Here is a 72,089-nt window from a genome sequence, read left to right on the forward strand (position 1 = left end):
ATCTTATGTTCAGCTGAACACACTAAAAATTATGCAAAAATAAAAAAGTGATACTCTTCACTTTTAAATCATTGAAATGCAAATGTATTAACTGGCACGGCAGTTAGTTAAATGCCTAAAAGACAGAGAACTGTGCCCTATAAATGGTTCGCTGCACTTTAAGGACAGAATTCTGTTCTCCATTTAATCCATTAAGAGTTGCAATGTCTACATTTAATAACCATTCTGCACCATTGTTGTTTAGTACCCCTTTGTAAAACTTGAATAACCTAAGTATAGCTCTAAAACAGCAAACAAAATATATATATATTTAAAAGCTGGTGATACAATACAAAGTTGGCTTCCAGTATTCTTATTGAAGGAAACTCCCAATATGGTGTTGTAGTACCTCAGTTACATAAGCAAGCATAAACATTATAGGCCGCAAGGGAAAAATTTAATTTGAATGTGCAAAATAATCATATCCTTTCACTGCAAATGCTTACATGTATAAAGAAGTTGTATTACAACTCTTTTTTTTCCCAGTATTTCTTTCTTTCCTAAATGCATCCATATGTTTAGTATGTAATATCTACTTGTTAAAAGATGCATATGCATATGTAAAAATTGTTAAAGGGCTTTTATTCAGTGCAGTAATAAGTTGACACATGTTCAGCTTCATCAGATTGCTGGAGGTGAGCGTGTTTTTGTCACATCAATTTTAAACACTAATTTTGTCTTTACTTGTTTATTTATTTAATTAATTTTGTTATCCAGACAAATTCCATTGGTCTGGTAACTGTTCTATAATGGAAACATGAGAAATTAATTCCATCATGTTTATTAGATGGACAATAAAATCATCATTGCAAATCATACAGCAGCCAATCCATGACAATTACTGAACTCAGATTACTCACATACTCAGGATGCTTCAGTAAAATAAAGTTTCAAAGCATAAATGTATCTACATTATCATCTTAGATTATGCATGATGTTTAAATACAGGCATGTATTACAAGCTAGTCATTGCGTATATCAATCAGTCAGCCAAACGTGGTGTGTCAAATGTGACTCAGTGACTATGCAGTTCTTCATGTTAGCTGCATAAAGTACATTTTTGGAAATTATTATATTACACAGGAAGTCTAGGGGTCTCACTCTGTTTTAGAAGTGTATGTGTGAGTGGTGGAGTCTATGCACTCACAGAAAGTATTATTTTTCAGCATTTTCTGCTTGGCAAAGAGATACTTCAATAGGTTGCATGCTAAATTTTGTTAGAATTAACTGACACTAAATGTTTTTATAATACTGACTGGCTAACAGCTAACCAAGTCACAGGATACAAACTAAAAGCAACTAATTTTACCAGACACCTCATCATGGTGTAGCTCACCACAGGTGTTTAGTGCAAGCTCAGCCTGCAGTTTACATTTAGCACTGCAGGTATATGTCACAGTTCATTTTAGTATCACCTCTTCCTAAAAGACTGTGAAGGTCTATGCTACTACCATTGTATTTTGTGAAGAGTCTAAGTGAGTCCTCTCCATACAATCTTACTTTCAGTTAGTAAGTGTAGTTTGTTTTTCATTCTGGATGGCATTTAAGAGGCAGTTCCACAGATCTCATCATGAAGAAATGCCCAGTATCGTGGTGCTCATACACTGTACTTATGCCCATACATTCTAGAGGTTCTTGGCATAAACAGTAAGTGTAGATAAGATACGTTACGTTCATATATACAAAAAAGAGAAAACTAGAATGCAAACCTATCCAGTGACTGTGTCCCATTGGTGTTGCTACCAGTCTGCAATTGTCCCATGCATACTAGCCACTCCCCACACTTACCTAGCCTTCATATCCACCAGCCCACATTTATCACCCATATAATAAATATCCAGAGTCCTGTAGTCTTGCATTAACATAGAAAACTAGAGCTGCCTGTCCATTCTGTCTCATTAAAAACAGTTTCTCATATTCAATTTACAATTTGAATTTCCTGTTTTAAAAAATCATTACCTCTCCTACCTCCCCTGACTTTACTACTTAACTTTACACACCCATATTTTCTCTTTAAAATATTCTGCAGCCATAACATGCCTCCCCATGCCCTCCTCATTGCAAGACAGCATAACACTAGCTTATTCAGACTTTCCTCACACTAGTATTTCTTCCATGCAGTAAAGAAGTCTAGTTCTTCTCTGAAAAGCGTATCTAGGTTTGATAGCTTCTATTAAATGAATAGTAGTTTGCTTAATACTTTTCAAATTTGGTAAAAAATGAAAAAAAACATCCAGGGTAAAGTGCCTCTCCAAGAAATACACTGCAAATGAATAAAATACAAAAAGAGGCACACCACGACAATCAAAGCTAACCTTTTTATTCCACAAGTAAGCGCTTTCACTTCTCTTAGAACGTTTCATCAGACTTTAAAAATACCAGCAATAAAAGCTTCTTAAATAATGACTCAAAACTATTTAACCAATGAAACTGTTCCCTAAATCAAGACACTCATTAATGTTTTAATGGTACAAGAACAAAGTAATCAAAACCCCTCATTCATACCCCACATAAAATGTAAAATGTGAATATAATACATATACATTTGTACCTGGATGACTTCAAACTCTGCAACTAGGATATATATATATATATATATATATATATATAAAATGAAAAAATATCATTCTAAAAAACTTTGTTTTCAAATAAATATATATATATATATATATATATATATATATATATATATATATATATATACACACACACACACACATACAACATTCCATTCTAAAAACTTTGTTTCACAGACTATATATATATATATATATATATATATATATATATATATAAAACTCTAAAGAATACATATGTCTTATATAAGAATGCCTACTTCTAATTAATCATCTCTCATTTTATTAATGAGTCAAAGAGTGATCTGCTAAAAAGGGTTTTAGAGAAGCACTCTCATTCAAACCATGACCCTTGTCTGCCTGTAACTTAATAATCCATCTGCCTTCCTGTTTCTCTGTGTAAGTCTTAATATTACTTACGACTTATTACTTTTCCAAATTTGGCCTAAACAATGATCTGCATAAAAAGAGTCACCTCCCTCTCACAAGAGACAGCTCCTTCAAAATAAACACCCACATTCTGTTAGCTTTTTTAAACACACCTTTATTGAATTTATCACTTGCGACATAGACAGATTTACATTTATACAAAAGTAATCAAACTGTATTAACAAATTAACATTTGCAACCATTACACTTCACATATATTGCCATATTTCATATAACCTAAGCAACATTACATACATTATTAATTTCCTGCCCCCCTTTTTTAAACAAGAAACATCTTTATTAAACCATCACTTACGACATAAGCAATCATACATTTATATAAATTAAAACAAGCCACACAGACACAATCATAGTTGAAAGCATTTTACATCACAAGCCATACTGATATAGTCCCATTTACAAACATTATACATCACTTATAATCTTATTATAATGACTTATAATTGCCAACCCACTGCACTCCCAGAAAATTTGTTCCCAAGTATCTCTTTCTTCCTCATCACACCTTCAACATTTGCTGTTTACCTGAGGAAAAATTCTTTGGATTCTACTTGGGGTATAAAAATACATATGTAAACACTTCCAAGCAAAAATCCTATATCTTCTAACTTTTGTTGCATATTTACGAGACATACATATATTATTTCTTCATGAATTGCTTATCCATTCTCTCTTCCCAATCCTTTCTAAGCTCCTCTGACTGATTCTTATAGTTATGCAATATTTTATATGTTCTACTAATTATTCCTTTTTTAATGGCAGCTTTTGTTCTAGATTATACTAAAAGCTCTACCAGTGCTGGACTTTCATTTAGGATCCCCGTATTTCTTTCTCTTTGCCTGTACTCTGATATCAATCCTTGAGGGAGAAGGCAATCTCTAACCTGCAGTTAAAATAAATTCTTGGCCTTTTCCCATTCTATTACCTTTCCCTCTCTAGTTATTTGCCCCCAATACCTTGGTTCCTTTGCCAGTTTTCTCCAATAAATTCCAACCCCCTCTTGCATATTGTATATATCCCTAATTAAAGTTATCCCTATCTGCAGAATCTCCTTTCTCCATTCCCATGTTGGCTTAGTTCTTAGAATATTTTCTGCTACTTTATGGGTATAATATTCTGCATGATTATTGTTATTCTTATAAACGCCTGCATCCAAAATCCCAGTGTCTCTTTGTTTCTTGAACTTCCCCCATTTTAACATAATTCCTTTCCACTTTGAATTATAGTTTCCTGCTTGTGCTATGTATAGGAGCTTTAACTGTGTTGCTCTGAAATACCCCTTCAAATTAGGTAATCCCAGTCTGCCCTGTTCTAGCCTCTGTGATCTCAAACTGGTCTTTATGATCCATTGTTTGTCTAACCAAAATATTAAATTCTCAGTAGACATAATCTAAAGCAATCTCATCTTATATTTCATATATGGATTATTATATAACAAATGTAATATCCTATATTTGTTTCCACTGAAACCTGCTTGTTATCTGTCAGCCTAATAAATCTAAGATACCAGTTTTGGCACCATGCTTCAATTTACTTCCACAACCAGTCTTTCTGCCTTGCAATTCAGTATCATACGTGAATAATGTAATCTCCCCCCACCACAGCTATATCTAATAAAACATTGAATAGTTCAGGGCCTAATTGAAAACAGTATGGCACCAAGCCAATCACACCACTCCATCCTAGAATGACCACCATTTGTGTCCTCCCTATCAAACTATTTTTTACCCTCTTCTCATATTTTTAGTCCTCACTAAGCCATTTCAGTTTGCCTTACAAATATGCTATATGGCACATAGTCAAATGTTTTACAAAAGTCCATAAGCAGTGCATGCCTCTATCAACTTTGGAAGTTACCCGTTTATACAACCAACAAATTTGTCTGATAGGACATCATCCTGCCAGACCACGTCACCTTCAAATGAAACTGTTGTCAACAAAAAATGCACACAGCCTTTCCCATATGATACTTTCTATAATTGACTAATGGGTTTATACCAATATGAGTCTTTGAATTTTATACTGTTGTACAATGGTACCAATACTGTGTTTTGTAAAGTCATCAAGAACAATGTTCTCATTAAGTAATCTGTTGAAATAAATTAGTAAAGACCAAGTCAAAATGCAGCTATGTTCTTAAAAATAAAGTTATTAAAAGTTTTTAAAATATTATTTATATAATGTGAATCAGAGGGTTTATGGTTAGTTTTAATAAAAGTCATTATGACAGATGCTAAAGCATATACTTCTATATCTAGGAATCTGATTTCACCATTCTCCCAGTCGCTAATATGTTTTAACATCACTCTAGATTTGTTTAGAAGCCAGAAGAATTTTTAAAGTACATTATTACTTTTTTAAATATTTTTTATAAGGAAAAATAGATGCAGTTTGAAAAAATATACAACATTTTTGGCAAAATAATCTTAATTAAAGCTAATCTGCCTTCCATAGGAAACAAGTTCCAATTGTTTATTAATGATTTGATAGAATACAAAATATTATAGTTAATCAATGACATTTATTTATATCTATGTGATAACATAATTCCTAGATCTTTAATTTTATTGACCTAGCTATACTCATTTATCATATTTAGTGTCTCATTTAATCATTTATATATCAATAAGATGTTCATTTTACGATTATTAAAACTAAGACCTGATACAGATTTGAAAAAGAAACTAACAAATTAGATAAAGAAGTTATAGATTTATCAATATTACCAGATGTCAATAAAATATCATCTGCAAAGAATGGGATATTTGATGTATAATGATCATTTATTTTAAGCCCAGCTATTTCTAAATTTTACCTTAAATAGTTAGCAAAGAGTTCAGTCACCAAAGCAAACAATAAGGAAGATGGTGGACAGCCTTGACTTGTTCTTTTTACAAATCTTAATGGGTTGGAGAAAAAAATTAATAAAAGCAGAGGAGTTCTGATACAAACAATTAATAAATCGTATGAAATTATTTGAACATTTATAAGTTTCTAACACAAAAGATAAAACCAATCTATGGAATCAAAAGCCTTACTGAGATATAAGCTAATTATTGATAGTTCTTTCTTCATATTATTGGCATATTCAATTGGTGCAACTATTCTTTTAATACTATCATGAGCTTATCCATTCAATATAAAGCCAATCTGATCCTCATCAATTACTAGAGGAAGAAAATGTTTAATTCTGTTTGCATAAGTAGAATGAGAGAGTTTATGATCAGTGTTTAAAAAAGATATGGGGCTATAAGAACATAATGATGAGCCTTTGTCTTATTTCAATGTAAGAGAAATTCTTGTATATTTCTAAGAATATAGAACATTAGGGGCCAGATTCTGTAAAGTTTACATAATCTGGCAAATTTCACTAATATGCCTCAGTGAACTTAGACTATCTCGATGCTTAGAGCTGAGCAGCAGCAGCAGCGTACTGTCTAGCAGCCATGGCCACTCCATAATTCATGAAAACTGTCTGATAAAGATCAATGTACATTAACAAAGTTACTGAAATTATACTACCCAATGCAAACAGCATGACATTTGTAAGTAATACATATCTTCAGCAATCTCTCTAGTCATCCCAGAGACAACTACGAATATCTCTGAAAGGTCACATACTAATAATATATGCTTGCTTGCACTTATTCGGATGGAATCCATAACATTTCTCATAAAAATATTAATAAAGACAAAGAGCAATCACTGCCACATATTCACAACTAACAGTAGCTGACAATGGGTGTAGGATATGTGAGGGGAACACAGGTAATGCACACGTCCAAGGAAATAGGGAGATAGAAAAGCAGTGGTGGGGTATAGGTGAAGAAGAGGAAAACAAAAGAGGTATGCTGGAATAGATAAGGTTAGGGAAACAGTCAAAGGGACATGGGCAATGTTTTTTTTTTCTTTTTAGTTGGAATAGATCCCATTTTTTTTTGTTTTTGTTTTTTGTTGTTTTTTGGAGAAAAGAAGAAAAGGAAAAGACAGGGAAAGAGAAGGAGAAGGGCAACACAGGAGGTATACACATATGACAAATTTCATAAGATACGACAGACAAAAGTTGGAAATAAACAGAAAGGAAAGATAAGGTACACATATGGCATACTCTACAACATGGGCAACAGAAAGTTGATAAACATGGTGCGTATATATACCAGTCGTGATGAACTGCAGAAATGCATGTTTACCTTTGCACTATTACATTATGACATGTTGCAAACTGTATGGCAGTCATACCTGGATCAGTTGTGTGTTATAGGGTAACAAGGGGTCTATATTCGATCATCAAAACGGCAGAATTTCGAATGATCTAATATCGAACCCAATATCGCGAATGCTGAAAACAGCAAAGCTGCACAAATCCGAATTCTTACCTAGGGAAAGAATTCGGTTGGTCGTTGTTGTGGCTTCGCTGTTTTCAGTGATGCGGTGGAAAGTTACGGGTTGGGTTAAGGTAAGTGTATGATTGTGTGGACGTTTTGGTTAGGCCGCAGGTTGGGTGAGTGTGTGATAGTGTGAATTTGGGGTTAGGGGCGGGTTAAGTGAGTTAGGGTTAGCGCGCGGGTGAGGTGAGTGTGCGATAGTGACAGACCTTGAGGTTAGGGTCTGGGTTAAGGTTAGTGGATAGATAGTAGTGAATGTGCGTGCAGTGTAATGTAGGGTTAGATGTAACTTTTAAATGTATGTGTGTGGATTGCTGCTTTTTAGTGTGCTTGTGGTGTGTGTGTGTTTCTCAGAACAGCAAATTTTTTCCTGGGAAAAAATTTGCTATTTTGAGGTTTCAATATTGTTAGGGTTTGGGTTTTTCAGTTCGACGTTACGGCATTCAAAATTCTGCCATGCCGATGATCTGATATAGACCCGGTAATAAGTAGGGATCACAGCACACATAGGATAAATAATCCAGTACCCAAGTAGTATGTCAAAAGTGCAGTGTAAGCCAAGTAACAGCACAGAGTAGCAAATGCTGCCCATAAAATGGTGGAGAATACCAGCAGAGGACAGAATAGAACCTCTGACCATGCATGTGAAGGGCAAACACCTAGGTACAGTGCCAAACAGCAGTACTGTAGCAAAGCACTAAACTGGCTGCTACTTACACAAGTAGGTGTACACAACCCAAACAGATGTGTAATGGAATGCATATGTAACAGATATATGCCATGCCAAAGGCATCACACAGGTATAAATGCATATCTATGACCTTTCTTGGCCTTACAGGAAACTGTCAGAAAGCAATGTCAATGCACACCTCAGTGACCCTCTGATGAAGATCCTCAGCATCCCCCTGATGCACGTCATCATAGTAGTGGCAAACCTGCACTTGAGTCTTGTAGATTCCCTTACAACATTGTTGCTCCCTTGCAATCCAGTTCCAGATATTAATTATCCCAAAGTTCTGTGGTCTGGCTGTCATGCCATGCTCCACTCAACTGTAGACAGTCAACATCAGGGTGGTCTCCTCCTTGATCGTATTTGGCATCCAAACACATCAAAACCTTGTGGAAGTACTCATCTCAATGAAAATGTCAGGAAGGTTGACAGACCAGAATTTAGAGGTCCCACTCAGTTCACAGGTAGCAATGATCTGATCTGTAAATGTATCAAAATCACAATTTTAAGGTGTGCTTATGGGATGGCATCAGATCATTGGAAGATAATAGGCACATGCTACATATGATACCATTTAATGATACCTATTGCATACTTGCACAGAGCACATTTCCGTTATGCTGAGCTATTAGTTAATGCACCAAATTTCGAGAAGGTATATGGATGAGCACAAACAGGATTTCAAAATCTTGAATTTTAATGAACCTCAATATTTATTTATGGAGCAAATAGGACTTAAAAACTGTGTGCACATAGATGGTCTTACTTTCAGGTATACTTGACTCACAAGTATCTGCAAAGATAATTCTGCACCTGCTAGCATTGCTGTGGTGAGATATGCTTCACTCCTTATAGACCTATGTTATCATGTTAGAAATGTATATGCATGTGCTTAGATTGATTCATTTGGGGACAATTTTGTGCAATATAAAAATGTAAGTGACTTAATGGTGAGGTGTAGGATTGACCTGTATGCATACAGGTGGGTACATCTGCATCACTAACAAGCATGGCTTCCCCATATGCATTTGTACAGAAAAATGTAAACAGCACCAGTGAACAGTACATAAGGATACACTAACAAATTATCTGTATGTATTGCTAGTGACTCAGTACGGTCGGTAGTATAAGCACGGAAACTTACAGATTCCGGCATTATCCATATACTGCTATGTAGTATGTATTTGTAGTAATGTTATGGATGTTTATTCATTCATGCTTATTAAAACATGTACTAGAAATATTGCCTCAATAAAATTATATCCATGTTTATGTCTGCTTACCATGTACTGTCTGTGTTAAGCTTATGGGGGTCTACTTCAGAAGACTGACAAACCAAAAGACTGAATCCCAAAAGACTGAAAATTCAAAATACTGGACACATTTTAATGCAGGGGCAAGTCCCCCTGCATCCCTCATGTGGGGGGCTATGCCCCTACACTGCCTACTAACTATATATACCAACTCCAAGATCGCACAACAGTGGAGAAGGGGCAAATTTTATCATTTAGTATTTTGAATTTTCATTCTTTTGGGATTCAGTCTTTTGTTTTTTAGTCTTCTGAAGTAGACCCACTTACAGATATGGAGACTTTCCAATGTCTTCCATAAATTGTTCGATTGATAATGTACTGATGCTCTCTGCTACTGGGAGGAGCATTCCCTGCTCACTATTGATTGTGTTGATATAAGTTAATCATGTATAACAATACAGGTTAATATGGCTGCTTTTTTATACAAGTTTATTGAGTGAAGTTGTTCTATCTCGAAGTACATTCTTACTGATGGGTTCGAAGCCAATCCTCGGCTCTGACTCGGCCAACTGCAAAAGCTCGAGGTCTTCAACTAGCTCGAGGCCTACTCCCTATCCCATGATGCACCTTGTGCTTCCCCCAGATGTCATTTGCCACTGCAACAGATCGGGAGTGCTTCGACAGCTCTGGCCGGTGAAACTTTGATATTTCTTTTAAAAAAGTGATAGTTTATCTTGGACAGTTAATTTTTGTAGTTGGTTAAGTTTTCTTTATACTATGAACATAGATAATTAGGAATAAGTAGTATGTGTGTGTTTTACTACTTGTTGGTGGCCGATTTTTTTCTAGGCTATTTTTTTACATCTATCTTCCTTAGAGTAACAACCTGTTTAAATTAGAAGGTTGTCTGGATATTTCTTTCTCCCTATCCATAACTTATGTTAAGCCTGCTAGATTTTAAGGTTCGTTGAACCTGGGCCCAAGTTTTAGGGCTAGTAGTTCCATATTTTTCTTAGTGTATGTTGCATATATTGTAGAAGTTATAGCTATATTTCTGTGTGTTTCCTTCTTTAAATAGTACATTTTTCAAGAGTTCTACAGTGTTATTACGTACTGTATCATACTTCAATTGTAGTTAGATATATGATAGTTCTGCCATCTGTCAGCAAGAAAAGGCTAAGTCAGAATTTAAAAAATATCCTAAATATGGACAGAAAATGTCAATAACAGATGGTCACATAAGTTCATAGGTTCATAGATTGGTACTAGGCTATCGGCCCTAGGGCCTATACAAGCCTAACCATAACAATTCCCTGGATATTTCTTCCCACAGTATTTACTTCCCTGGATAACTGTCTAGCAGGGTGACTGACGTGATCCCTGGGGTGAATTTCCTATCTCCCATCCAATCATCAAGGTTCCTTCTGAAGAGGGCAAAGGAGGTGCTCTGCTTGACATGTATGGGCAGTCTATTCCAGAGTATGGGGAGTCTCTGGGTCAGGAACCTATCCCTCCAGCATGTTTTGTTTATTGTGATGACAAGGTTTAGATCCCTGGAGCGTGTGGGTCTGAGGGATTGGGATATCTTTAAGTGGAACATGTCCAACAGCTCAGGATTTGACATGACCTTGTATGTTAAGCAGAGATTGCCTCTGAGTAGACGATATGCCACAAAGTATAGCTGGAGTTTTTTTAGACGGTCAGCATAGGACATCTGCTTTAGGCCTGTGATTCTTTTAGTGAGTTATTTCTGCGGCCTTTCCAGCTGTTGCAGATGTCTTGTGAGGTACATACCAAACAGAGTGTTGTACTCTATAATGGGTCTAATGATGGATGAGTACAGTGGGACAATGACCTCCTTTTTCCTGGACGAAAAGCCCTTAGTGATAAGGTGTGCCACATAGAAAGATTTTCTGACTGTTGTGGCAATGTGGTTATCGAAGTTGAGACCACCGTCCACCTGTGTCCTTAAATCTCTCATCACACTTTTGGTGTTTAGTGTACTGCCACCTATGTGGTAATTCATGGGTACATGTTTTTTCCCAAAGGGGATAACTATACATTTCTTGGGATTAAGCTTGAGCCTATGGCTATGGCACCACACATCTGTTTCTGTAAGGCCCTTTTGCAGAATATCCACATCACTTGGGGGTTCAATAATGGCTCCCAGTTTGCAGTCATCTGCGAACTTTGTTAGCCAGAGTCCCTTATTGTTGGCCTGTACTTCAGAGAAGTAGATGCCAAACAAGAGCGGTCCCAGGACTGAACCTGAGGCACTCCACTTGTCACTTGTCTGGAGCTGGATTTGGAGTCTGCTACTTTTACAGTCTGGGTTCTGTCAGTAAGCCAGTTGGCAACCCATCGAGTGACATAGGGATTTATGCCCAGCTTAGTAAGTTTATCTAAGATTCCAGAGTGGGGGATGGTGTTGAAGGCAGTGGTGAGGTCCAGATAGGCTGTGTGGACCACCTTACCCTTGTCCACAGCTCTGAAGACTGATTTGAAAAAGTCAAACAGGTTCAGGAGACAAGATCAGCCCTTCACAAACTCAAATTGGGTGGGGTCCAGTGTTTGAAGGTTGCCAATTTCTTTGTTTATAAGTTCCATGATAATGCGTTCCATGCCCTTGCAGATCAGGCTTCTCAGAGTGATGGGATGGTAGTTCCCGGGATCCAAGGTGGATCTCCACTTGTGGAGTGGGATAATTGAAGCTGTGTACCACTCAGTGGGCACAAAGCCTGAGGTGAGGCTATGATTAAACACGATACTTAGGTGAAGTACCAGTTCATTTTGTAATTCATGTAGTACACAGCCCGGGATGTCGTCTGGTCCCATGGATGCTGTATTCTTAGCTTTGGAGAGTGCGGTTTCTACCTGTGTGGCCGTGATTACCAGACTTTGGCATTCTTTTGGTATTGAGATGGGCCCTTTAAGGGGCAAGAGGGGGGTGAAGTTGGCACTGAATAGATCTGCCAGGATATTGTCAATGTCCTTGGGATCAGTATATTTAATGCCATTCTGTTGTAGCTCAGAGCAGATCTGAGCATTGCCATTTAGATTCTTGACATAACTATAGAATGCCTTGTGGTTGTCTTTGGAATCTTTGACAATTTTATTTTTGTAACTAGCTTTGGAGGATTTTATGAGGGATCTCAGCTTTTTACTGAGGCTGGTAAGGGAGTTTTTTGCATCCTGGGATTTTCCTCTTTTTTACAAAAGTTTCTTCCTTCTGTTGTATAGTTTGTTTATGGCAGGAGACCACCAGATTGGCTTCCTTTTTTTGGAGGAGAGCATCTTGGTTCTATTTGGGATGGCATGATTCATGTAAGAGTGGATGTGCTCATACAGTGCCACAGTATAGGATTCAGCAGTCAAACTTTCAGCTCCTGTCTGCATGAGTGTCATGAAGTTTGTCGCTTCTAACTTGAGTAGCATGATGTTGGCTTTGGAGAATTTTTTTACAGAGTTTTCCTTACTGGGAGGTGGGATGTGGATGTCAAGGGTGATTTGCTTATGGTCAGACCTGACCAATGAGGGGGTGACCACTGGTGTGGAGCATCTATCTCCCATGTTGGTAATGACCAGGATATTGGAGCCCCTGGAGGGAATATGGATTAGTTGATTCAGGGCGTTGGAATTTATGAATTCCAAGAACTGTTGGGGAAAAGGTGTTGGTACCTGAGTAGTTTTCTCAGTTAATGGTGGGTAGTTGAAATCACCCAGTATTAGGGTGTTTGGTTGTATCTTAATATTTTCCAGTATGTTTAGAAAGGTGTAGTGAGAATCTTGGTGCATGGTGGAAGATCTGTAGCAAGCTACAATTTGGATTGCAGTCTTACATAGTGTTAGTTGCACCTGGAGAATTTGAGATGCATTGTGTTGGGCAACTAGCCTGGACGTGTGAATATCCTTGGTTAATATGGACACTCCTCCATCTTTAGTGTTTCAGTCTTGGTTTAGTGGCCGAAAAGTGTGGTAAGAGTTGTAGCCTGGTATTGCAGGGGTGCTCTCCGGATCCTTGAACCAGGTCTCAGTTACTGCACAGATATCGATGTTCTCCATTTTTAGGTGTGCCTCAAGAGAGTGCATTTTGAGGTTTAGACTTCTAGCATTGAGTAGCATTACCTTCAGATTTTGCATGCTTGTATCTGTTACAGTGGTGGTTTTGTCCTTTGAACCTTGCCTAAAAAAGGCACTATAGGGGTGGCAAGAGCTTTAGCCAGTAACCTGAATCCCAGGGGTGACAGGTGCAGACCATCTCTGGCAAAGCATTGTGGTTTGTTGATCATGTCGTCCCAGGCAGTCAGATATTGGATCCCCTTAGAATGACACCAGAAGCTTAGCCAATTGTTGAAGTCAATCATTTTGTCCTTATACTGTGGTATTTTTCTGGGCGAAGGCAGGATGCTACTCAGGGCTAGGGTCATACCTGCCTGGACCACATAATCCAAGAGCTCTTCCATGTCTCTTTTTATGTAGTCCTGGGAGGTACGTCTTAAGTCATTCACGCCAATATGGACAATGACAGAGTCATATTTGTACTTGTTGTGGAGTGACAAGTGCATGCGTTATGTTTTTATTGTTTAGGTGAAGTTCACCTACAGGAGAACTGTGTTATCTGTCATTCATTTAGCTCTCGTTTTCTTCATGAATGTAAGAGTAAGCTGATAGCTAGGGGATTACTGAAGTCTTCCTTTCAGGAATCATTGGATAAGGACAAATCACCAGACAAGACATCCAAATGTTCAAAGACCTTGTCTTCTAAGTCTTCTTCTGGGTCAGAGTCAAAAAAGGGTTTATCAACCTCAAAACCAATTGGGAATTCTACCTCAGCTCTACTGCTTTCAGAACCAGAGGTTGTTACTGTTTGTAGGAGCTGGTCCCCAATATTAGAGCTGGTATCTCCTACTTTAAAGTCTCCAATCCTTCATTCAGTGGCCTCTTCCATAGTCTCTTCCCGGTCCTCAAGACTCTCGGAAAAGGATGTGGATCGTGTGGCGCAGAATCTTCTGCAGACACCGGTGCTTGCCAAACTTTTATTGGGACCAATACCTGAGACTTCAGAACCGACAAAATTCCCCTCACCATCTTTTGTTCCTCCTCTGATCTGTCTCAAAGTTTTGGAGCCGGAGTGCTCGGAACTGATGATTGTGGAGCCTTCAGGCTAGATGCCTACTTCAGGCTTGTTGGTCTCAACAACCCTGACATATTCGGTGCTGACCGAGGGGTCTAGGAGCTGACACTTGCAGATTGGGTCTGGGGAGGATAGTTGGACCAATTTTTAGGTTCTGACTTTGCTTTTCAGAGCCTCAGCTCGGGTGAGCTCGGCTCCAGCCTCGGGCTCAGAACCCTCTGTTCTGGTGCCGAGGGAATCTGCCATATCTTCAGATCTGCGGGCTTCTTCATGTCAGGACCAAGGTGCCTTTGATGCTATGAGGAGGATGTTGTCCACACCGACAACCACACCATCAGAACCAGTAGCTCCTTCCCCCAGAGCACCGGTGTCTACCTCTTCCTCACACATCCATCTAATGCGTAAAGACCCTGAGCCTCAGGAAGCCCCATTGGGTGAGCCCTGCTCTTCTGAGACCTCTCCATAAGCTCCCACTGAAGAGGTTCCCAGGAAGAGACTTTGCAAGAGGAAGCATCTGGACTCCCCACATGAATCCATCACTTCAGACACTGACTTAGATGAGTCAGAAGAGTCCCCATGGTCCCCCTCGGAGGATATCTCCTTCGCAGATATCTTGGAAATTCTTAAGCAGAGGGGTAGCTGGAAGTCACTTAACACTACTGATGATGAGTCAGTGCTTCTGAAGGCTTTTGGGTCTCAACCCCCCACCTCTTGGGTGGCTCTACCCTTTGATGAGTTGATTGAGCTAATCTCTCAAAGGGCGTGGGAGTCCCCAGATACCATGGAGCCTGTCCCTAGGAAGCCTAATAAGTTTATAACTTCTCCCACGACAAGACCTTCCTGACCAAAGGAGTGCCCATTGATGCTATGGTGGTGGCGGCAGCCACCAAGAAGGAACTGTCAGAAACTTCTATGTCTGTCCATCCTCCTAACAAGGATTCTAGAATCATGGACAGATATGGTAAGCACATGTTTAGTTCAGCGACTTTTGCTCTCCAATCACTTAACTATTTAACACACTTCACAAGGTTGCAAAGGGATCTCCTGAAATAACTAGGAGATACTCTATAGGGTTCAGTAGCTGTGGGGGGTCTGAGAGATGGTAACTTCCCAGCTCACTACCCTAAATTCTCTTGTAAACTCTTCCATGCGCCTGGTCTCCTATGAAGCTGATGGAACGAGAAGGGCAGCGGGGACAGGAATTGACATTCCTGGATGCACTTATGTTCCTTTGCGGAGCCTTTTAAGTCATCCTTTATTTACACCCCTTTTGATGGCTCATCCCTTTTTGGATCCAAAGTGAAGGAAACCCTTAACAGGGGTCAACAGCATGGAAAGACTCTGTCTGCTGTTGGAGTCCACTTTTCCACCCCTACCAGATCTTACCCCAAAGGTCAGAAGGGAGGGAAGATGTGGTTATGTAAAACTCAAGGAGCTTTCTAGGGCACTCATGGTGACCCTCCCCCTCTAGAGGCAGAGGAGGGGGTAACAATGGAAGATGCAGCCAGCGCGGCATAGGGGGTCCGCAGAACCAGGGTGACAGAGATCAGTTCTTTGGCAAGCCTTATCAGCACTCCTGAGAGGAGACCCACCTGTCCATCTCTAAAGGCAGTCAGGGGATGCTTCTTTTTGTACCCAGATGCCTAGCTAAAATAACAAAAGACAGCTGGGTACAAAGCATCATATCCAGAGGATACTCAATTCCCTTTGCCACCACCCCCCCCCCATTATATGGAAAATCCCAGATGTTCCACCCAGTCACAGGGAACAGGCAGCCTCAGAGATTCAAAGGTTTCTGGAAAAAGAGTCATCCCACCAGTCCCAGCAGACCAAAGAGAATCCAGAACTTACTCAAGGTTTTTTTTAGTTCCAAAGAAATCAGGGAACTGGAGGCCCATTTTGGATCTCAGCAGACTAAACAAGTCGGTCAGAAAAACAAAATTCCAGATGGTCATGCTACAGTCATTTCTTCCCTTTTTAGGGAAAGACCACTGGATGTGCTCAGTAGATCTCCAAGATGTGTACTACCACATAAAAATGGAGAAGCCATCCAGTCTTCATCTGCCCTTCCAGCTGGGAGCCAGTCATTATCAATTTCGGGCTCTGTTGTTTGGTCTCACTACAGCCCCCAGAGTGTTCACCAAATGTATGGCAGTAATCACGGCTCATCTGAGATGTTTGGGATTTCAGGTGTTTCCATACCTAGACAACTGGCTCCTCACTGCCACCACCAGGCATCAACTCATACAAGCAAGGGACACAACTTTGAACCTCTGCAGTCAGTTGGGGATTACTATAAATTCAGGAAAATCTGCCTTGTTGCCATCGCAACATACCGTTATTATAGGAGCAGAGCTAAATACCATTACTGTGACCCTAATCCTTCCTCCAGAAAGAGTTTGTGTTCTACAAAATCAGGTTTTGGACCTGCTTCTGAGAGAAAAAACCCATGTGTCAATGGTACTCGAATTGTTAGGGACAATGGCAGCAGCAATCATTGTGATTCCTTAGGGTCGGATGCATATGCGTGTACTACAATGGCTCCTGTTCAGGCAATGGTCCTTTCAAGAACTCCCAGGGTCACACAAAATCCTGATAATGAATTCCTGCAAGAAAGACCTTCAGTGTTGGCTGACATCACACCAGGTAACTCTTGGTTGCCCTTTTGTTCTATCCACTCCCATAGCCACGGTTACTACGGATGCCTCCCTGATAGGGTGGGGGGGCATTATCAGGGAAGAACAGCCCAAGGCATGTGGAACAAATATGAGGCTCACCTGCATATCAATGTTCTGGAGATAACAGCAGTACTTCTAGTGTTGCAGTCCTTTCAAGACTCTCTTCCTCTGGGAATTATTGCAATTCAGACAGACAATATGTCAGTGGTCTGGTACATAAACAAACAAGGAGGAACCAGATCTTACCCCCTGTGTTGAGAGGCTGTGAGAGTATGGCAATGGGCAACTTCCACCCAGCCCTTTCTGATAGCAACACACACATCCCGGGGAGATAAAGTGTGATAGCAGACAAGCTGAGCAGGGCGATTCTACTGCCTCACAAGTGGTCCCTAAAAGAAGAAGTAGCAGAAAGGATATTCCGCAGATGGGGCCAGCCTTGCTGTGATCTCTTTGCAACTCCAACAAACATGAAATGCAGCAGCTACTTTGCTCTAATCCACCCTCCGGGGGATGCCCCAAGGGAAGCACTTGTGCACAGTTGGCCCCTGTGTCTCCTGTATGCCTTCCCTCCTTTTCCTCTGATACCCAAAGTTTTACAGAAAACCAAGGCTCTGGGAAGGACCATCATTCTAATAGCCCCTTACTGGCCTCATCAAATTTGGTTCCTCTTCCTCCAGTCTCATCTATTGGAAGAACCTTGGATTCTGGACCCAGTGCCAGATCACCTGACTCAATCATCAGGGGCTCTATATCCTTCTCATCAGTCCCTCAAACTGACAGCTTGGCTGCTCCAATTCCAAATATAACCAGGACTCACAATCTGTTAGCTGCAGCTCAATATATTTTAACATCCTCTCATAAATCGTCTACCAGGAAATTATATCTTAGTAAATGGAAGAGGTTTTCTATATGGGCACTTCAGAACAATATTGATCCATACCTGGCTTCAATTTCATCCATTCTGGAGTTTTTGACTAAACTTTTCAATGAAGGGGCAGTGGCAGCAATTGCTAACTTTCATCTAGGTGAGCAGGGGGTCTACTATTATGTCACATAGACTCTCCAAATCCTTTCTCAAGGGTACTGTCCATTTGAGACCACCTATCAAAGCTCCAGTTATAGTATGGAACTTACATTTTGTTCCTTTCCATATAATCCTGCCGGGTCTATATTAGAACATCGACTTTTTAAAATGTCGAATGTTCTAATATCGACCCCTATTCAGCAAACGCTGACAACATCGAACATGCAGAACAGCAAATTTTTTCCAAGGGAAAAAATTTGCTGTTCCGACACATACACACAGCACAAACACACCAAACAAACAGCAATCCACACACATACACCTAAAATCCTACATCTAACCATACACTAAACTGTACACACACCACTAGCTATCCACTTACCTTAACCTAAACCCTAACCCTAAGGTCCGTCACTATCGCACACTCACCTCACCCGCACCCTAACCCTAACTCACCTACCCCAACCTAACCCTCACATAAACACAATCGCACACTTACCTGACCCATGCCCTAACCCTAACTCACCAACCCCATGCACTAACACTCACGTCCATACAATCACACACTTACCTGATCCCGACCCGTAACCTTCTACCACAGTGCTGAACATAGCAAAGCCACAGGGTCAACTAAGTTCCTTCTCTAGGAAGAAATTTGGTGTTCTGCAGCTTTGCTATTTTCAGCTGAATAGGGGTAGATATTAGAACATTAGAAGTTGTGAAACTTCGATATTCTAATATAGACCCAATCCTGCCCCCCTTTGAGCCAGCCGCACTTTGTGACTTGAAACACCTATCATGGAAAACCATATTTTTAATAGCTATTACTTCTGCTCGCAGGGTTTCAGAGTTACAGGTCTTGTCCATTAAACCCCCGTCTTACTCAGGACGAATCCTTCATTCTTACCTAACGTTTGTTCAGAGACATATATCAACCAATCTATTGAATTGCCCATATTTTTCCCTAATTATACTAATGAGATGGAATATATGCTGCACAAACTTGATGTTCACAGACATCTTTAATTCTATTTAGACAGGACCAAACATATCAGGAAAACAGATCAGCTCTTTGTTTCCTTTTCAGAGTCTAAAAAGGCACTCCAGTGGCGAAAACCACTTTATCAAAATGGTTATCACATTGTATATCCTTCACTTACAGTTCAATGAATACACCTAAATTGCAGCTAAATTACCATTAGATACTACTTGTGCAGCAGCTATTTGGTCAAGGCCTCATACCTTCATCACTCATTACAAAGTAGATAAGGCCTCCAGAGACAAGGCTTCCTTTGGTTCCATTGTCTTGAAAAACATTCTCCCGTGAGCCACCCGAGAAAGATGGTGCTTGGGACGCTACCCATCAGTAAGAATGTATGGCGAGATAGATTCACATAAAGAAGTTTTGTACTCACCATAACGTTCCATGTGAGTTATTCATCTCACCTTCATTCTTATGTCCCACCCTCCAATCCCCATCCTGGCTTTTTGAGGACCAAGAATTTATTTATGCCATGGTGTTACTGTCTCTTATCCAGTTTCCAGTATTAGCATATTACAAGTAGTATGTAGCCTGTTGGCAGCAAACAAGATCTGAGGGAAGCACAAGCTACATCATGGGATAGGGAGTGGGCCTCAAACTAGTTGAAGACCTCGAGCTTTTGCAGTTGGTCAAGGATCTGAACCCATCAGTAAGAATGAAGGCGAGATGAACAACTCACATGGAACGTTATGGTGAGTACATAACTTCTTTTTTAGGCTCTAGTTGCGTTACAGCTATTGACAATACAGGATGTGTGTGACAGCCATCAAGCATTTTTGTTTTACACATATGTTATGAGTAGTATGTTAATGTGAAGTACCATCAGAGTGTGTTATTTGTGTGACACAATATTGTTGTGATTATACCTCCAGTGCTGTAATTTCCACTGTAATGGATTAAAATCCCACAGACAGCAGCAATTGATATTACAAGTCATGTTGTTATTACAAGTCTTATATATTCAGACATTGTTTTCATATTATATATATATATATATATATATATATATATATAGAGAGAGAGAGAGAGAGAGAGATATTGTTTTATATGTCACTGCACTATATGGGACAGGGATTATTTCCTAGAACATGGCAGTGTGCAGGAATGCAGAGAGCGTAAAGTGGCATAAGCTGTCAATATAAACATCTACATATGTAGGCTCCTACATTAGTCCAATCATGTGCATATAACTGTTTTCCAGATAGCAAGCAGACCTAGGGATGACAATTTTTCATCACAGGAAAACAAAATTATAATAGATGCTCTGCACCAGCATGGACAGAGACTGCTCTGATGAGCAGGAAATACAGTGTAGAGGAAGGAAGTGTGGACCAGCCTCTCCAACATGATTAATGCTGTGGGAGGCCACAATAGATCCTGGGAGCATACCTCTCAACCATACTGAATTCCTCAGTATTTATCGGTTTTGAGGTGCAAATAATGGGGTGCCACAAATTCCTGAGTGGCCAATGTAATTCCCGTTTTTTTTTTTTCAATTTTTTTTTTTTTTTTTTTTTTAGAAGCTGTCACTGACGTCGATGTCAGCTTTGTGAGGGAGACTGCCAGCCAGTCAGAATAGGGCTGTCCTTGCTCAGATGGACTGGTTGTTTATGTTTGTATGTAGCAGTAGACTAGTTGGACTGGTCCAGCACAAATTGGACGGAGTATATTATCTCTACCATGGCAAGAGCAATTAAATGTGAGTTTGCTCGCCAGGTTAGCTGCTGTCATGTTACATAGCCATATCCAGATTTGTCGTCCTTTTTCTGAGTTATAGAATGAAATGTTGAGTTGAGTTCTCTCTGTTTAAATAGTCCTGCAAAGTTGTGCTTCAGCAGGTGTTAACGGGTGAGACTCCTACAAAGTTGTGCTTCGGCAGTTGTTAACAAGTCAAACTCAGGCCCAAAGTGAGATATTTCCCAGAGGGTTCTCTTATTTGTTTATTAATTTATTGTGATTTAGAACCATTAGAAGCCAGTACTTCCCACATACTGACTTCAAGTAACAATGTTCCATACCGTGCTTAAAGCCTTAATATGTTAGCAAACACAAGTACATATTCATGCTTTTTTGATTTTAGCATTTGCAGGCAGCAGTATTTGTGTGATATGGGATGCTGTGCTTCTGTCTATTTGTTTAAAGTTTTTCTTTTTATGTCGCACTGTTTTAAATTCATGTTTTGGTTAACTTGTGAGTTGTGAATTTTTGCATTAAATCAGGGTTGGGCAAAGATCACTGAGGGAAGTTGAAGATGTTTAAATGATTGTTTTATCTTAAGAAGTGGCTATTCAGTGGTTTAATTTATTCCTGAGCATTTCCTTTTTGAAGCAGTCTTGTGTTTGTCAGAGCTCACTGATGTGGATTTTTCTCATGGGTATATGACTTTACTGCCCATTGTGTATGAACAACTGCATATTAACAGAATGAATGATATATCTGAATTTTGGTAATTGTATCGATTGTGCAATAGTTGTGTAGTCAGATAAAGTGACATATTTTACTGTCATGACCGTTGATTTACAGTAAAAGTCAAATGACTGAGTAGGGAAGGGCTAATAATAATGAAAACAAACTAAGAGGTGTTTATGTACTTTTTGTGTGTGTGTCTGTGAATGGTGAAATGCTTTTGGAATGACCACCAATAAACAAAACGTTTGTGGCTTACACCTTTTCAGGTCAGGCGTGCAGGGTAGTAGCCAAGCTGTAGACTGGATCTGTTGTTTTTATATAATTTTTGGAGTATGCAAAACATATTCCAGTGCTGTCATATGCATTTTGTAAATCATTCTTCAGTTACATCCTTTGGTATACTGCTTGTTTTCAAAAGCCTAAAGTTTTTTGCAGCTTTTGTTTGCTAATGACAAAATCTGTTAAGTGTCCGAAGGATATGAGGGGGTGGTCCTATAGGATTATTGTATTCACACTTATCTTGTTGAACCCTTCGAGAAAGTAGTTACAGTAAATTCTGTTTTTAATCATTAAGATGCTTGTTTGTGCATAAGTGGTAATTATTAATTTAATGGAATTTAATTTATGTATGAATACAAAAAGGTTGAAACCACTGCATCAGCATGATATTGTTGAATCCACCATGCAAGTAGTTTATATTATTGTGTTTAGTTCTAGTTTTTAACTATTGAGGTATCTGCCAGCACGTCTTATAATTGTTAATTGTAGGATATTGTATTTGTGTAGTAGAATACACAGAATAACTTGAGTCACAGTGACTTTTTTTCATCTCTGTCTTGTATCTGTTACTTGTTGCTGTACAGGATTTTTTTTTTCAATTAAACCTTTGATGCTGAATTGCAGAACTGTTACTCTCACTCTCTCTCTTTTGGCTTTTTCCAGTTAGGGGTCGCCACAGCGGATCACCTTGTCCGCTCATGATTGGCAGTGGAGTTTTACGGTGTCGAGTTGCCAGCCCAGCGCCCAACCTTCCATGGAAGGCACACACACGCACTCACGCCTAGGGCCAATTTTAGCATGCCCAATCCACTTGCAGCATGTTTCTGGGGATGTGGGGAGGAAACCGGGTCATTTACTGATACATTATATTGATGACCTGCATTTCCTGCATCTGTCTTAGTATCCCTTTATATTTTGTCTTTCATTTACATCACATGCTGTTAGGATGCTTTGCTTCTAACAGTGAATGCGGCTACATGCAGATGAATAAAACAAAGCACTTTGTGTCCATTCATATTATGGGAGAATACAAATGTAAAACATAACTGTATACAGAATGAAACAGCAATTTTTATTATTTTTGAAAGTGTTAAAAGTATGGCAGTGGGAGTCCATCAGGGATTGGTGCTTGAGCCATATTTGTTTACAATGTTTATGTCGGGCTTTCCAATTCTAAGTAAAATATAGGTCAGCAAATTTGCTGACGTTGTGAAAGTGGTCATTGCCGTTAATAAATTTTACACAATCATAAGATCATAGGAGGTTACTAGGCTAATGGCCCTGGGGCTCTTACAAGCCTAGCCAAGAGTTTATCCCCAGAAAAGACCCCTCAGCCAGCACCTGTTGCCCCTGTGGTGGCAAAGGTGGAACCCCTGGGATAAATTTGTTGTTACCCATCCACTCATCAAGGACAAGGTGTGTGGATAACTGTTCAGTTGAATGTGACAAAAGCAGTGACCTAGGAAAAACATGAGAGCAAGTCAAATGGAGCAGATGTCCTCAAAGTGCTTCAGAATGTATTTTTTCCCAAAGAAATTTCAGACCTTATGCTAACTATGTGTGTTTTTACTTTATTTGTAAATGATTTAGAAGCAAAGAACAATGAGCAGACCAATGTGAGAATAGCATCCTTCTTCAGAATCTCAAAACTAAATATGTAACTTTTAAGGTCTTATGTTTATAGGAACAGCACTAATTAGGCTATTAATCAATAAAACAGCATACACAACTGTGTGTAGCCAGTTTTAAACAGTCTTGTAAGGAATCTTTTGAACAGACCTGTACATTTTTTTTTAGTTTCGGCTTTTAACTCTGAAGGCTACGGCTGTGATATGCTAATGGGATTCATCTGTAATCCTGGGTTTGATTATTTCAGTTACTGTTCACAAACCTGTTGCCTCTGTGCATGTCACTTAACCAGTCAGTGCTGTTAAGCTATCCCTTGCCTTAACTGATAAAAATTAGTATAATAAAATACCATCCTGAAGGAATGGAGTTAAACTAAATCAGTTGTTTATTGAATATTTATTATCACAATGTGGTCATCTCTGTCTTTTGGATTCTGTGTCCAATAATTTTTTTCTCCAAATCATTTAGTCTTGCTTTTTTGCCACTTTCTGTGAAACACAAATGAAAACAAAAGTGTGTAGATTGCTATCCAGTTTATAAAGCTGTAAAATTGTTCTACAGTTCAGATTTTAAAATACCATCTAGGTTTGTCATTATAAAGTGCTACATGACTTTCATGACCATATTTTGGTTGTCTGTTCTTCAGTTTGCATTTAAAAGTTGGCATCCCACAATTCCATTGGAGTAGGCAGAGTTGCATAATTATGTATGCAAATTTTATGTTAATCAGTGCACAGATTTGTACCTATTTTTCATGGGCCTTTGTCCAGATTTTTGATGTTTCTAGGTTGACAGGTATGCCTGGGAGGCCTGTTTCCAATGGTTCTTTGACATGATCCTCCTTGAGCCAACAGGGTACACCTGTATGAGAGGTCATGGAATGCCACCAGTGGTGGCCTGCCATTGACACCCCCAGATGAGCTCACACAGTTTCTAGCATCACTGCATACAGTGAATATGGAGTGCCACATACCCATGTGTGGTATAGAATCAGGTGTTCAGGCTGTATATGTGTGTGCTACTTTGCAGAACACTGTTGCATATAGAGCACCTCAGTACAGATTGTTGTTACATGCATATTTATATATTGTTATTTTTGTGTTGTAGCAGCAGAATTGCATCATGCACATGGATCCACAAATGGTAATGATGACCAGCGTAAGTGCAATGACATATTGCTGTACAACTTCAGTACATGCATAACAGTTCAACCAACATGTGTAATGTTTCTGCATTTATTTGCACAGGTCCATCCACTTCTGTGGAATAGCAGGACACAACAGGTGAGTGTCTCCATATATTGTTACTGTGACCATTACCTGTTATTGCCTCTGCCTTCTGTCATGCAAATTATGTATACTCTCACCTTGATATTTTCCTGAATTTGCAAACTACAGATACAGTTTCTGGGGACACTGGCCATGCAGGTGCACCTGTGGACAGACCAGGTATGGTTCCTCACTATGTTCATAGGCTACAGCACTGTGTAGCATAACTGTGTTGTATGAAATTAATGTCACTGTTTGTCTACACAGGGACATGTGGACAATGGCTACATTGTATGTCACGTGAGTATCACCATATCATATTACTGCATTGCATACATCATCATGCACCTATGTTGGTGCCTGCATGTATGACAGTTTGCTTTGTCTGGATTTTGCCACTGCAGGTTCCATATTACGACAGGCAAACTCACCACATTGGGAGGGTATAACTGGTATGCTATTACCTCTGTTTCATTCACGTCTTTGCTGTTGCTCCTGTTGTTGCCCTCCATTAATACTGTGTCTTTCTACATCAGCATAGGATAGCAAACATCAGTATCTCAGCCACGACCAACTGATATCTGTATATACTACCTTTTGTGTGTTTTTACCTCATTTGGAATGGTACATGCTGGCAAGTATGTGATTAATAATGATGTGTTTATGCTTTTGTTTCCCTACAACAGTTGCATTTCAGCCCTCACCATCAGTGCCAGATTCCCACAAGGATATGTCAGGTGTATGTTATGTTTTTATTCCTCACATATTAATATTGCATATGTAACATAATTGTCAACTCCCTGTTATATAGGTTCTGTGAGCCATACGCAGACAAGACATCCTGGTAAGTGCTTATTATCTGTAACACTGTAGTCATATATATGTGGCATATGTCAGTAATAATATCCAGTGTGTGATATAAGCACATCTACATGACCTGTGTCATCTGTCCCTTCTTTTAGCATCCACTCTACCTTCATCCTCCATTAGCCTGTCCACTGATCCCAATATGCGATCTGGTCTGTCTCAATATGGTAGCATGTCACCTAGCACACAGGACACAAATTTGGTGATACAGTCTGGTTCAGATGGTGACAGTCATGTGGATGAGGCTGTAGTCTCAGATGTGGAGGAAAGCATGTCCAGTCATTCTGACAATGTGGGGAAATCAGATAGTGAACAGGATGAGGCCTATGAACCACAGTCCCATGTTGAGTCTGCTGGTGATGTTGACATTTCCCTACAACACATAAATACTGCCCATCACAGGAGGCATGTAGCTGGTGTGCAGGGGCACCTGTCAGAGGGTGTCTGCCTACTCCTATAGGCAAAAGAACATTCCCAGTGACATCATGGATCTGGCATTCATGCACTTGCCTTTGCCATGGATTGAGTTGCACACCAGCTGAGTGTGCTGGATAAAGGACAGAAACACAGACACTGTGAGCTCATGGCAACACTGGATGCAAAGAATGAAAGCATGTTATCTGTGCCATGGTCAATTGAATCTCTGGTTACAACTGTACTACAGCAGTGCTATAATACAAGCAGGGTTCTGTATGCCATGACTGTGCTTAGCCAAGTGCCACATAGAAAAGGCAGTCTTCTTCTCAATAGACCAATCCTTGCCCATCGAGCATTGATGTCTTTGCTACAAAATGCACATACATCTGCTGCTGACCAATCTGGTGTGGGCCTGGCAGTCACAATGAGACAGTTAACTCACACCCATGTTCTTACCTACAATGTTCCTTTACATGTAGGTATCACTCCATCAGTCACATCTGTGGAAAACCTGTGCCAAGTGTTCCCATATGTGGTAGGGCAGCCAGGACCATGGTGTGAGCCATCAGAGTGGTTGCCCTAGGCTGTGTTAGAGTAACAGTTACAGTTTAACCACTATGTCTTGTAGTGTCCACCTTACCCCATGGCAATGATTATTGCTGTACAGACCACTGACAATGCCATCTGTCTGTGGTTGTTGTGAAGTCTGATGCCACAGGAGTCCTACATTTTTACTAACCATAGGTGACTCCATTTAGTACATGATACTTTATCAATATCTTGTATTGCTATATGTTGCTTGTGATATTAACAACAGTTGTACATTATGTACCAATTTGATTTCCTGTTTGCATCATGGAGAGATAGGAATGGGTTTCACAGAGGTGTGTCCATTGTTGTCTGCCATACACACATACACCACTATGAGTCTGTATGCATTCCTGTGTCACTTGTGGCCTAAGTGGATGATCCATGTCATGAAAGATTTTTATATGTTCATACCATTAAATTATGGTGTTATGTCTGATGCTCAGTGTGTACATCTAGTGGATATTTGCCATTAGATACAATGTGTGCTGTTGTGGTGGGGCAACACCTGAATATCAGTGTTTAACACACTCAAGTCTAAAACACCGTATGGCATCCAGAAGTTTTTTGGGTTGGGCTTTTTTAGCCAAGTAACTTATAAGCTAATAATAGGCAGTATTAGAAAGGACAAAGGGTTATTAACAAAATGACACTAATATTTTTAGTCTAGGATGTCCTGCAGTGGAGAAATTAATGTTTGTTGACCACTTACTATTCTTATTTTCATAACCGAGAGACCTACGTTTTATTGAGGTGTATGATATGAATCACTGACGTGGGAGACAGGACAATTCACTGAAAATGATGCTTTATATCTTACTATACTACAAATATTTCTAGTTGTTTGTTGTTTGCAGTTATGAAAATAAGCAATATTTACTTATGTAATTAATACTTCAAAAGCCAAAAGTCTTATAAACTTTGAAATATCAGGTGAATCTTTAGATGTAGTTGAAGAAAACTGACTTTAATATTTGCACTGTAAGTTGCACATCTTGAGAGATATCCATTATCTGTATTACTAATTATACAATTAAAGATATGTTTTTGTATTTTGTAAATTTCTCAGTAAACATGTACTTACAGCAGAATTTCTTGATGTCATGTGAAAGCTTATGTCTGGGTAACAAAAATGTTCTAACAATACATGTCTAGGTTGCATAGTTTTCAAGATATGAAAATCTGTGAAGGTTTAGAAAATATAATTTTGGTTTAAGTGCATTATAATATATTACAGTATTTATGAAAAATACTATGAATGCACTGTCATCACTGTAAACAACTTCTTACTGATAATATTATTATTTGTACAGTCTTAATAACTTTTGTTGTTCACAAATTATTTAAATGTGTTTATCTTATGCTTTTTAAGTTTATTTTTCAGAAAATGCTCTGGAATACAAGATATCTGTAGGCTGCTAGAGGTGTGAAATTCCACACTACATAGGTGCTAATGGATTAATGTGTGTATTTCTGTATGTGTGGTTTGTCATGGCTCAAAGGTGTGTGTCAAATGCTGCCTTGTTGCCTGGGCCTGGACTTCTGGTCACATCCTCTGTCACCCATTCCATTCTTGTTTCTTCTGCCCTCTGTGTTCTCCTGCTCCACCTCTGATAGCTGTGGAATGTCATCTTCAGACACCTGGGGTTCTTGGAGTAGTTTATGGCATGCACTCTGCTGTAGTCCTCCTCTGCAGAGTTGGAAGGTTCTCTGCACAGGGTCATTAGCCACAGCTTGAGTGGATAACCACAATCACCTGCTGTTGGGAGAGGAAACACATATGTTGTCATCACAAATAATGTTGACAGGGATGTATTTCACTTACATCCTAGCTGTGTTCCTATACCAGTAGTAGTAGTCTCTCAGGTATTTTACCTTGCTAGAATACAGCCCTCAGACCACTTTCTCTCTATATGGCATCATCATGGACATTCCTTGGCTGTGTCACCATGTTTTTTTATGCTGAATCTGCTGTGCACACTGCTTGGCAGTTCAGGAATGGTAATCACTTTCTACTAAAATATCTTTCTGCTTCTGGTTGCACAGGGGTTTTAATAGTGATGATGGTGCAGTTTATTGCACCAAGAACTTGGGGAAGTTTGCAATGGTATAGGAATGGTGCATGGCATCTACCTGCTCCATGGAAAGTGTATGTGTTTATCTACCTTGGTATACATTCCTGCCAGAAATTGTGTGAAGATACAACTTGCACATGTCTGTGGCACTCCTGCAGAATCTCCAATATGTCATTGGAATGTCCGGGATGGCAGTACACTTAGACACAGACAGACTTTTGTTTAAAGAGGTATGGGGTTGCCTAGCAATGTCCATACATGTATGGGGTACACATGTTTCACATAGCCTGTACCATCTGTCTGTCTATGCAGCACCTGTCAGTGATTTCTTGATCTGAGAATTGGTTTAGTTGAAGCCTGGCTCCTTGTCCAGCTGGCTACTTTCCAGCATGCACAGCCAGATCTTCCTCCACAGCTTGCAGGACAACAGCCTGTTACAGTTCATTCACTATGGGTAGCATGTTTTATTTTTTATTTTTTTGATGGTACTGTTATGGAGTTTATAGGATTCCATGGGAAACGCTTCCTTTCCTTGCATTGTACTATAGCATTGTACTATAGCATTTGACAAACATTTTGGAAACAGATTCTGCCTTGCACTTTGTCACATTTAAGTTACATGTGGCAAATTCAATGTGTTTTGGAATCCACTGGGTGTGTACCAAATCTGTAATTATCCTATGCTGAATAAATAAGTACTCAGACTGCTTCTGAAATCGCATTCTACAGCTGGTGCACTGAAGTCTTCATTCGGGATGCTGACACAGATCAAGCAAAGGAGACACTAACTGCATGTAACACACTGTGACCAGAAGTCAGCAGTGCTAACCTCCTCAACCACTTGAAAGTGCCTATCAAATGGCTGGTGTCACGTGTGGGTCTGTGTACATTAACGGAGTCAGTCATAGGTATCGGTTGGCCAGTATGCACACGAAACACAGTACCCAGTAATACCAGTCAACATTACCAGATATGTAGCTAAAGAATTAGAGATATATGTGTTTGTATAAATATCCATAACTATATAGATATATACCTCCCCTCTCTGTAGTACAAATGTATACATACATAGATATATAAATATAAATACCCACAAATACAGATATACATATGCAGACACCCATACATCCACATGTCATAAATATATATATATATACATACATACATATATATATATATATATATATATATATATATATATATATATATATATATATATATATGTATATATGTATATATCTATATCTATATATATGTATGTGTGTATGTGTAGATATACACAGATATATACCTATGATAAGATAAGCACCTAAGAATGACATATGTTCCCAGGCCATGCCAATGGAGGTGAGGGGCCCAAGCAAGAAACGTGTAACATGTAGCATGACCCCCCCCCCAGCCGGACAGAGGAAACATACAAACAAACCAACAAACAATGTAAACAGTCCACTGCTCCCCAGACCACAGGCAGGATACAATGTGGGGACACAGTGGACCTGTGAAGGCTAATCTTGGAACAGAGACAGGAACGGCCCTTGCAGGACACCCTAAAAATTGTCTTGTTATGGGAGGAAGCCTGTGTGATGACCTATCAAGGCGAGGTGTGTACATATCTGGAATACAAGGGTGGGAAAGCCTGATGACCCACGGGTCGAGACAACGTACGAGATGGTTCCCATGAAGGGAGAGTGGGCAGTGTTTAGTGGTATGTTTAGACCCGACCTGCACCCAGAGTAAGGATGAGTGCTGTAGAGAAGGTGCAGGTGGGGGAACTATGGGTAGCTAATTATGTGTCTAGGGGTGCAGGTGTTTGCTGGAGTGGGTCTATATGGACAGCCCCAGGGATGTAAGCAATAGTGTTCATTGGGCAGAGGCGCCGCCCAATGAGCAGCCACACCCACTATGAGTCACACTGCAGCAAAGTCTATTTTATATGGCAAAGAATGGAATAACCAGATGTAGATGTATATATATGTAGAGGTATGTGTGTGTATATCTACCCATAGCTACATGGAGATATACCTCTCCCTCGCCGTAGAACAAATGTATGCATACAGAGACAGAATACGTATAAATACCCACGTATAGATATATACATATGCAGACACCCATACATTCATATGTCGTTAGATATATATATATATATATATATATATATATATATATATATATATATATATATATATATATATATGTGTGTGTGTCTGTGTGTAAATATACTATAGCTGGATATGATATAGCAGTTACAAATTACATATGTTCACAGGCCATGCAAATGGGAGTGAGGGGTCCAATCAACAAACATGTAACACGAAGGCCACCCCCACCCCCAGCTAGACCGGTGAAACATACAGACACACAATAAAAGTAAACACACCACTGCTTTCCGGACTACTGGCAGGATACTACCAGTGGGAGAGATCCGCCAAGTCTAATCTTGAAACAAAGACATATATGTCCCTTGTGGGACACCCAAAAATTCAATGATTTTCGGGCTTCCTGCCATTATACTGATGTCGAACGGCAGGCCACACATGTTCCCGGTTTACAAGGTAGGGGAAGCCTGATGATCCATGGGGTGAGACAACATATGTGATGGGTCCCAAGAAGTGGGGAGTGGGTAGAGTGTACTGGTGTGGCCAGACCCGACCTGCACCCGGAGTAAGGAAGAGTGCCAAAGAGGATGTGCAGTTTGGGAACTATGGGTATGAATTTATGGGCTTAGCTGTGCAGGTGTTGGCTGGAGTGGTTCTATGTGGACCGCCCCAGGGATGTAAGCAATAGTGTGCATTGGCCAGGGCCGCCGCCCAACGGGTAGCAGCTCCCGCTACAAGTCCCACTGCAGCACAGTCTATTGTACATGGCAAAGAATGGAATAACCAGATGTAGATGTATATATGTAGAGGTGTGTGTGTATATATACCCATACCTACATGGAGTTATACCTCCCCCTCTCCGTAGTACAAATGTATACATACAGAGACAGAATATAATGAAATACCCACATATAGATATATACATATGCAGACACCCATACATTCATATGTCATTATATACATATATATATATATATATATATATATATATATATATATATATATATATGTGTGTGTGTGTATAGATATGTAGAAATGTATATGTATATATGTGTGCAAACATACACATATATATATAGCTAGGATATGATACAGCAGTTAAGAATTACATATGTTCACAGGCCATGCCAATGGGGGTGAGAGGTCCAATCAACAAACATGTAACACGTAGCATCAACCACCCCTCCCCCAGCTAGACAGGTGAAACAGACAAACACACGATACAAGTAAACACACCACTGCTTCCCTGACTACAGGCAGGATATTACCAGTGGGAGAGACCCGCCAAGTCTAATCTTGAAACAAAGACATCAATGTCCCTTGTGGGACACCCCAAAAATTGATGATGATTGGAGTCAGTCCCTGTAATGATTTATCTAACCAGGCCGTGTATGTACTCGGACCAGTAGGTTGGGCAAACCTGATGACCCATGGATCGAGACAACGTACGACATGTGTCCCAAGATGTGGAGAGTGGGCAGTGTGTAGTGGTGTGGTTAGACCCCACCTGCACCCACAGTAAGGATGAGTGCTGTAGAGGAGGGGGCAGGTGGGGGAACTATGGGTATGCAATTATGGGCCTAGGCATGCAGGTGTTGGCTGGCGCAGTTGTATTTGGACCGCCCCTGGGGATGTAAGTAATATTGCGAATTGGGCAGAGCTTCTGCCCATACCTCTCAACCTCTAAGAGCAAAACCTCTGGACAGAACCTAAACTGTTGGGGGTGACAAATAGGGACAGAAATTAAATATTCCACTTACAACCTTAGAAAGTTGATAGAATAATAGGTTATGCATTAGCATGACTCGTCTGGAGGATGTGAAGTCTTAAACCCAAATACTTGTCTGTATTTAATGACATCAGTTCCCAGGTATTTGACAGACAGGTGCAGATTGTAAGAGGGACACACCAAAATTATGAAGCAAACTCTGTACAGTCTGCGGAAACTGTACAGTCGACAGGTATGCTTTTGCCTAATGGGCATCCATTCCCGATATGGGTCCCACTGCAACACAGTCCAATTTACATGGCAAAGTACGGTATAACCATATGTGTTGTTGCATAACCCAATAGACAACACCTATGAACACATGGACGCAACACCCCACTGTAGGCATGTAAGCCAATCTAACTGGCATCACAAGGTATTATTGTAGTCCTCAACCCCACCCAGGGGTGTGAGTGTCCAACGCAAACACCAAATGCAGTGTATATGCACAGCTGTTGTCATAGACAACATTGCCAGCTGTGGACCTTCCCTGCAGCTGTCCTGCACATCCCTGGATAATTCCCCTACTAACTCCCCCCTTTGTGCCCCATGCACACCATGTACCTATCAGCCCCTGTTCCATTTCTATTAATGTTTACGGTTACATGCAGGTTACACCCTCTTCTCCCACTATATTGCCAGTATCTGGAACCCCAACCCACATGTAGTATCGCAGCTGTCCCACAGGACACATGTAAATAACACATTAAGGAACACCACAAGCACACTTGGATCAGCACAGGCTCACCACCTTGAAAAACTCTCCCCCCAACTCACAGTCTATACCACTACATCAACTAGTGAAACCGACACCTCTTGTCCTGCCTCACATACAAATCCCAACATACGACAAACCTTATATATATATATATATATATATATATATATATATATATATATATATATATATATATATTTTAATAACCATCAGGGATGACACCCCCCCTTTTTTAAATATTATTATTAATATTATTGTTTTTAAATATTATTGTGTGTAAATACACACCTTTCTATATATTTTATGCATTTTTCTTATGGATATTGATATATGTTCTTATGTTAGTAGAGTAATACCTCTTTAAATTCTGATGTCATACTAATTGTCCTAGTATTTAACCAAGCATCAGTTGTAGTGATGTGGTCTGATGAAGCATTAAGTTGTGAAAGAACCATTTGTTGTCTTCTGCAATAAAGTACAGTGACTGATTTCCAGTGTGTAACTTTGGTGCCTTAATTTACTTTTGCTGTTGTTGTGTGTTTTGGGCACCTTAGTGTACCTGCAGCCGTTTGGTTTTTGCATCTTCATACGACAAACCTTCATTATTGCTCCCCATCCAATTATACCTACAGGCTACTATACAGTTACAATGTCAGCCCCACTACCTACCTACCTAACTACTCCTTAACTATTCCCCTCTACTATACCACACAGGTATGGAATAACTACACCTACCCCAAATACCTGCACGTAACCTATCCAGACCTGTTAAACAGGAATCCAACTTCATCTTAAACTGACCTTTGTAAACAGTCATACCTGACATGTAAACCTGACCTAAGCATGGATAATACCGGCATATTAATGTAAACTAAGCATGAGGAATGGGGGACGTAACAATGTTACATCTGTTGCCCTTTATGAATGTGAACACCGCAGTATTAATTGGAATAAGTAGCTGGGGTTAATGTGGAGCTCTACATCCCAGGCCACCGCTGACAATGGACAAGCATACAGTCGAATTGTCCTGGTTGACAAATGTGAACTAAATACATGAAGTTGAGCGTGTGTATATGGGAGCAAGCGGGTGTAAACCTGTTTGGCCGCCGGTATGCGATTACCACACTGGTGAAGCAATGTAGAGGCTAACTCAGTGCAAGACACCGCAACCAGAGGTCAGTAATGATGTGCTTTGTACAAACCAGCGCATACCCACCTCCAAATGTTCTACAGTGCCTTAGTCACTCTGTAGCTAACAGATGTTGTTGTGGCCATTAACAAAATAATCTGCACTGCCAGGTTGCAAACCCCTGTCCCTGCACACTATAGTCGATGTGAGTTCCACTAAGCCATGGTGGATACACATTCAGCTGCTGTGATCACAAACACATCATCCAGCACAGTCATACAACAGTATAGGAAATGTATATAAGTGTGTAGATTAATACCAGCATACATGTGTCCATTGCTCAACCACAGTATTATGAGCAGTCTTTGTGCATCACAGAACAGTGCTTGTCCAATCATACTGTGAGAACAGTAGTTCTGCATAATACCAAAGAGAATAATGATATATGGTGCACACCAAGGGGGCGTATGAGCATGCTTCATGCACAGTATGTCACACTTGGGGTGTTGGTTCTGTGGAACCGGGAGATGAGGCTGGCCAGGTGTGTGAGCAAACCGCTGCTACACAAAACCCTGCCAGGATGCTACCAGTGGGAGAAACACTGTAGACCAGCTAGGTCTACTCTTGACACAACAACAGGTCTGTCCCTGGTGGGATGAACCAACAGTTGTGGGTCACATCGATGTCTCCACTAGTATTGGAGGAGGATCAAGGGAAAGCTGGTACATACGTGGACTAAACAGATGAAGAGCCTGCAGATGCTTGGGTCAGGACAGTATACTGGAGGAGTACCGAGACGTGCAGAGAGGGAAATGTGTGGAGATGTGGTATGGCAGGGCTAGCAACTGGGGAATGGATGGATGCTGTGCACATGGAGCTCTGGGGCCAGGGAGAAGGGAATATGGGTATGTCATTATGGTAGACGTATGCAAATGAAACAGAACAGCAATAGTGAAAAAAGTGCGGCATCCACCTAGCAGCGCATTATTCGAGTCGATTCCCACTGCAGCACATTCTATTTCCATGTGAAATCCATATGTTAACATTGTTGTGCTGTATAACCTACTAAATAACATTTATATTTGCACAGGAGTACTGTCTTAAATGCACATGTGAAGTTTCATAATGACTAAGGCACTAGTAAGGATGTGTAAGCGCATAACAGCAGTAGTATGCATGGATAAGCAGTTGTAAGTGTCTGTACGTGTATTTGCACATGGGGTAAGCATTGCCTATATAGATTGAGCTAAGCAGATGCTAGCTAAGTGTAAGGAGGTTAGCATTGCTTAGCTCTACAACCACTCAAATGTCCCTAACTCACTCTGTATCCGACAGCCAGTGTTCTGCCCTGAAACAAAATATACAGCCTCTGCAAGGCACAAACCCGGGAACCTGCACATCATACACTATGTGATTTACCAGTAAACCATGGCAGATGTACATACCCACATATTTCACATACATATCATCCAGCACAATCAGTCAACAGCACAGGAAATGTAGTAATATCACACCACACAACCTCTTAATGCATGAATCCCGGACATAGTGAGCCATAATGTGGGTACATATAGGGATATCTGTCATATCTTGATGTAACACACTTAAAACGTTGCAAGTTACACATTTATATGTAGCAGAACACATATATTGAAGGAGATGATAAGTCTGAAAAATGTAAGTGTCGGCACGAATGACTGACCTCATTCCTAAGGTCATCCATGTCAATTGCCAAGAGAATGAGGTACAGGCCACACATATAGGCCAAATATGCATGGAAATATGGACAGATATACATCTGTAAATGCAGACAGACAGCTATAGGTATATATATATATATATATATATATATATATATATATATATATATATATATATATATATATATATATATATATATATATATATATATATATATATATATATATAATATGTCTACATACATACACACACACACACACACATATATATATATATATATATATATATATATATATATATATATATATATATATATATGAATACATATACATAGCTAGAGCTATATCAATGTCCAGTTCTATCCCTATATGGGGGGTTTGGCATATATAATTATGCAGATATATATATATATATATATATATATATATATATATATATATATATATATATATATATAGATATAGATATATATATATATATATATATATATACAGATAGACATGTGTATATGATTTCCACATGGGAATGGACTCCTAGCCCACTCCATACTACATAACAGACCATGAGCACAGTTATTGGGGGTAGGGGTACAAATGAGGGACACCTAATAATTACTGCTATGTAACCCCCCCCCAGCCCTAACAGATATGCTGTGCAATCCAATGTCCAGCACATGCAGTACTTGACAGCAGGACCCACCACAACACAGCTACAATGCTCCAACAGTAATCCAAGTCACCTGTACATGTCAGGGCAATATAACATATATATCATGCAGATAAGCCATTAAACGCAGGAATGTGCACGTTGAAAGGGGTACACATTACAACGGTACAGATATGCACACACATCTATACATTGACAGTCATGTGCAGGTATATATATATATATATATATATATATATATATATATATATATATATATATATATATAGATAGATAGATACATAGATAAAATATATGAGATATATGGGTACATACATATATACACAGACAAAGGGTATTAGTAGACATACATATGTAGAAGTAGTGTAGACGTACTGGGTGCAATGTATATCCCCAGCCACAAGCCCTGTAACTGGTACCTGTGACATGTGTAGTGTGGCAACCAGCCCCACAAAGGGGATACTTACATTACACATATAGCCACCTACAATTCAAAGGACATGACACGACACACAGTTATGTATACACAGACAACCTTTATGTGTGTATCATACAATAATGTATGTCATTACTGACAGCACATAGATGTTGATGTATATAACCAGTGATGGATGCAAGGCCCACACAAAACAGTAGATGCAGACAGTGCAGATATATAACATACTATGGTGTCCAGGCCAAGCACATCAATTCGTACAACAGTAGACAAAGGATTTGCCTGCACAATATGTAACAATCAACAAAATCATATGTAGTTCAGCAGCCTCTAATTACACCCTGTAGTCAAGCCTTAAGGGGACATTCATTACTTGTGGTAATGTCAATGTATCTGTCACATGTATGGACCCTGACCAACAAATGTTGTGGAAGTCCATGTTATGACTGGGATGATAGTAGGAATGCTAGCAGTAATTAATGATAGGCCATTACCAAACAACCTTTAACTGTATCACAGCAGGGCAAAGCCTGCCATATATGTGGAGGACAAATGCAGAAACACAGGGCCATACTCGCAATATTGCAGTTACACACCCTGGAACATGCTAGTGTTACAGGATGTGTTGCAACATACCCTTATGCAGGAATAATACATCAGGGACACAAATGGATACAGCCATGTACTGGTAGCATGCAACACACACACTGCCAGTGTAATATCTGACACATGACCTTTATAGTGGACAGACAACACATGATAGGCACACCTCTGTCCAGCTAGAGGATAGGCCCACAGTAATGAGCTATGCAGACAGACTGCAGTCCAAGGTAAACTAGTATGTACACACACACACACACACACACACACACACACACACACACACACACACACACACACACACACACACACAAACAAACACACACACACACAGTGTAACACCAGTACTATGCAAAGCATTACACCACTCTACTCACAATCTGTCTGTATGTTTTGATCCTCCTACATATATGTGGCTGCCCTGAGTGTACAGGTTCTCCTGTAAGAGGTATTGCTACCTGCTGTCTGTAACATCGATGCCCACACACAGGAAGTATGGCCAATGTACAGGGAATACGCCCACATGATGTAGGGATTCGTAGTGGGTGGTTGCCATGACAGTGGTAATTGGAAGTACTACACATGTGTACTCATATATATATATATATATATATATATATATATATATATATACATATATATATACATATATATATATATATATATATATATATATATATATATATATATATATATATATATATATATATATATATATGGCTATCTGGATAAGTACATGTCCATATAGTTCCATCATATGTCCTGGACATGGAGTGTAGCCCTACCCCAGCCCCTATAGTCCCAATGTCGTAGTGCAAGGGGTTTTCAGGTATGTATAGCAGGTATATTAATAGACATTCACTACTGTCATTGCGATTGTCTTCACATACATGGTGTGTGTGCAAGGTGACATCTGCTCATAACGTGTGTCATTGGCTACTGACAGACATCCTAAGATTATCATCATACAGTACCTGCATATATAGCAGGCTCGACAGCCATGTCACAGCACAGGGTAGGATACACCTGTGTGACAATGCATAACCACAACCAATGTGAACACAGCCACATATGGTACACTAGCATAATAGCACAGTATATGGACTATCTGTCATACACCATCCTCATATGTGCCACTCACAATATGACCCTACATATACTGGGCTGCTACACAGTTTGGTCTGATGGCTGTCTGTGGTATGGGACATGTTTGTGTATTTCCCTACAAACATGTATGGTAAAATGGTACCATACAGTGGGGCAGCATGTAACATCAGATAGAAGGGGATCTAGAACAATGACATCTACCACAGTCTGTGCACAGGCCATAGTACATATTGACAATACACACACTGCCGACATTCACCATCATTACACAGACCTCAGTACTGCACAAACATCCACAAAATGTCCAGGTTATGGCGTGAAATGTAACCTGTACTGTACATGACATGTGTAGCAATCTAATATATCACTTGCTTGTTATCAGATATGATGACACTATTTACGGTGTACAGCACATATGCACCACTTCATGCACGACATATGTACAAAGGTTGACAGAGGTGTGGCTGACAGCACATACACAGGGCCAGCATAGACATGTTGCTGTGATACCCTCATAAATCTACCATTGTAATGGAGTTTGTTGCAACATATGTCCAATGAGGGATATGTAGTCAGTAACTGTAACGGCCTTCACCATTAACAGATTGCAATCCTCACACTACCTTCTGCATTCCACAGATAGATGCATTGTGGCTAATACATGAAACAAAAGGCACAACACTGCCCAGTCTGCAGATGACCCTGCAGATGGGGATTCCTCATATACATGGAACTGACATGGCAGGTATTGCAACATGTATGACAGGCATATCCAGACAAACACTGTTAAACCAACATTACTCCATATGCAGTATAGCAGCACTTACAGTCTGTAGTCAGGTCAAGCACATCCCCCTCCTGTTTGTTGCCCTCTTTCCACAGTGTATGCTGTTAGAGGTAAATCCCCAACCCATCTGAGATGCTGTTTGCCAAATGACAGTTCTAGCTCCTGCTCACAGTGACAGACAAGGGCCAACACCACCCAGGTATTGGAGTGCATTTCACTGTAATTGGCTATGGGAATGTTACCACAGCTGTTCCACATGCAATCAGCTAAGGGAGGGCTGCATTCATGCAGAGCCCATCAGCTGATCATATGCATCACTTAAAATACACACACTGTTGCCTAAGCAAAGCAGGTGTGAGCCTCCACATCCATCAAAGAGAGAGTGGGGGAGGCAGACAGAGGCAAATACATGTCACAGAGGGGTGGGAGGGTAAAACTGATGCATGTTTGTGTCACACACCTACCAGCACAGGTATCAAACTCCCAACAGCTATGTAGTGCTATCACAGTTTGATGCTGTTATTGGATGCACCACATGGGTTATCTGGTGGGGAGCACTAAGAACATATATGTGATGGTGAGTGACATCTACAACAGGGATACGGTAGATATACAGTAGGTGACGTACACATGCCTGTCTGCATGAACAGGTGCCAGCGTCAACACAGGCACACTCACACAGGGATGCACACACATTAACACACTTGGCAGGGCCAGGAGTGCAACTCATCACTAGTGGGATTGCCACAACACATCAATGTGCAGGGAACGTATGCACCATATGGGTCATATGGAAGTTGTTTGGGCAGTGAGTATGAGGGGGTGTTAGACATCAGGCAGCATGCTTTACTGTGCCCTGGGGGGAGTAGTGCATGTGGATGTGGACATATGCACCATACAACACACTCACACGAACACACAGGGTGCCAGTTCGGACATGCATGGGTGCATGTCTGCACGGGTGTGTGGTGGCCAACAGTGCCAGCAGGCTATACAAGGGTAGGCGATGGGTATACCTTGGCATCAGGCCACATGACAATGGTCTGCATTGTGGCACAGGCCTGTAGCTTCTGCATTTGCCCACACAGGTGGGTGTTGCATCCCTCATCCAGTCACCTGGGTGACTATTGTGTGTGGCCAATGATGTGCATCACTTGCCATGTATGTGTTCCCTAGTCCATTACTCGGATGGTGTCTAGGATGTGCACACCTCTCACATGCATGTACAGTGACATGTGGAACTGTACCTGAGGTGTCTGGCCATGCTGTGAACACAGGCTATCATCAGATGTGCCAGTCTTGCCCACCTGTGGCAGGGACTGGTAATGGTCAGCAGGTTTACCCTGCACCTACATTGATAGCATGCTAACAGCATTCCCTGATGTCAGTGTCATCTGTCCATACAGGGCATGTTGTCATGCATGGTATGTCCATTGTGAGTCACATGTGAAGGCACAGTTGGGTAGCTGACTTTGATTGGCTGACGATGTCATATGTATGGGTATGGCTTTGCACCGCAGCCTCTCAGCTATTTACATCTGTTATCCCTGTATGGTTGACATTGTGATATATAGTAGGACCACCATAAATGAAATTAGCAAAACCCCTCCACATTGCCCACAGGTGTCACACACTCACAACCACCTCTACACAGGATATGAGTTACAAACACACAGCCCTACCTAACTAGTTTACTACACTACGCAGTTGTAGTATTCGCCACAGACATTACTGAAGTACATTGTCCCCAAAGGTGTATTTCACAATTAATGACATCAGCAGGATTACCAAAGTAGGGCATTTATAATGTACTGCAAGTGAGTAGCCTATAATGTATTGCTCCATACACAGACACTGAAACACACACAAAACATCTGGAACTGCCATGGATGGAGATTGAACACTACCACCGTTCTAAATCACACTACAGCAGTACGCAGTTACAGAACGCGCTACGGCAATTACTGGGCTATCATTTTCCCAGAGGTGTACTTAGGGTTGCCACCTTTTCAAATGGCCAAAGTGGGACATTTTCGGAACACACATCAGATTTTACAGGCCAACACATACCCACGGTCAGTACAAAGGATAGAACTTTACTTTTTTGCCTAAATAAAAGCTTATTCTTGTAGCGGTTTAGTTGCTTATTCTGTTTCTTGTAACATTTAGGTATTTTAGATACAAAAATAATTATTTTATGCAACTATTACATAACATATGGGATGCAATTATGTCTTACAATCTCAGGACATTTGCCATTTTTAATATTTTTTGTCAGGACACAACTGCCCAAAGAGGGACTGTCCCTCGCAAAGTAGGACAGGTGGTAACCCTAGGTGTACTTCTAGGTGAGTAACATCAGCAGCCTTGCCAAAGTAGAGTATTTGTCTTGTACGGAGTGTGAGTAGCCTAAAATGTGAGTAGCCTAAAAAGCACTGCTCTCTACTCAGTCAGACACACACACACAGATTCACACACAACTACACACAGTTGCCAGGTTTGGGGTTCAAACACCTACCTAACTAGTTTATCACATTACAGCAGTACACAGTTACAGAATACGCTATGGCAATTACTGGGCTATCACTTTCCCAGCTATGTACTTCTAGGTGAGTGACATCATCAGCCTTGGCAAAGTTGATTATATGTATTGTACACAGTGTGAGTAGCCTAACAAGCATTTCTCTCTACACATTCAGAGCCACATTCAGGCACACACACAAACACACACTCACACAATCGACAGGTCTGGGGTTAGTACTACTACCTAACTAGTCTATCACTACAGCAGTACGCAGTCATGGGACGCGTCATGCATATTACTGAGCTATAGCTCTCCCAAAGGTGTAATTCACATTGAGTGACCTCAGCAGGCTTGTCATACTACTGCTATGGGGAGGGCAGTGTGTGCATGGGCCATACCCCATTCATGTAGGGTTTGACATGCCACATATGGGCACACATGAGGTCATATCTCACAGGTACATGTATACAGCTACTAGATGGCTACTTCCTTGTACAGTCTTGTTGCACAGCTGGCATGTGCACCACATAGTCTGTCATGCTGACAGTTACTGGTGGCTAGTATCTGCAGTGGGTTACATCCGCACATCATGTGTTGGGGGCCCTTTGGCTGTGTGCTGGTTGGGACAGGCCCGCATGGCTCCTTGTCACGTTCACCCACTTCCACACATCTATGCCCATGTACCTGTGGCTTATTATAGTGTGTTGTCCTTACATATTTGTCTGTATTCCTATCTACTGTGTGTGCAAGGCAGAAGTGGTGCATACAGACATGTGTCTGCACTGAGAACTGCGACTTCCAGATATGTCTGGTCCACTGGTGTTTGCAGACATGGCCTTTATGTGTTTAAGTGTGTGAGTATGCCCAATATGACCTCTCAGTATGTTGTTGACTGACATTGCTCAGTATGTTGTTGACTGACATTGCCTTCATTCCTCTAAGTGTGTGAGCATGCCCAGTATGGCTATCTGTGTTGCATGTATGGATCACGACCAGGTAGTTTGTACTGCGGTGCTGTCCTTTGTGTTGTGCACCAACAGGTAACATGCTGTGTCTGCAGGGTATTCATTGGTCATTTGCCATTGACTGTTGTTACATTTCTGCATACTGGGGGGGACAGCTGACTGTTTCTACTGTTCTACACAGGAGTGGGGGGCACACCTGACTGTTACTATAAGTGTATGTTGGATGGGGGGCACACCTGACACTTGTACACATTTTCTAGGACTGTACTGGTATGTCAGGTACTCCATTTCAGTCTGTAGTCTTACCTATCCTGCTGGATAGAGGCTTACCAGTGTACTACAGATCCTAGCTTTGTTTACCTACATATTAGTTTCTGACTTCCTAGCCTTCACAATTTACATCTGACTGCCTGGCCTGCTGTGGTCTGTCTGTGTAGGCCTGGGGGAGGGGTTACCCATAGGGCACATTCAGAGGCCAGCCATAGTACAGCATTTGTTTGTGTCAGTTTTCACCTGTCCTGCTGGCTGAGACTGTTGTTGGGTATGTGAACCTTCCTGACTGGCATGTGTGGTTCTTATGGACAACCATGTCACTCAGGCCATTTCCTACAGTGGGCTTTGTCACCCTGTGTAGTACTAGCTATTATGGTGACTCCAGTATGTGTTACAGATGTCATGATGCCACTATGGCTGTCTACTGTCTGCTGCCTTGACATTCGGCCACCCAATTCCCTTGCATGTTCACATCCATACCATAGCTACAGGTAAAAACACATTCTACTCCATTTGGCAATTGGTAGGTTGATTGACTTACCTTGAGGGTGTGCCGGACTTGAGGATAGTGCTGGAGGGCTGCCTATGTTGGATGCACATAGTACACTCCCTATACATGGTTGGGAACAGGTAGTGTCATGTTTGGCATCCCTTTTAGTTTCGGTGTCATTCCCTGCACCCCTACTGTGTCAGTGTATATGCTATGCATTGCCTCTTTGCCAAGGCCAGGGCATACTGGGCATGCCCCCTTCTGCCTACTGGGGCAGGCTCAGGTTGTTCCTCCTCTGAGTCACTCTGTGCCTATATGGACCTTGGCATTGGTGAGGGGCTGTGTGGCCCTGCCTCATGCTGTTCCTGCTGCAGCTGTTTCCACAGGATCATATTGTGTAGCATAGCACATACCATAACAATTTGTGTACATGTAGCTGGTGAATACTACAGGGCTCCACCGGATGTGTCCAGACACCAGAACTGTCACCTAAGCATCTCAAACACATGCTCTATTATATGTCTGGCCTGTGTGTGTGCCTCATTATGGTGTCGTTCAGGTGTGTGTGCATTTCTGATGGGTGTCATCAGCCATGGCTCCATGGCTCCAGTGGGTACCCAGCATCCCCCACTAGGTGACCATAGGGGATGTCCACATCAGCAGATCTGTGGTCCAGCTGCATCAGTTGCCAGATGTGTGAATCATCATAGCTTCCAGGGCAGCCAGCACACACATTCAGTATAATGCCTTGGGCATCACATACGACCTGGCAGTTGATGGAGGGGATGCCCCTGCAGTTGACGTAGGCCCTACCCTGCTCACCGGGTGGTGCTTTTATGCATAAGCATGTGCAGTCTATAGCACCCACTACCCCAGGGTAGTTTGCTATTTGGTGGAAAAGATGCATATTGCAGGTCAACACCTCACGTGTGTTGAGGAAATATACGTGCTCACTGGCATGTGCTGACATGACATCCAGGAATTGGTGGAATACTCTGGATGCTGATGCCTGTGAGATGCCCATGATATCCCCAGTTGTGGTTTGGGAGGTACCTGTGGCTAATATACCTAGGCCTACACATACCTTGGTATCCACTGGAATGGGTTCCCCTCAGCCAGTGTGGTGTGTCAGGTGTGGCCTGCACAGCTCAACGATTTGCTGTAGGAGGTCTCTGTCCACCCTATAGTGCTCCACTATTTCCAGCTCATGTAGCCCCTGGTAGGTTACCCTGGGTCTGTACACTCTTCTCTGTCTCATCACTGTGGGCTGTTCAGCAGCATTCACATCCTCACCACCCTCAGCCTCTTGCACATGTTGTTCTATGTTGCCTGCTGCAGCCCTTCTCATTTTGTAGGTTTGTTTTTTAAAATTTCCCTGCTTGTATACACCGGTGGTGTAGAGTGTGGAAAAACCAAGGGGAAGTTGTTTGCTTGGTTTATAGTGGTGTTCTGGGCTGGGCTGGTCTGCTACCTGTGTAGTTAGCTGATTCGGATACATTTCACCTGGCAGCTCAGCTAGTTCTCCTTGATTACTTTCCTACTGCTGTTTTCCCTTCCCATTGCCTCCCTGTTTAAGCCTGTGTGCACGCCACTCAAATAGAGTGCTCAAATGTGCACAGAGCTGCTATTTCCTGGTTTAGCTTCCTTTTTCTTCCTGTGAAACCTGGTGCATGGCACGTACACCCACTTACACTTTGTAAGGAGTGCTAGGCAGTTTGGACACACCTCTAGCTTAGCTGTGCTAAGCTAGGAGTAGTCCCGGGACACAGGGCTCCAATCCACTTACAGTATGCCTGACACACACACCCATGATGCCACCTATCTCCTAATCTCACACTCAGCTATTTCTACTCTTACACTCTTGGGACCTGCTTCACACCCTGGGGAAATCTGGGATTCACTATCCTTCCCCTCATTTGCATAGTATTGCCTACTAATGCATAGTTACATGTCCCACACTAAGCCTCCCCCCTTAGCAACCATTACTCACTGGCCAGGTTGTGTTATGCCTGCCATTGACTTGCATGGCCGAATATTGCTTTTAGTTAGAATGCTTATTTTAGGTTTGTTTTATTAATTTCCCCCCAATCCTGTTTGCGCACCACTGCCCTATGCTTAAACAGGCAAGATCAGCGAATGCTAATTAAAAGTTGTTTTTTTTATTTTTTTACACATTTTGCAATGTCAATGGCCTTCTACTTGGCCATTGGCATGCTTCATCAATGAAATGCAGCCTTTATTTTGTGCTGCCATAGCTCATTTTTGTAGTTTGCATAAATGTACTCAGTTACTAACCAAGTACATTTCTGCAGACTGCACTTGTCCTGCACTGACAGCTGTCTCCATCCTGGATCGCAAATTTCCCTCATTTGCATGGTTTTCAGCTGCAAAGGAGAGTAATTTGCATACAGAAGCTCGGTCCATGCAGGATTAGCCTAAGAGCTCACGTGCACGTCCCGGGAGCTCATTCCTGGATCGCACGTTGGCCATATTGCCGAAGATAGCTCTTAAACTATTCCTGCACGCTATAAATGGCTTCATAAATCCAGGGGTATGTTCCTAGGGTTAATTATAATCTTTTATGTAAAAGCCTTATGGTGTGATAAGGGATAGGATAACATTTTTAACTTTTTTCAGCTGTAAAATTAAATCATTTGAAATAAAACCCCTGCCTGTTCTGGATCTAGTCCCAAAACTATATGAGCAATGAGTATAAAATAAAGAATTAGATTCAGAAAATTATCAATATCTTTTTTAATATTGTTTCAATAAGATGTAATAGAGCTTTGGCTGTAGCAGAGAGTTTGGGACTGATGAAAGTAGCAGTATCTTCTTCATTTAGCTGATAGTTAAAATCACCAGCCATTATAAGGCTTACTTTCATATCCGAAGTTATAATATGTAAGTATTTCTTGGAAACTATAGCTCCAGTTCCTAGAATTAAGTGTTATTTCTAATGGATACTGATAACAGACTGATAAGGCACTCTCATTAGACTCTTAACTCACTCACGCCTATAGACCCTTTTGTATACTTCCAGTTAACCCTCATAGCTCCTTATGGCCTACAAATCTTTTTTGGATCTGGCTTCTTTAACTAAGTGACTTACCAGTTAATAATAAGTAATATTAGAAAGGGCAAGGATTTATTAACAAAATGGCATTAAGATTCTTAATGAAGAATGTCCTACAGTTGAGAAATTAATCACAGTTTGCCACTTATTATTCATAGTTTCATATTTGTGATCATACTTTCATAACTGAGAGACCTACATGTTATTGAAGGGTATGGTGCGAAACACCATACTCTTCTTCTTCTTTCAGCTGCTCCCATTAGGGGTCACCACAGCAGATCAACTGTTTCCATTTCTTCCTGTCCTCTGCATCTTACTCTGTCACACCAGCCACCTGCATGTCCTCTCTCACCACATCCATAAACCTTATCTTAGGCCTTCCTCTTTTCCTGTTAACTGGCAGCTTCATCCTTAGCATCTTTTTCCCAATATACTCTGCATCCCTCCTCAGCACATGTCCAAACCAATGTAATCTTGCCTCTCTGGCTTTGTCTCCAAACCTTCCAACCTGGGCTGACCCTCTAATATACTTATTCCTAATCCTGTCCATCCTTGTCACACCCAGTGCAAATCTTAACATCTTCAACTCTGCCACATCAAGCTCTAACTCCTGCCTTTTTGTCAATGCCACTGTCTCCAACCCATATAACATAGCTGGTCTCACTACCCTCTTGTAGACCTTCCCTTTCACTCTTACTGGTATTCGTCTGTCACAAATCACTCCTGACACTCTTCTCCACCCACTCCATCCTGCCTGTACTCTCTTCTTCACCTCTCTTCCACACTCACCATTACTCTGAACTGTTGATCCCAAGTACTTAAACTCATTCACCTTTGCCACCTCTACTCCCTGCATCCTCACCATTCCTCTATCCTCCCTCTCATTCACAAACATATATTCTGTCTTAGTCCTGCTGACCTTCATTCCTCTTCTCTCTAGAGCATATCTCCACCTCTCCAGGGCCTCCTCCACCTGTTCCATACTCTCACTACAGATCACAATGTCATCTGCAAACATCATAGTCCACAGGGACTCCTGTCTGATCTCATCTGTCAACCTGTCCATCACCATTGCAAATAAGAAAGGGCTCAGAGCTGATCCTTGATGTAATCCCCACCTCCACCTTAAACGCATCTGTCAGTCCCACCGCAGACCTCACCGCTGTCACACTACCCTCGTACATATCCTGTACCACTCTTACATACTTCTCTGACACTCCCAACTTCCTCATACAATACCACAACTCCTCTCTAGGCACCCTGTCATATGCTTTCTCTAAATCCACAAAGACACAATGCAAAACACCATACTGAGAGAGATGGAAAATTCATTGTCTGTGTCAAATTATATCACACTGTACTTGAGCTACTGCTAGTTGTTTATTAGTAATTATGAAAATAAGCAATAATTGTATATGTACTTACAATTTCAAAAAACAAGAGACTTACAAACTGCTACATGGCATCAGGTGAAACTTTAGATGTTTTTGAAGAAAAGAGTCTTTGATTTCTGCACTTCAAGTTGCACATCTTGAGAGATATTCAATGTTATTTCTGTAGATAATTATACAGTTAAGAATATGTTTTCATGTTTCATGTTTCTGTAAATATTTAAATAAACATGCACTCAGAGAAGAATTGATTGCTGTCATAGGTTCATAGGTGTTTAATAGGTTAACAACCACAAGGCCCTTTTTAAGCTTAGCCATGCATCCCAAATCTCTGACAACTTCTGCTACCCTTAATAAGTGTAACTATGGGCCTGGGAGAGGAACCATTTACAGGTTACCTGTTTGCATTAGAGACATAGTTGCCAAAAAACAGATCAATTTCCGGTTTCCCATTCAATTGTCCAAGTTGCACTTGAATTGGGTTAGGGAGAAACTCTGCTTCACATGGATGGGGAGCTTATTCCATAGACGGGGTAGTCTCTGGAATACATGCCTATCCCTCCAGCAGGTCCTATTTATATCACAGGCAAGGTTTAAGTCTTTAGAACTGGTAATTCTGGTACTGTTTGTTTTGTGGATATGCATGAGGTCCATTAGAGTGGGGTCTGACAATGCCCTGTATGCCAGGCATAGATATCTCCTCAAATGCCTGTAGGAGACAGAATACAGGGGTAGGGCTTTAAGGTGGTCTGCACAGGACATATTACTTACGCCCTGTATTCTTTTAGTAAGAAACCTCTGTGGACATTCCAGTTGTTGGATATGCTTGATTAGGCAATATACTCATTGATAGGTCTGATGAATGCAGAATACATTGGAACAATGACTTCCTTGGATTTAGATGCCATGCTTTTGTTTATAATGATTTCCTTACCACTGTAGATATGCGATGATCAAAGGCTAGATTACTATCTATGTGTGTCCCTAAGTCCCTGACTAATGGGTCAACTCTTAAGTGGTTTGTTGTCAATATGATAGTTACCAGGGATGGCTGACTTCCCAAAGGATACTATTATGCATTTCTTGGCATTTAGTATTAGTCCATGGCTCTGACACCAGTTGTTTGCCTGTGTCAGCCCTTCCTGGAGAACATTTGTGTCAGTGTGAGATTCAACGACAACTCCTAATTTGGAATCATCCACTGACATTGGCCTTGACTTCTAAGAAGTAAATGCCAAAAAGGAGCAATCCAAGGACTGATCCCTGAGGGACTCTACTTGTGACTGGAATCTTTGTAGAGGTGGGCTCCCCAATTCTAACTTTATGGGTCCTGTCTGTGAGCCAATTGGCTATCCACCGGATGACATAAGAGTTTGTACCTAACCTTTTGAGTTTGTCAACAATGTGTGAATGATTTTACCCTCATCCATTGCTTTGGTGACCTTCTCAAAGAAGTCCACCAGGCTGAGTAGGCACGATCTTCCCTTGATGAAACCACACTGGGTTGGGTTCAGTGTCTGAAGGTTTACTCTCTCTCTATCTGTCATGTGAAAACTTATGTCTGTTTAACCAAAATATTCTAACAATATATGTCTTTGATGTACATTTTCTAAGATATGACAATATGTTTGTGAAACATGGCAAAAAATATAATTCTGGGCATGTGTGAATGAATAATCTATTATATTATTTGTGGAAAGACTGTTAAAGTACAGACTGTTATAACCACAATGAATACTTCTTACTGATAACATTGTTATTTGTTCAGTTTAAATAGCTTTTATAATTTACAAAATATTTATATTTGTTTAGGTTATGCTTTTGAAGTTGATTTTTCAGAAAATTATCTGGAATTCAAGGATGTATGTAGACTGCTCAGGGTGTAATATTCCACACCACACCACACTGGTGTTAATGAATTAAAGCTCGAGTAAGCCTTCATTTCATGTAATCCTATTTCAACTAGTACACAATGTTAATGTTAATGTTAATGATAATCTGAACTGTGTATTGTTCTTTTCTGCATTTTTCCTTGTTTTCATCAAAGACTACCTGCTTGGATTTTTATCTTGGTCTGGTAGTACCTTATTCTTGCAGTACCTCTCACTGTAGTGGGAGAATTGTGAATTGCTGCAGGATCTGAGCCTCATTTATTTAATTTCTACTGCTTTTTACTGTTTGTATTTTACTTGGTCTGGGAACTTAGCCTTGTAGTATACCTCACAATAGTGAGAGAATTGTGAATTGCTACAGGATTTGAACCTCATTTATATTTCCACTACACTTCTTTCTGTTTGCATTTTACTTAGTCAGAGAACTTTAGTCTTGCAGTATCACTCACAATAGTGAGAGGACTGTAAATTGCTGCAGGATCTGAGCCTTACATATACACTAATACAGCATTTTTACTGTTTATTGATTGTATTCCTCTGTAACTCATCGCATATAACCTGTTTTGAGGTGTGCAGAAGTGGGTTACAGTACCTATAGAAAAGCAGGCACCTAGAGTTGCATTTTGTCCGTATAAAATTTCCTCAGTTATTTTTTCATGTATCTAGCTGATTGTAGAGCAGCTAGTTTGTCCTCTGAGAAGCATTACAATAAAAGTGTTGTTTTAGATCAGCATTAGACCTCTCTTCCCAGTACAACAACTCTAAACCCTGATCGCACCTCCCCTCTTAGATCACAAAAAAGAGGATCCACAGCCATGGATGAGTACTTTCCTACTGTCTCTGTATCCAGCCTGGTGAAAACAGGCATCTTGAAACAATGTAACACTGACAACCACTTTATTCTTAATCAGACTGACAAAGTATGCAAACGATTTCATTACCCTATGTCTTTGGAAGCAAAGCTCTTACATTCACAAACTCTGATATATCCAAACAGGTTGCCAGTAACACATACACTACACCTACTATGGATGAGAAACATAAACTCACATATGCTGAGGTTCTTAAATGCAATCTACCCAAACCTCAAATGTCTTCAATATGCCTCCCTCAGCGACCTCCCAAACATTGTACAAAGACAACACTCCCCAGGACACATACAACCACATCTCCACAATGTCTCAGCCTCTAAACCCTTAAGGCAAACTGCCACACAAACCAATATACTGGTCATTGGAAAATCTATAGTGAGACACACTGATGCCCCCCTCACCAGGCTGAGCAAGGAGACGGTCATAGTCAGTTGCCCATCAGGGCAAGGATCTGCCAGTGTACATATGCACTCAGGACATTGAATCACAAGTGCCAGTATGACTCTGTCATGATCCATGTGGCTGTTAATGACCTGAGACATACCTCCCTGGACTATATGAAGAGAGGCATGATAGAGCTTTCAGATTATGTGTCCTAGGCAGGTATGAGCCCGGCACTGAACAGCATTCAACTTCTCCAAGGATACCACAATATAAACAAAAGATAATTTACTTCAACAACTGGCTTAGTTTCTGCTGTCATTTGAAGCGGATCCAATATTTGTCAGCTTGGGAGAACATGATCAACATAGCATGCTGCTTTGCCAGGGATTGTCTGCACCTGTCCTCACTGGGCTTTTGGATATAGGCCAAAACATTATCCCTCCCCTATATTGCCTTTTTCAGGCAATGCCAATATGACAAAACCTTCCAACCTAGTACATTTTATGTAAGATAAATTAAAGATGTTACTACTCAGCGCTAGGCATCTCAACAAGAAGCTCCACTCCTTGGAAGTGCTTTTCACCTTGGAAAGTCTTGCCATCTGTGCAGTTACTGAGACATGTTTAAAGCTGCATCAGGCACTCCGGCAGTACAAGGCTATAATTCCTTCCACACATTTAGACCACCTACCACACAAGAAGGGACAAGAGGTGGAGGTGTATCAATTTACATAAAAAGTTAGCACACCTCAAGATTGGTCGAACAATATGACATCCCATGTCCAACTAACCTTAGGTAAAAGCCAGTACCATATCCTTGCTAGCTATAGGTCCCCATCTAACACCCAGGATAACCATACCACATAGCAGAATGCACCATAGTTACTCACAATTCTGCCCAATACCAAATTCATGCCCGATTTCAGCTATCCCACCATAAACTGGGATATATGCACAACCACTAACATACCGGTTCAAATATTCCTGAATTTTGTTGGTGCAACCACCTTGGAATAGCTAATCTGCAGACTTACTAGGGATGCACATATCCTAGATCTGGTGGTCATAAATATGAGAGAACATTGCACCCCCTCTCAACATATAATTTCCTCACTAGACAGATCAGATCACAAAGCAGTAACACTTGAAATAAATATAAAACCTCAACTCCCAGCAAACCCTAGAACCTTTAAGAAATACCAAAGGCAACTATCTCCTATTAAGTGAAGGCATATCTAAATTTCAACCCCTCCACAGAAACCCTGAACAGGCATCTAAATAACTGCATAGAAACAGCAGTACCAAACTGAAATAAACTTAGGACAAACTCCAAAAACAATACCCATTGATGGACTCCCAGTATAAACATGTTGTACAACAAAAGAAAGAAAATCCTGTCCAAAGAATAGGAAGGGTTATTCCCAAAAGACAAGAAAACTCCCTTATCAGTCTCAGCCAACACCTTAGAGGACTAATCAACTCCAGTAAAGCCAACTTCAAGGTCAAAATAGCCTCCCATGTTAAGGATAACCAGAAGGCATTTTTCAGCTATGTATGCAACCTTAAAGGGAACACCCAAAAGTGTGCTGAACTAATATTAAATAGAACTTCCTATGCTGAACCAGGAGGTGTAGAAAGTTTGCTGGCTGAAAAACTTATCTCCAGTTTCAACCACTATCATCCCCAACCCCCCCCCCCAGAAAATACCCTCTACCATTTCTCCCCAACTATCACTAAAGAACAAGTCCTCACTGCAATTTCCAGAGCTAAAAACACCACATCAATGGGCCTTGATAATATCCCAGGATGCCTCCTAAATAGCTTGAAACATGAACTGTCATGCCCACTGAATCTCTTTTCAACCACAGTCTTCAGCCAGCTTCATCCCTAGGAAATGGGGGACAGCAACTGTCATCCCTCTACACAAAAGTGAACTATTAACATATCCAGGGAACAACAGACCCATAAGTTTGAATAGACATGTATGCAAGGATATGGAAAGAAATTTTGTGGCCCTGCTCCTGTACTTAGTATCCTCCAGACTACTGATGGGCAATCTATGCCTAACTTATAAGGCATTTTCTGATCCAGCCATGATGGATCTGCTACACATTCACAAAACAAACAGCACTAAAATTACCTGATCTAACGATCTAAACCTTGTCTTTGACATAAACAAAATGTGTTGCAGGGACAGATATGTACCTCAGAGATTATCCCTTCTGTGGAACAGACTCCCCATTAATGTGAAACAGACCATTACCCTAAGTCTATTTAAATGAAATTTGGACCCATGGATGGGAAATCACAAATTCACCCCTTGTCACTTGTGGCCCATATGGACAGGGGTAGTTTGCAGATGCCATAAAGCACAGGCATATATCAAAATACCAAAATCATTCTAGCCTGTGGGCATTGATAATTGGGAAAAATGGAGCCTGAATGGAAAGAGGAGTAATAATTATCAAATGTGATTGAATTACCACCCATTATAACAGGAGAGTTAGTCCATGTGGCTTTTAATGCCAGTTCTTTGCCTTGACATGAAACAAATTTAACAACAACAGATCTGGGAGATAATGTATTCTTATTTTAGGATTTGTCAAGGATTTATGAGCTCCTTCTATCTCTAAGAACATAGCTTCCATTAAGATCAACATTTTTGGTTGCCAGAATGTTAAAAGTTTTACCACACTGTCCCTTCCTTGTCTCTCATATAATCCAAAAATTCTAATATTGTTCCATTTAGATCTATTTTCACAGTCATCTATTTTATCTATTAATAGATTATTTTGTTTCAAGAAAAATTCAGTATGATTATCTCCTTCTGCAACTCTGCATCCATATCATTAAGTACTTCTTCCATGCTTATTATCTGAGTTTTCTGTTCTTTAGCCATTTTATTCAAGACCTCTATTTGCTTACTACATTTTCCTTGATTGCATCTATTTTGTATCCAGTCGATCTATTTTCAGTGGAAGATCCTGCATGTTGTTAAGCAATAACTGCAGTGCTGATGTTCATCATATTGATCACTAAAGCAGTAGCCTTAGTTATATGGATGCCTACGATATAATGACCATCCACCTTCCAAAGCTTCAGGGCACCTTCTATGCACCCAAACTTACAGAGCAAGTACTACACAACAACAGCCAGTAAAACATGCCTACTTGCGTAGTATGTTAGTCAAAACATTTACACAATCACACATGGTTAACAATAGACTCTTTTAATTATATCCATGAAAAAGTACAAATGCGTTTATATTACATGATCGAACATTGAAATGTTCGAACATGTAATAATCAACCCCTAAATATTGAAACATCGTCATGTCGAATGGCAAAAAAAAAAACACGCAAACAAACCATTAAAATGGTCTAAGCAGGAGGGCAAGCCCTCCTGCACCCCCACACCCCTTACTACTTAAATATATCAACTCCGAGATCACACTACAGTGCAGACAATGGAAAACGTTCATGTCCGCACTGTACGGAGATCTCCAATGAACCATTTGACATTCTGATGGTTCGATATTTAGGGGTCGATTATTACATGTTCAAACATTTCACTGTTCAATCACGTAATATAGACCCGCTACAAACTATATGAAGTTTAAAGGAAACCATCACAAGTAAAAAAAAAAAATTATTTAAAGGATTTGAAACAATGGCTTTTCAACAAAATAATGCAGCTATTGTTAGCTGAGACTGCACTACAATATGCTTACTGGAAATTGTCCTGATTTAAGCTATAGTAATGAATGCACATGACAGATAGTTTATATGTTGAAATTCTGTATACTCCACTTGATTAAGGAAGTTTGCTGTCAGAGTTTCCCTTTTACTGTGACTGAGACTTTCCAGCAAAATAGTCCTCTCCAAGTCATGTTTTAGTTGGCATTTATTTTGTGGGAGTGGCAGCCAGTCTCTGGTGGACCACTGTCTGAGTGGGTGCAGTGTTTTGTTCCCTAACCCCAAAAGCTCCTGTCAGCTACGGCATGAACACTTCCACTGCTGGTAACAGCTATGCATGCATTTCCACTTGCAGCGTAGACCCACTAGCCATATCATGAATGCTGATCGATAGGCTGTTGCATCTGATACCAGACCTTCCTCTGCTACACCATCTGTTATCCACCACGTGGCAGTCACGCAGGGTCAAGCACCACTCCCTACTCCCTGTACGACTGAGCTAATGTCAAATATTCACTATCGTTCCTCCCAGCTGACACATCCAGCCACTAACTAAATATGAGTCAACTGGAGATCAGCCAGGGCTTCGTTCCTTTACACCATGTAGCTGGAACCTCCAAATGAAACTTTAATCAGTGCTGTGTTGTTTCCTTTGAAGATGTTAATTTCTTGGAAATAAATAGGAAAGAAAATGGGTGCCTGCAATGCATGCTAATTAAGATAAGTAACAGCTGGCCACGTACTCAGGATCGTGCAGAAACTTTCTATTTTTTTTAAAAAGGCTTACTGTTATTAATGTTATAACAACTAAAAATACATAACTAGAGTCAATCTGGTCTTGGAAAGTGCTTCCGTGTATTTTCTGAACATTGCCTGCCATGAAAGAAAATTAATTTACTTTTTGGCAGCAACTAATCCCTTCCCCTCCCTATCTCATAATATAGTTAATAGCCGTGTCTCAAGCCTGTGTTTGGATTACACAGTAAAGGAAACAGTGTAATAAACTTCTCTCTGTGGAAGATATATTTAGTTAATCACTGTATATTAATCAGATCAGATAATTTAGTAGAAATAGTGAGCTTAAACTAGTCCTAAGTCAAACAAATAATACAAAAATATATAATGTGAAATATTGTACAGAATTACTAAGTATTCGAAAGTAATCCAAGCAGGGTAGGCAGTCTGTTTCCAGTCGTAAATCCTTTATTAAGTACACAGACAAGTGATCCAAGTAAAACAAAAATAACAAAGTAATAATTTCCTCACAAGGAGGATAGTCTTTTAAAACATACAGAGAGCTCAGAGAACAAATTCTACGACACTGTTATAGTTGCCATAGTCATGCCAGTGCACTAAAATATGCGTTCTTCAAACAGCTATCTTATAATTCCACAATCAGTTATCTGAATCATATTTCTTGGATTTCTTCCTCGTAATTCCAAATCTGAAATCAGCATGATCATTGGTAGGTAAAGGAGCTATCATCTTATCATTGTCTGCACCATTCACTTTACTCACCTTAGTTACATTTCTCCACATCAGTGAATCCTTTCCACTAGAATCTTCTCCAGTCTGTGACTCAGGAACAAGTTGATCAATATCAGGTAAATGATTATTTTATGTCTTTGTAATCGTTTTAATGAAGGTTTGCTGGTTCATGTTTCTATTCCAGCACACTTTATTTCCTTGAACCAAAAATGCCTAGTCTAGTTAGTCTGTGCACCACACAACCTTAACAAGGAGTGTTTAGTAAGACTTAACCTCACACTAGCCACATCAGTTCCCCTTTTGCTTATTCTCCTCACCTACATTATAATATCGCAAACATTCTCCTAATATCTATTCACCTTCTTCCACATTCATAGAAACCTTACTGCTTCTTTAAATTACTAGCCCCATTCATGTTTCTCTCCCTAACATTAACCTTATCTACCTGCCCTGCCAACATCCATGCCTAGCAGTTATCTCCTTCCACCCTTTAGGTTAACTAACGCATTCCAAACCCTCTGTTCAGGTTGAGTAGTCAGTATCACCATCCTCTTCACATGTACAAATTTCTCACAATGATCATACTTTTGTTATCTTGTAGTCTTGCTCTACAAACCCCCCCCCCAACCTCTGTACCTCTATAACTTCCGACTTTTTCATCACGTGCATATTATCCATGCATTACTCGCATTCCCTAGCATTTATCCTCCACCATTATCCCCCTCTTTCTTAAAATGAGCCTTATACTTGAACTCAGACATTGTTTGATTAGTTGGACAACATCTTCAATGTGAACTTGAGAACAAAAAAATCCTTCTATAACTGTAGTTAAGGGATTGCACAAACATGTACTCATGCTCCAAACAGCTGAACACATTCATTTAAGCAGCTATGATGTCAGCAGCATCTGCTTAAATAATAGCCATTACTGCTTTCATGCCCAGTTGCCAACTATCCTGGATGTTAGCCATGTCCCCTGACTCTTTGTACCATAAGAAGCTTCCCCCATTCACCAAGGCTTAGCTATGGTACTGGCTGCATCGGCTATGGCATAACCACATCTGCATATCCTACACTGGCATGCCTGCTTAAAAGCTACCACAATTGTTTTCATATTTCCTCCCAAAAATCTTCCTAAAACAACTTCCCACCCATGCTACCATAACAGTTTTACAACTGCTTCCATCCTGCCCACTTTTTTCCATACCTCCATGCATCGATATATGCTTCCCAATTTACTTTTCCTCTTCTACAGCAACTCTTTCTGAGACATACACTCTACCCATATATTTTCATTCTCACCCCCCTCTCTCCTGACTCATTTCACCTTTGCATTGCTTTCTTTACCTGCTGATATGTCAGTGACTCATGACTACCTAGCATTCAGATTCCTTTACTACAGCCTCCCGCTCTTCAGTCCTATACACCACATACTATTTTCAAGTTATTCTCCTATACCACCACCACATCCACAGTTATTAGCCATTTTTAAGTTATTCTTCTGCAATACTTCCTCTCTGTTTTACTTACTATTTTTCACCTAACCCAGTTTACCCTTCCACATTTACTTCATCATTATCTGCTCCCAGTTTGAGGCTACACTTCAAGATGTAGCCAAGACTTGTGAAACTGTGCACCAGCTTCAGGAATGCAATCCTGCCTTCCCAAACGATGCCTGCAGATGTGCAGCAGCAGCTATGCATCAAAAACATTTAAACCATAGCCGTCCTTTCCCACAGACTTGTCACATGATGATTTGTCACCTTCACACAAAGTTCCTTCTTGCAGAGGTTAATTGACTGATTGATTTGATTTTTACAAACTTTCGTTATACTTTGACAGTTTGGTATTTGTACTGCACTAACAACTGCAGGAGGGATTGAATTAAGTCATGATAGTAAGGATGTATGATAATTAAGCTGTTTCCACTGCCTTTAAATACTGCTTTCATTTTTTTTCACATATACACACACACGCACATATATATATATATATTGCATTCCTTAACATTAGACTAACCCACTGACAACTTCACCAAAACTGATTACTGACATTTAAAAGGGGGATACAATGAATTTAAAAATGTTTTGCCAGGGAAATTTGCTCATGAAATACATTATAATTGGGTGGGAAGAGCACCTGACAGGTGTGGGCTTAATCCAGTCAGCCTGGGTACCATAGAAAAAAAAAGCAGGTTCTCACCTAGAGGAATAGCCAATCAGAGAAGAGATAAGTGGTGTGAGGTGGACAACTATTTGCAGACAACTGAACTGATAACATTAGTGCCCTGAGCAGTCCAAGGGCAGAGAGGACCAAGCAAAACAAAGTAAGGTGAAGTTAAAGAACAACACCTACAAATGAAAGGCTGCTACTGCAAATAGTTTTGAAAACACAAGAAGCACAAAACTAAAACCTGAGTGACTGCTCCCACACAGAACCATGGCTAAAAAGGAACTACAAATGCCAATATATACAAAAACACAGGAATACCAATCAATATAGTTGAAATCACAAAATAAAACTAACAAACTGAAATTTGAAAAACTCAAAAGTTCTCTCTATGAATGGAACAACAGACCAAGAGAAAATTGGACAGAGGTCAGTAGACACAAACACACCAAACATTAAAATATGTGAAGTAAAAAACAACAAGTAAGTTTTAGTTATTATATTTTTTCTTTAAAATTAAATTTCTTTATCAAAACTTGCCAAATGCTTGTGGGCCAGGAGTTGCAGAATGGTTTAAATTGTCACCAAAATGATGGGGAAAGCCCACCAGCCACCAGCCAAATATTAAATAATGCTGATCTTAAGCCAAGAGTCAACAACAAACTGTAATGAGTAGGACAAAAGAGTACGCTTTACAGAGATAACATCATTTTTTTGTAACACAAACAACTTATATATCTGCATGCATTGCAATATTTTCTTATAGGTTCAGTGGTAATTACTAGGCTAACGACCCCAGGGAGCCTGTTTAAGCCTGGATATGCTTATCAAAGATAAGAATCAAACCCTGTACTTTGTGTCTATAAGGTAAATGGCTTAGCTGTTATGCCAGCTCTCAGCCATCTTTAAAATGGCATGACCATTGTATCATCTGGATGACCCCTATCATACACATACTTTGCTTTATTTGAGGTGTTTTGTGATATCTGATTTTTTTTCACATGCCGTCATTATGTTAACAAAAATGGTCTGTAGTATTATTCAGCCTCAGAAAACAGCCTTTTTTGGGCAAGTAGGGACTTCAAAATGGAGGGAAAAATGAATCTCCTTTCTCTATAAAGCATCATTGGTCACAGATGACCTGTCAGAGATACCTTCTAACCCTTACATTTTTTTCTTCCATTGGCCCCACAGTATATAATAAACAAAACAGTAAAATAGCTGCCATATGTGGCTGGGCTCTGGCAATTACAGCTTAATCAGGCACCATCATTGTGTCCCCTCCAGCTGCAATTTGATAGGATACCTCTGCCAGCTCTGTATAGAGAATGGGTAACAAATATTTGTCACCAGTATTTGTAGTTTTGGAGAACAGGTGATGAGATAATTGCAACTTTTCAGGCACTGCTATAATCTTATAAGTTGATTTTTTTACCCTTAATAGTGGGTATCCATTGCAAAAGAAGAAGTCGTGGACAGTATGTAACAAAGTCATCAGATAAATAAATGATTAGGGTTCCATACATTACATTAATCCTGATTTAGTCAAACTTCACTTTGCAGTACTAGTTTGAAAAAAAATTTGTTGAATGTTGCAAAGTGTTTACCTCCTTGCAAGATGCTGTATTCTTCCATGTATTCTTTACATGAATACATTTCTACCATTCACTTACAAAGCCTGTTCCTGTGTAGTGTGTGAGGTTGCTGGGATTGCCATTGAGTGGGGAAGAGGAAATACTACTCTGACCCCTGTTGTGCAATCTCAGAGTATAAGTATCAAGGTGTATAGGGTGCAGCTCTCCATGTGAGGAATACAGGGGAGATGCTTGTCCGCCTGCAAAAACACTGGGTTTTTTTGTATTTATTTTAAAGGTTTCTGTGAGTTTGATGAAACCCTATCAGTTTGCAGTACTGTGTTTTGGTGAATCATTGTTTGCTGTAGTAACACTCGAAGAAACATTATAGATCCAGTAAATATATCTGTAATTGTTTACCACACAAGTGATGCTTAAGTATTACTATCATGCCTATAAAAGTTTTTTGTCTATCATTACATATACACGTCTCCTATCACAGATATTCATTCTAGTATACACTATTGGTTATTTCACTCATACCTCTCAACCTCTTAGAGCAAGAAATCTGGACAAAGCCATAAATAAAAGTGGGACAAATGCCCCAACATAGGGCCAATTTTTAAATATTGCTGTTACAAACTTAAAAAGTTGATAGAATAACAGGATATGAAGTCGGGAACTCAAATGTCTGTCATTTTCTAACTGCAATATGTAATGATTTACCACTAATTTCCCAGAAAACCAGAAGAATATGAAAAGCAGATCGAAAATAGGAGGCAAAAATCTGGACATTCTGCAGAAATCTGTACAGTTGAGAGGTATGAATTCACCCTATCCTGCCCTTTATACAAAATTGCTCCTAAACCCTTATGTAAGACATCTATCTAAAATGCTGTAATGATAGGATGTTTTAAGAATGGCAGATTATATCTAACTTCTTTTACTTGCTGAAAAAAATGTTTCACATACCAGTGACTACTTTTCTTTCTACCTGATGTTGTGGGCAACTCATTTAATGGAATAAGAATATGACACTCTCCCCAATTGTATCTCATAAAGTCAGTTAATGTCTATGCGCTTTGTGACTAAAGATGAGACTGTTATTCCTTGGACTTTCTTTGGTTTGTATTGCAATTTACCATTTCCTACAATGAAACCCATGAAGTATCATTGGGGTTTTCATAAAATCATATCTGCTTGCCAAAATGTTTGAAAAATATTATCAAAGTATTATTCATATTCAGTTAAACTGTTAAGAAAAAACATATTCTCCAAATAAGCTGGTTTAAAATGTGCTTCTCCATGTATTTTCAAGTTTCTGTTACGTGATGGCTCAAGCAGAAGAAGTAAAAATACAGTTAAACCTTTAACCAATTAAAACCTTTTAAAAGTAGTGTTTTTTGAAGTGACCAAGCTTCTGCTATATCAATTATGTGGACAGCTTCACCCTTCACCCCCCTTTACTTAGGCATAATACAGTTGCATGGCTTCACCATCTCAATTCCTGTTACTTAAATATATTATGGCTACACACCCATGGAGACAATACAACAGATACAATGAAGCACTGCCAGTACACAAATACAAGTTGCTACACCAGTGATTTTCAGGGGAAAACAGACACTGCTGAGTTGAGCATTGGGGAATTTAAATCTTTGATTTAAAACCTTTTCCATTTAGCACTCAGTGAAGATTATGGTATTGCAAACATTTCTTTCCTCCATAATGAATTATCATTAATTTGCTTGAAAATGTAAATCAAACAAGATTTTAAAAATTGTCACAGGCCCCATAGAGTCCTTAAAGGAGCACTTGGTGTATATTTGGTACTCAAAAGAATCTGTCAGTATCCTGCTTTGATGCATACATAAGAAAAAATGTGCATCCCTGAGCATTTTTAATGTGATATCCAATTAAGGTACTAGAATACTTAATTGCTGTATGTACATTCCCCCACCTTTAGTACATATTACCATAAGAGTTCATTGGCTATAAGTATGATTACTTTCCTGTGTCTTTAAGCTACTGACAGCTATAAAAAAATCTTCATCTATAGTAGGATGTTTCTTCCTTTATGCATACAAGTTGTCGATTACTGTATATTCTTATCTTTTTATCTCTCTGAATGTTCCCTAATAAGGTTGGATCTTGTCTTAAAGCCAATTTGACAGTTTCACTAATTCCTTTTCACATTTTTCACTAGTATTTGTGTCAGCTATACTCAATGATTGTTCAAATCTCTGATAATCTGTTCATATAAGTTGATACACAAAGTTCAGTACTGTCCCCATTCTTACCACTTTTCCCTTAATATTATATTTGACTTTTACACTAGGTATTCTTTGTCATCACATTGCACACTCTTTATCTTCCTGTTATGCCTGAGGCCCCTTGCAAGCCATAATGAAACATTCAGATGACATGAAGTATTTATTCTGTGTCATCTCAATAAGAATAACTTTCCAAGTTACTGTCCCAGGGAGGAGATGAGGTTAAAGATGCACCTGTTATCTCTTCCCAGAATGCAGTTAGCTCCTCCAACGTCTCATGGCATCATTGCTTAGCTCTTCCCTTTTCTTCTCTTCAGTTTTGTTTGCTGCCAGGTGTTGAAGAGAAAAACCACTCAATCATGTGTTGTATATTTTAACATTTGGCTGGGGTACTTTCCTCAAGTGATCCATGCATCTCCTAATTTTCCTTTGATTCTTTTTCTGGTAGTTTATTTCTTTTGATATTATGCATATCCTTAAGACCCTCATGTGATGTATCTACAAAATAAAGCAATGTTGTCCTCATTAATGCTTTTCTTTCTGCAGCACCTGGCTTCTGAAGGGCTGCCAGTCCTTGTCCGGTTACAGATATACCTAATTATGAGGCATTCTCCCATGTCTGATACTAGAAAATTGTGTGTGCCTCTCATGGGTATATTCACAAAAGAAGCAGCTACTATCATTACCAAGATTCTGGCACAGTTCAAGTCTCATGATGAATTCTTTCATTTACATCCGCTACAGGATATTAAAGGCTGTTAAGTCAGGCTACCCAAAATGACTTCACACCAAGGCAGGCATCTTTACAAATGTATGGAAACATGAGATTTTACAGGGCAAACCATGGCTAGAACCAATGCAAAGAAATGGATTTCATTTTTCTGCCAAAATAAAATCTCATTCTTGTAGAATTTGAGTTGCTTCTGTTGTTTCATGAAATTTTATGCTGTTTGCTGTAACTATTGCATAAAATGTAGAAAACACGTTTGACCTAAAATCTCAACACATTTTACATTTTTCATGGTTTCTCTCCATATAATGCAACTTTCCAAACAGATACTGTCCTGCAAAAAGAGGGACAGATGATAATATTAATTAATACATTAGTTTCATGTTATGAAGGCCACAGCAGAATATAGCTCATGAATTGCTCATAAAAGATTTAATGTTTTTTAGTTATTGTGGTCAAATAATTTAGAGACTAACAGCTCCTTTGTAAGTAACCAGCTTTACTAAAGTTCTGTTGATTATAACAGGCTTAAGATGCATCAGTTACATTTTCTGTAACCCACAGAGTTTTGACTGGCTCACATCAAAATGTTGAAGTCACCTAAATTTGTTCAGGACTCACTGTATCCAGTTTTCCAACTTAAAAAATAAACTCAAGAAATCTACAAGCAACCTTAAGGTGTTACTGTTCAATGCTTGGAAACTAAACAAAAAACTCCAAACCCTTCAAGCCCTCCTCACTCTGGAGAATATAAACATGACTGCCATGACTCAAACTTGGTTTAAAGCCATAGAAAGTACTCTGAAGTGTAAGGCTGCAGCACCTTCCACATATTTAGACCAACAACAGCACAGACTGGAGCCAAAGGTGGAGATGTCTCAATCTGTCAGCAACAAGCATACCTCCAGGTTGGTTAAACAAGATGATACCATGAAGCTCATCCACATGCAAGTCACCACAGATAAGATCCCTCACCATTTCATGGCTAGATACAGGTCACCATCTATGTTCTTAGAGTCTCACAACTCTTACTAAACAAATTACAGGTGTTAACCATCCAACCAAATGGGTCCATATCACTTTTTCAAATTGCTATTCGGTGAATAGCCATTCATTGAACCTCTGTTTATCGAAGCTGCTAATCATCAAACAGCTTTTTAAGTGAAAGTTGAACTAGGGCAAACCAATGGTAGGTCAACCAAGCAACCGTAAAAAAAAAAAAAAAATTAAACCCTACCAAGGTGGGGACTATGCCATCCACACCTCCCAATGTGGGGGTCTGTACCCCCACACCCCCCAATGAAATATGCCAACTCCGAGATCATACTACAGTGGAGAAAATGGCAAATTCCAAATCGTGGCCAACTGCTGCTTTGCCCTAGGAAAAATTTCCCGTTCGATGAATAGCAGCTTCAATAAAATGAGGTTTGATGAATGGCTATTCACTGAATAGCAATTTGACAAAGTGGTATAGACCCCAACCAAACACCCTATTGATGGCTAACTTTAACTACCCCTCTATAGACTGGAAAATGTACACTGCCTGAAACTCACAGGCACAATGCTTCCTCAATTATTAACACAAACACCCTGGAACATATAGTACACACTCTAAACAGAGGCTCAAACATACTGGATCTGGTACTCACCAACGTGGGAGAACATTGTAAATAACCCCCCCCCCCACTTGTTACATCCTCACTAGTGAGATCGGGTCACAAAGCTGTCTTATATGAAATAAAAATCTACCCTTAATATCCAGCTAAACCAGTAACAGTGAAGAACTATTCAAAGTCAAACTATATCTTAGTGAGTGTCAGTTTGTCAAAATTCAAGCCCCCCCCCCAACCCTGAAACCACAGCTACCTATGCAGAATTATTCACACAGTCCCTATACAAACACATAATTGGTTGTTGTACCTACCAGAAATAAATCCAAAACAAACCCCACAGGTGGAACCCTCACCTAAGCATGTTATGTAATAAAAGAAGAATCCTCATGGACAAAATCATGAAGAACAACTCCCTTAAAGATGAATGCTGTCTTATACAACTAAATAAGAAACTAAGAAGTCTAATTGAGTCCAATAAGGTGAGCTACAAGGTCAGAATAACCTTTCAGGCCAAAGAAATTCAGAAGACCTTCTACAGCTATGTGCAGAACCTTACAGGCAGCACGCAGAAGTGTACTAAACTGGTGATGAACAGCACTACCTTCACCAATTAGGTTGACTTGGGGAAATCTATTGGCTGTAAATTAAGCTCAAACTTCACCCCCACTCCCTCCCCCCAGCTCCACCAAGTGAAATCCTCTCCAACATACTTCCCTCAGCTATCAGCAAAGACCAGGTGCCTGCAGCACTCCTTAAAGCCAAGAACACCACCGCTATAGGTACCAATAACATCTTTGTTTGCCTCCTGAACAGTCAAAAAACATGACCTATTGAGACCACTTGAGGCACTCTTCAATTTCAACCTTGAAACTGGCTATGTTTCAAGTGAATGGAGGACTGTAACAGTCATTCTCGTCCACAAGGGTGGGCCATCAGCTGACCCAGGAACTACAGACCCATCAGTCTAACAAGCCTAATATGCAAATCCATGGAACAAATTATCATAGAAATGATAAGCAAGGACCTTAGTAGACTACAGACAAATGTGTGATTGACTTAACTTACCTTCATATGGGAAAATGCTATATATCATGACAGAATCAGACATAACCTCAGGTAGCTAAAGGAAATTTAAGCTATAATAACATGGATCCACATTTGGCTATGTGGTCATACACAAGTAAGAACAGGATTCCGGTTCTCACCCCCTGCCCTGTCACCACTGGTGTCCTCTAAGGATTTGTCCTGGGAGAAGTCTCTTTATTGTTTTTGCTTGTTTGTTTTTTCAGACATCAAAAATGACTCTGTTGTCTGGTTCACCAACTATCTAGTTGACTGCAAACTCCTTAATTCCACTGCCACCACCTTCATTCAAACAGCACTTAATAATACATAAAGATAATGTAGTTAAAAGTGACCTTGCTTTCAATGTGAAAAAATATAGTATTATGGCATCTGGCAAATAACACGTCAATTTTACATACTTCTGGTGTGCAACAGCTGTAAGGTAACTAAATTGTAAAAGACTTTGGGGTCCATATGAACAATGACCTTTCATATGATACAGATATAACTGTCACCATCCACAATGAATACTGCATGGCCATCTGATCCTCCAGATTATTAATGAAAGTCCATGTCATGTGATACCATATTGTACAACCAGAGGCATGGCTTGCCATGTTTGTATTAAGTGCATGACTCTCTGCATATGCTAGCACACATATATCTTCCCTTGGTTCAGGCCTTCTTCTTCTTCCATCATTTACTAGATGCCTTCACAAAGTCTACACTTTGCATAAAGCAGACAAGTAAGCTTTATAAGTGAGAAATGTCTATGCATAATATTTATCACAAACATTGCTATAGCTGATGCTCTACAGCACAAGTACTCTCTGTTGAGACATTGTTAATTAGTGATGGCCATAAGATTCACAGATCATTAGTAAAACACACTTTCTCTATAAACTTTCCTAAATATTATCCTTCAGTGAACATGTGCAAAATTAACAGGCCATGTACCATACAGTAATGAATATATCACACTGACACGTTGAACTCAAATTGTCATGAACTACAAGTCATCTACTCATGTCACTGTGGACCTGTTGCAAATCATACTTTGTGGTGCCTTTTGTAAGCTAACTTTTGATTAGGGATGTGTCCTTAGAAGGGCACATTTGCATACCTTTCAACCTCTTAAAGCAAGAAATCTAGACAAAGCCACAAATACTGGGGGATAAAGGCCTAGAAATAGAGACACTTTTTAAATATTGCTCTTACAAACTTGGAAAGTTGATAGACTAGCAGGTTTTACATTAACATGAATTTTCTGAAGGATATGAAGTCTGAAACTGAATTGTCTGCCATTATTTTCTGACTTCAGTCCTCAATGATTTGCCAGGGATTTTCTGGAAAACCACAATTTTATGAAAAATAGACCGAAAATACTAGACAAAAATCTGGACATTCTGTGAAAATCTGGACAATAATGAGAGGTATGCACATTTGCCATGTGTTGCCATCACATCCCAGATGCTGTACAATGAATTTAACACAATGCATTTCTGCCACTATAAGACATGGTTTTATCTATGCCAGTTTATTATTCTACAGCAAGGGTCTAGAGACAATGACATATACCCCAGGATTCCTGAACCTCGGCGCAAGGATGGTTTTAGCCTTGCGCCGAGCATCCTCATTACAGATCGTGCAGCAGTGTCATATGAATATGTATGAGGGTGCGCCGCCACACCCTCGACATGCACAGGAAATGTGTGCAAGTGCAGGGGGCATGTACAAGTGCTCTACGGAAGCGAAAACATGCCCCGACAGCTGCACAACCTACTATGCTTACTATTAGAGCCTGCCTCTAATAGTAAGTCAGTAATTCAGTGGCTGTGGATACCAAAATGTATGCTAAGCATGCAAGAGTGTCCATGAACAGTGAAATAAAATTGAAGTAATAAACACACAAGCATGTAGTGGAATGCTGAGCCCCATCACTAGAGCTGTCACAATTATATTCCCTGTGTCCCTATTATACATTTGTATTGCTGCAATATCGAAAGTGTAAGCAAAGTGCAGAGTGTTTGTGCGTTGCTGCCCTCCGCCGAGCATAGCTGACACATCAAAATCATTCAAATAGAGAAAAACATGCGGAATCAATGCAAATATCAATATTGTAGTGTTTAGAGCATCTGCATAATGAGCAGGTATTCACAGTTCAAGTCCAACAAGAACACATATCATTTTCCATGTGGAATGAATGTCATTTTGCTGTAAAACTGACATAAGAGTATCACATGAGATGTTTAACTAAATGTCATTCAATCAAAGTGGTACTGTCATAATGAATAAGACATTAGTAAACAGGTGTAAGCACAAATAAGCAGCAGTAAACATACATAAGTACCAGTAAGCAAGTCTGAGTGCGCTTGTGCGGGTGTAAGCAGTGCCCAGCATAGGAAATGTATATAAGTATGTACAGATATATATATATATCTATGAAGAATGAATGACGTAACAATAAAGCATACAAAATGAATGAGAAGGGAATCAACAGCAACCCCAGTATTATATAGCGCTGTCAGCGTATGTCATATCAAGCTGGACAGGAGTGAGCCAAGCACTGCTACTCACACCACAGGCAGGATATTACCAGTGGGAGTAACACTGTTGATCTGCTAAGTCTGCTTTACAATCAGAGGTTATTCCCTGGTGGGACTACCCAAAAATTGATAGGATGTTTGGCCATCCAACCATTACACAAGCAAGGGCATGTATGTTCAAGGACTAAATGGTGGGAGAGCCTGAGAATACATGGGTTGGGACACCATATGTGTAGGGCCCTTAAAGCTTGGGAGAGGGCAATGTGTGGATCTGTGTCATGGCTGCGATCGCAACTGGACAATGGATGGTATATGTGTATGTTGAACTCAGGTGGGGTGGAGGAACTATGGGTATTGAAATTATGGATCCAGGCGTGTCAGTGTTGGATGGGCTGGTTCTAATTGTACCGCCTCGTGGAGGTCAGCGAGTTCATTATAAGTACATATGCATACTCACATGCATACATCTATATGTAAAAGTAAATTCTCTGTAACACATTCATTCCCTCTGCAGACATAAATAACATGAATGTGGCCTTACAAACCTCGACAGTAGATAAAATAATAGGTTGTGCATAAGAGGGAAGAGACGAAACTGCTAAAACACAGAAGTGTGTACAATGTCCGAAGTCAGTGCTGTGCTGAAAAAATCAAATGTGAGGACTTTCTCACACATGGAATCATTCCTGTGATCTGCTTGCTATGGCAACGCCAATTACTAAACCGGTCTATTTGTAAAAGAATTACGTCAAACTCGTACATAATTAGGCTCTCATCTGTAATGTGTGCTTTACCACATAGTCATACTTATTAATTTATTGTAGTGTCATGTTAATGGGAGTAAGGTTGTAATGAAGCATAGAGTCTAATCTTGAAATAAAGACATGCATGTCCCATGTGGGACAGCCCAAAAATTGTGAATAGTGTCCTTTTGGTCGCTCATGTCACCAATGTTTGTGGATTAAAAGTTTGGGATTTCGGGGGATAAGTGGAGTGAGTCAACTGATGGGATGGGTCTACAGGAGTAGGGAGTGGCCAATGTGTAGTGGTGTGGATACACCGCGAATCCAGCTGGAGAATGGATGACTGCAATGTTAGTGAGGTGTTGGGGTGGGTGTTTGGGGAGCCAGGAGACATGGGTATATGGGTATATATGCAAATGAAGCAGCACAGCAATAGTGTATTGGTTAGAGCATCCGCCTAACGAACAGACATTCCTGTTCCGAATCCGACTGCAGCACATACCATTTTCCATCGGTAATCTGTACATGAACATATTTCAACATCTCTCCGCTGTATAACCTGCAAAATAACAATTAAAAGTTAACTGGAACGAAGTGTCAGTGTCATAATGAATAAAGCACTACTAAGCAGGTTTAAGCATATATAAACACCAGTAATCGTGTGTAAGTGCGTTTGCGCAGGGTATGCATTGCTTTACAGACACACACACACACACACACACACACACACATATATATATATATATATATATATATATATATATATATATATATATATATATATATATATATATATATATATATATATATATATATATATATATATATATATATATATATATATATATATATATATATATATATATATATATATATATATATATAGTTGCAGACATATATATATATATATATATATATATATATATATATATATATATATATATCGATAGATATAGGGCCAGATTCACGAAGGCTTGCACAGAGTCTAAGAGTAGAGTAAGACTCCAGACAGCCAACATGTCTGAGAGCTTTTAAAACGACTCTTGCACGGACAGTGTTAGGATATGCAAATTACCTCATCTGCTGCTGAAAGCTATGCAAATGAGGTAAATTTGCGATCCAGGAAACACTAACCTGTCCGAGTAAGAGTAGTGTTATTTGCAGAAATGTACTCAGTTGTTAACTGAGTACCGTTCTGTAAATAGCAAAATGGAGCTATGACAGCTTCAAATAAAGGATGCATCCAGTTGAGGAAGCATGCCAATGGCCAAATATAAGGCCATTGGCATTATTATGTGTTGCAAAATAATAAAAAACATTTTTTCCCCCGATCTTCAATGTTTAAGCATAGCGCACTGCCGTGCAAACGTGTGGCGCTCTAAAAACCAGAGGAAATAAAAAAAGCCTAAAAATGGGCATTTTATTACATATATTAATCTGTCATGCATTTGGATGGCAGGCTGAAGACAACATAGCTACAGAGTAGAGGTTGCTAAGGGGGAAGCTCAGTCTAAGAGATGTAACCAAGCATTAGTAGGCAATCCTACGCAAATGAGTATACGGATAGTGAATCCCAATTTTCCCTGCCATGTGAACCATGTCCCTAGAGTGTAAGAGTAGGATTAGGGAAGTAACAGAGTAGAAGATAGGTGACATCATGAGGAGGGTATGTTCCAAAGACTGTAAGCTTATTGGAGCAGAGTGGCATGTGTTTGCTGTGAGTTACTCAGGACTGGAAGAGGTGTGTCTACAGTTGTCTGAACTGAAACCCAGAAACTGAAGGTGTACGCCGTGTCTGTCACTGAAGTTTCTTGCAAAGATGCTGACACTGTGTGCGCACGTGTGCGCGCCTGTAAACCCATCTAAGCCTCTGTGCGCGTGTGTGTGCCCGTGTAACCTGTGTAAGGCTGTCTAAGCCTGTGTGCGCGCACCTGCACCCGCCTAAGTCTGTGTATGCCTGTGTAAGCCTGTGTGCGCGTGTGTGCACTCATGTGCTCGTGTTTGCGCTTGTTTGTGAGTCGCTGCCCCCTGTGGAAACAGAAAGGGAAAAGGAAGGAAAAGAAGTAGTAGGAAGTTAACCAAGGAGAACTAGCAGACCTGCCAGGTGAAATCAATCAGAATCAGCCAATTACACAGGCAGTATACTAGCCCAGCCCAGCACTTAAAACTCTGCAAACAACATTCCCCCATGTTTTTCTTAGAAACACTGCAACACTGCAGTCTACAAAGAGAAGTGAAAATTTAAAAAGCTTAACTGAGACAAAAAATGTTAGGGGCTGCCATTGCTATTATAAGGCAACATGTGCAAGATGCTGAGGGTGGTACCATTGCGAATGCTGTTGAGCAACCCACAGTGAGGAGACGGAGAAGAGTGTATAGATCCAGGGTAACCTACCAGGGGCTACATGAGCTGGAGATAGTGGAGCGCTATAGAGTGGACAGAGACCTCCTGCAGCAAATTGTTGAGCTGTGCAGGCCA

This window comes from Protopterus annectens, chromosome 1.part0, assembly GCF_019279795.1.
Source record: "Protopterus annectens isolate FY-2018-M chromosome 1.part0, PAN1.0, whole genome shotgun sequence".
Taxonomy (NCBI): Eukaryota; Metazoa; Chordata; order Ceratodontiformes; family Protopteridae; genus Protopterus; species Protopterus annectens.